Source organism: Sylvia atricapilla, chromosome W (assembly GCF_009819655.1).
Source record: "Sylvia atricapilla isolate bSylAtr1 chromosome W, bSylAtr1.pri, whole genome shotgun sequence".
NCBI lineage: Eukaryota > Metazoa > Chordata > Aves > Passeriformes > Sylviidae > Sylvia > Sylvia atricapilla.
In genome coordinates, this window is record NC_089173.1 from 9,415,596 (window position 1) to 9,487,684 (window position 72,089).

The 72,089-nt window shown below is 47.8% G+C and overlaps 1 long non-coding RNA gene across 1 annotated transcript; it reads right to left on the minus strand.

The window, feature by feature from the left end:
• Window positions 1-22,292: 22,292 nt before the first annotated feature.
• On the minus strand, window positions 22,293-31,037 carry LOC136373295 (uncharacterized). Its single transcript, XR_010745616.1, has 2 exons — window positions 30,050-31,037; window positions 22,293-23,399 (listed from the first exon to the last, which is right to left on the minus strand). It is a non-coding gene; the product is annotated as an uncharacterized lncRNA (long non-coding RNA).
• Between the last annotated feature and the right edge of the window lie 41,052 nt (window positions 31,038-72,089).

A 72,089-nucleotide genomic window follows, 5' to 3' on the forward strand; every position in this document is an offset into this window, starting at 1 on the left:
CCAGAAGCTGCTTGATAATGCTGGCACAGCCCTGCCAGCTCTCCCCGGGGCCCAGCAGCACCAGCTCCATCTACAGCAGCAGCACTTGGAAGCAGCTCTCTGTCAGCTCTGCGCTGCCCTCGTAGCGGCAGAAGCGGCTGCCTGCCAAGGGAAGCTGCAGCAACTGTCAGCCCTTCCTCAGTAATCCGCACAGCCTCCCAGCCACCACTCTGAACCTCTACAGGCCGCTGCGCCCATGCAGGCGGAAGGGCCACAGTGGCTCTGCCACGGTCAAGTCAGGCCAGCGCCGCTTCCAGAGACATTGGAATGTCATCATCGACATTCGGGGGAAGAGTGCAACTCTTGGGTGATACCGGCAGGATAGGACCCTTCACAGAAGGAGCAGTCAAGGAGGGAGGAGGAGACAAAGGGGACAGGCCGCAGTGGGGAGGTCGGCTGCTGGAACAGTGGCTGCGGCTGGGACTGGAGGAGTGGCAGCGGTGGCAACAGTGGCTGCCGCTTCTCTAGCAGCTTGTACTTGTAGCAATGAGTCCCAAACTGAGCGCCACGTCGTAAGCGACTGTGTGGCTACTTCATCCCCCCTTGTAGCTGCCTCCCACAACGCGTGCCCAACTTCTTCCCATGTTTCAACAAAAAAGGCAGTCTGTGCGTTCGCTCTTACACCATTTTGTTTACACCAAATGAGCAAAGTGTGTAGTGCCCCACACTTAATACTTTTCCTCTGTAATATTCGCAGCAGAATGTCCAAAATGGATTCCTTTTCCACTGATATTTGAGCCCCCATTATTATGTTTCGCAGTCGCTCACCTTGGGGTCAGTGTCTGTTTTCATAAATCATCCGGACATCCAAGCTCTCTTTCCCGCCTGCTTTTGCTTTAAGGCTCTTGGTCTGCCTGGCTTTGCTAGACTGGACTCCAATGCCTACTACTCTCAGGTCCACAGTTCTCTATCCCAAATCGTGTCGGGCTCACCAATTGATGGTGGGCACACGACTGATGCTGAAAATGGGGCAAGCATCAGCACTTTATTATTCCCCAGTACAACTTTTTATATGCTTTTTCTCACATGCATAGCACCTGTGTACCCTTTTACTTTTTTGTGATTGGTCAATACACATTGGCATTCCACACTACTTTTCCTTAAATGTTGTTCACCTGTCTTATACAGCAGCACTCCATTAGGGATGAGGCTCAGCCGCAGCGCCATTCCTAATCTCCCAGTATCTATTCTCCCACAACCTACCTCAGCCATTCAGTAAGCAAACACTGCAGCAGTGCACTTTCTATATACTTCAGATAATAATTTTCATCTCCTCCTCGGGTCGATTAAATAAAGGTCAAGTCTTTGGGTTACTTACACATCTGCATCACCAGATTTCACCTGATCACTTGGGTCTAAGAAAGAGATGAAGACACCTTTTAATGGATGCCTCACATACCTCAGCGACAAAGGGTTCAACAGAAACAAGGGACCACCCAGCTTTCCCATGAAAATTTCCCTTTTTGAACAGCTGTTAAAGCAAAATGAAGTTTGCAGTATCCATGCAAGGAAGTTTTCATTTGGTCTGGCTTGGGATAGAGGTAACTTTCCCTATAGCTCTGTTTGCAGATGGAGCTAGAAGGGTGTTGATAACATAACAATGTTTCAACTACGAAAAAGAACTGCTCGCACAGAGTGGAGACTGCTGCTCCAACATGTTGCCAACCATCCAGTTACCTGGGAGTGGGCAAGAGGTTGGGAAGGCACTGAGCCATAACAGCAAACCCAAACTGACAAAAGACAGATGGCACTGTGCTATGAAGGCATAACAGCTGCTACTAAGACCCACGGTATTCTCCTACCATATCCCTCCACACCAGAAAAAAGATATTATTGGAGCCTTATATCACAGCCATCCATAAAGTGCTACAACAGGAGGTGAAGGCTTCCAATACATTGTATCGAGCCATAACCACGCTTAGACAGCATGCATGTAGCCTCACACACAGTATCTTCTACAGTTTTAGCGGCAGCCTACATGGGCTTTCTGTATGTTGGTGTACCACTGCCAAAGAGCTAAGACTTTGCTTCCCACAAGATGCGTGAGACTGCTAAGCGCTTCCAGCGTCACGCTTCAAACTGAACAGGTGAATCACCATCTATCTCTGGAATACTGTTATCTGGCTGAAACCTTCCACATACTTGCAGTCCAGGGAGACACCGTCTGAACTTGTAGAACTACTTCCCCTCAGTAAGACGCCCAAGACAGAGGTGATATCCCCATGACAAATCTTTATTGTGCAACTGCTGCTCAAAGCTTTTATTTCCTTCCACAGACACACAGGAAAAAAAAAAAAAATTAAACATTAAAGGCCGCTAGATTGATGATTGATGGGCAACAGACGAAATCCATTCAGTGGCTATTTGCACACGTGCAGCACATCTTGCGGTGCCAAAATCTTAGCCAGCTGGCCAGTCGAACTGACGGCCACCCAGAACGGGTAGACGTATACGATAGACAGACTGCCCACCCTCGGGCCCTTCATCCACAACCATCCGGAATCCATCGGTCAGGCCCAGGGGAGACACACACATCTCGTCAACAACCATTACATGCCCAAGAAGCTGGAGAAGGAAGTACAAACCCAAAAAATAAGTGGGGAAAAAAATGGAACAAAGAAGGGAGAGGGCAGGAAGGGAAGGAACGAGAGCAGGGAACCACCCAGAGAAAGAAGCTAGACAATTCCTAGCAGTTCAACCAATGCATGTCAAATTAATGTCTGCCCGACCTCTAGCAACTACAGCTTTCCAAGCAAAGCTACAAAGACCAATTATGCACACTATAGGGGCAAAAGAGAGCTAGGCGATTCTTCTCAAGATAGACAGCAAAGGACTACAAAACAGCCACAGAAGCTGGCTTTGTCTCCAGGTTAAAGCCCCTGTTGTGTCTTCAGGCAACGTAACCAATCCTGCTGGAAAATAAACTTTAGGCTGCCTTTTGCATAGGTTTACAAACTCTTTGAACTTGACTTGCATAGCTAAAAGCAAAGCATCCAGCACCTGCCAACCAGCTTTGTCCTTCCTTGCCCTTGACCTGCCAAAAACCCCAAGCCCTCTTCCCCATGGCAGAAGAACTAATACTACTCCAAAGCACGACAATAAGAACCACACTGCACTCTAAAACAACACTGCATTTTGTACCTGAAGTGCGTACCCAGGGACCAGCACTGCTTTATGGCACTGCTTTTAGTCAAAAAAAGCTCAACTCCACTACAAGCTAGAGGCAAAAGATTATTGCGCCAGAAAACCCAAAGTAGCCTACTGTGCCCTGTCAAGGGGGAAAGGGGGGAAGGGAAAGAGTCTAGTAACAGAGGAACCATCTATAGGTACAGTTAAGCATACAGAAAACTCCCACAGTACTTACAGATTCACCAGAACCTTCTGCTTCAGTCAACCCAAAAACTGCCTCCTTTGGCATGACTAGGAAAAGCGTCGCGTCTAGGGGTGAAAGATCATGAAAGGCACGGCACTGGAGGAAGAGGGAACAGTTAAAACATAACCGGCTTCAGAGAAAGGTAATAGCTTATGCAAACCCATCTGCCCCGCTGAACTCCTACAGAAGCAGATTACCAGATACCCCAAACACAAGCCAGAACACTGATGTTTCTTGCATGATTATTATGCTTTCTATACCCAAAATACAGTAGATTTACAGAGGCCCCTCCAGAAGTGGGATTTGTCATGCAAGACCATGGGGGAAGGAGACAGGCCACTACTTGCGATTAACAACCTCCAGTATGGTTTAGTTCGGGCTGATTCTTTCCCAAGCACTTTTTCTATTGGATGTGGTCCACGCAGAGACTGGAGACAAATGGCTTAACTGAATCAGCAAAGACTTTAGTGAAGTGGAAGAGCAGCGGCCATTCATTTCTCACAGGACAGGGAGCTCAAGTATCAAACACACGCATAATGACAGGAAGCCTGCAAGTGCATAGGACGAGTCTGTCTTCCATACTGCACGCAAGCCAGACCTTCAAAAGCAGAAGGAATCCCTAAATGCTAGCTTTCAGCATTTTAATAACTAAATCATAGGGGATATTACCTAAAGTTAACATCGCATAGGCAACGGCTGCATTGTTTTCCCCCCCCGGTCTAAGCAGCTCACTCTGGTTCCCAGCACCAGCACCCGTGACCCTTGCAAGCATGCTCTTATCACGGTCTTGCTTCCGCACAGAAACGAGTTCTGGAAAGCTATTGCAGCCCGCAGTGAAATGAATAAAATGTAAGAGATTCCCATTTTCTTACACAGTCTGTCATTTGTTAAAAAAAATTGTACTGTTCAAATGTTATGCCAGTTGTAACCTGCCTGTTAAGAAAATTATGCTGTTTGTACCAAAGTTTGTACCCTCAAAAATCTTATTCCAAGTTGTATACCCCCTCTAAAACACCGGGTTCCCTCCACTTCCTCCGGGGTAGGCTGTCCCCATTCCCCGCCGGCTCCTTGAACTGCTGGCCCCGCCTAATAGGAAAATCCAAAGACTTCCATGATGCACCGCTCCAAAACCGAAGTGCATTTGCCGGCGAACGGACCCAAAAGCCGCGACCCAGCACAAAATCCAGAGAAAAGGGAGACACTAAAACACCGAGAAGACCCTCAGCTACCTAAGGACTGAATTCTGCTTCTGCCGCCGCGCCATGACCACAAAGAGACTGGGAAGAAGTGACGCCCCTAGACCACACGAGCCCAGTGGAGTTTCTGGGGATTCCCGCGAGGCCGGAACTCCCGATTCTGTGACGAGAGCAGCAGATTCGTCTGACATCTCCTCAGCGGTGGGCGGAACGAGAACGGCGACGGGAGCGAGAACAACGACAGGAGCGGCGACGGCGCAGGCGACCCCTCGAGTTCCCCCTTGAAAGAGCTGACTAATAAAGGCTTTTCAAAGGAGCAGGTCTCCTGGCCCATTTATAACACGCAGGACGACCACTTTGTAATTTTTTTTTTTTTTTTTTTTAAACTAGAGAAAGACGCAACTCCTTGCCCCCATAGTCCAGATTGGGGCTTCAGAACCGAAGCCTAGCACAGCCAAGCTGCGAAACCTCATCGATGCTGTTAGGAGACACATTGAGACCAAGTTACCGTCGAAAGGCCTTCCCTACGCGCGCACACGACACGGTGGGGGTGGGATGCGGGGCGAGTCCGGACAACACCAGCAACTCACTACGCCCGCGGCAGCCGGAAGGCTGGGGGTGCGGCACAGAACAAGCTATGGGGATGGTGCAGTGGAGAGCGCCACAACCCAGAGGGGCCCCGTCCGTCCCGCGTCCCTGCACCCACCCACCCGCAGCAGCAGCGCCGCCGCACGCCCTGCCGCGCGCCCGGGCACCGCGCGCCCGGTGTCCTCGGTTCAGATGCCCGCAAGCGCGCGAGGGGGGTGGGGGGGGTGGGGGGGGGTGGGGAAGGGAAGAGGAACCGCGCACAGAGAGCAAAGGCGCGGCTACCTCCTCGTCCTCGTCGCTGACAATACCAGGGAAACGCCTTGCCGATGAACTTTCCTAAGACGGTAGTGGCGCCACGAGGGCGAGAGGCCAGCACCCCGACACTCTCCTCAGCCAAGAACAACGCCCCTATCCGCCCCGACACTTCCTCCACTAAGCCGGGCCCTCCGCGGCGCCCATTGGGCCGACGGATCGTGGCCCGCGTCTCGATTCGCTGTCTCGCCTGTCGTTTTCGCTTTTCGCCGCCCCCTTGGCGCGTCCGCCCCCGTCGACCTGGCGCCCGCCGGGCGCGGAGGGATCTGCCCCGTGTAGTGCTGCGACCCTGAGGGCGGGCTACGAGATCGCAGAGGAGGCTGTAGTAGCTGCAAGTACTATTTCTTCTTGTTTGTTACCGCATCACGTCCACCCCAAAGGTGCCTGTGCCTTTGTGGTGCTGCTCCCTCCAGTCAAATGACTGCTTTGGCCAGGCCAGGGCAGGGCAGGCCTGGCCTTAACTTCTCAGGACATTTTGAAAAACCAACAGAAGTTGCTCTACACTGTTTGCTGAAAGCCCCACTTCCATTGCAGACGTTTCTAAGCTGCACGTCTCCTGGAAGCAAATAAAATACAAAGCGTGCGTTCGGCGCTGCTGGCTTGAGGGCTCAAGATAGTAGGGTTCGCGTTAAGCTGGACAGGAGGCTTGTAGAAAAATAGGCAGTGCCCTCAAAGCTGCCCAAGGGTGCTCTGTGGTGCCCTGCAGCCCCGGGGACAGTGAGCACCTTGGATGGCCCACACAACTGTCTTGTAACATATATAAACCCTGCTTTCCTCTATATTGGGCTAAGGATATCCTTGGCCGCCTTTGTGGCAAGGGCACATTGTCCTATTTTGCCAAGCTGCTGTCCAGCCGATCGACCTCCAGCATGTACTGGTGCATGGGGTTGTGCCTCCCCAGGTGCAGGGCTTGTGTATCCACAGGTTCCTCGGGTGGTCTCAAAACAGGTCGTTTCCTTTGATGGAAGGGACTTTGTTCCCCAAGTCCCTGCCGTGAGGTTCAGGGTCTCACGAGGTTTGGTAACCGTGCCAGTGAAAACAGAGGAAAATGACTCGCCGGGTACCACAGCCTTCTCCATGGTGCTGGCCACTAGACCTCCTGGCTTATTTATCAGCAAGGGGTGGGGGGACTGTGGCTTGCATACGCTTTCTTTAGTCTTATTTTCTGACCAACGCAGCTGTGGAAGCCCATCGTATGATTCTTAACATCCCCTTTCGAATTCAACTCCAGTATTGCCTTAGCTTTTCTGATCCCATCCCTATAGACTTGGGTGTCATCTTTAGATCCGTCCCAGAATGCGTGTCCCTGCTTCTACTACCTTATGCATTTCCACTTCGTGCTTCAACTCGACCAGAAGAGAAGGCCGTTACTCAGCCATGCTCATCCCCTGCCTAACTTGCCTGATTTCTTACGTCGACCTCATGTTCTTAATCTGGCGACCTATAATAGATATCAACCATAAGGTTTCCTTTGTTGGCTTGTGTGGGTTGGTGACCACGGAGCCAGGAAAGGGCTAAGGCTTACTATATATGGCCTAAACCGTGTACCCTCCACGTCAACTTCCTGATGGAGATCCACATAGCTGATGTCAAGAAAGGACAATATGGCCAAAGGAGGAGTTCATGGGCAGCTAGGACAGTCCTCTTTTGGCTCTGATGAATGGCATGAAATGGAAAGAAGTCTTAAGAGCGGAACTTGGAAGGGCACCAAGGCAAAAAAAGTGACCTTTGCCCAATTAAGGGTAATTTAAGTATTAAAATGCACACCTCTGTATATGCTTATAATCTTACTGAAGTACATGCTACCACATATATGATTGTATTACTCAGCTCTCCAGTTAGATCATGGTGTATATAAGGAGGAGAAGATTGGGCTGTATATAAGGAGGGTAGAAATTTCAGCTAGTGTTGGGGGGTTAGAATTTTTCTTTTTGTTTCTTTCCCTCATGGAATTTTGTCCCATGCGTGGCTAGATACAATAACTGCCAATACATAATAAAACAAAGGATGTGGCTGGGTGTTGCAACATTCCATTGAAATGACCTTGGCTTGGAGCAGGTTGCAACTGATAACAGGGAAAAAAAGGTTAGTGGGCTACCCCGGAGATTTGGGGGCTGGGTTTTTGCTCAGTCCAGTTTTTGGGTTCCAGAGGAATGAACTGTTAGCTATTTTCCCTGCCGCCTGACTGCTCAGAGCTCAGAACCAGCGTGTGTGGTACCAAAACATGAGGATCAACTCCCGCCGGACCCTCTGTCTGCAGCGTGTTGCCGCGCCACTCCTGCGTTTTGGGCCCCAAGATCCCGGTAGGCTGCAGTTTTTCTGCACTGCAAGTGTACTTTAATTGTTTTTTTGTTTCTTGGCCATTTGGGGGGAAGTCCGGAGCCGACGTGTGGGGTGTCCCCCTATGGACCACTTCTGCATGCTAGGCCGGCAATCGCGACCAGCTGCCGCCTGTTACTTACCATCTCGGTCAAGCCGCCATAACCTGTGTGGTCATTGAGCTTGCACCGGAGCGCCCCCTGCCGCCGCGGGGGAATCATCACACCCTCCCTGCCCACCAGCAGCCCGCTCGCGCCCCTGCCGGGTGTGACAATAACTACACCAAAGGGTGAACTGCTGAAAGAGCAGGAAAGAGATTGTTTACTGGGTTTTCTGATTTTTTTTGTTTGTTGTTTGTTATAAATGCATATTATAAAGTTGGCTTTTCGTAAGATGTGTGCTATATGATTAATAACTTTGTGGTAAGGATCTAAGTTTTTATTTCTGCTGTTAGTAAAGAAAATTAGGCATGGTGGTAGTATTGATATAGTATGCTTAAACTGTCTGTTTGGCTGGGATAACATCCAGTGAACATGTAAAGAAGACTCTGCTATTGATATACCAACTATCAGCATCTACCATCTGAAGAAAGCATGGACCAAGGCCCAATCTGGAGGTGATAATGAAGAACACAGCCAAGAAACACACATGCTCTAAAAAGGTGGACCCAAGGACGGGCCATGCAAAACAGTTCCTGGAATATGGAAACTAGTTTACGGAAAAATATGAGTATTCAACAGATTGATACAACAGAAAGGGTATTTAAAGAAAGTCTCTGATATAGCAGGGTGTGGACTTGGCTAAATGCCAAGTCACCCGGCTGGCTGTACTTTGCTTTTTTTCTATCTCCTAATTGTCTTATTTTCTATTAAACCTATTTCTTAAAATTTACATAAAAAGTGAACCTTGTTTTTCACATTGTTGCTGTTTGTTTGCCTTGTTTTACACATACATACTAGTAAAGAACTGTTATTCCTTTTCCCATATCCTTGCCTGAAAGCCTCTTAATTTCAAAGAATAATAATTTGGAGAGAAAGATGACACGTGGAAAGACTCTAAAACTCACAGACAAAGTGAGTTTTAAAGTAGGTATATGATTTATTCAGCGCTGGGCGCGATGCGGGATAGCTCCCAAAGGCATGCGCGCCCCTCACTCACTCCCATTCTCCTTTAACCTCTAGAATGTTGTGTATGCATCAAGTTTCGCAATACACCTATGCATATTCATTCCTTGGCTCGTCCCCACTCCGCTTTGTACGCTAATTGTCTTATCGGTCCTTTGCACCTGCGCAGGTGTCTCTGGTGGTCATCTCGGGGGTCTTCAGAGATGAAGAAGAATAGTCTTCCTCAGAGATGAACTTCTGACCCTGCTGCCTTGCGCATGCCCACTGATCCTCTGGTCATAGTCCAAGCTCTAAGGCCGGGTTTATCTGGTCCTGGAGGCCCAAGGCGCCTTGCTATCTCAGTGTCTCTGGTAGTCTTGTGTTCTTGTCTTTTGTTCTGGAAAGCATCCCCTCCTTATCAGGCATCTTTGTATTACTCCTTGCTGTTCTTACACACAGCCCTGTCTCTTCCTTTGAAGAGCAGCAATACATACCATCTGGATGCCTATCCCTTAATCAATATTTTCTAATTTCTATGATTAATATCCTCTAGTTTCCAATCCCATGTTTCAAAGGGGTCATATTCTCCATCCCAAGGGAGGTTCCCGCCTATCTTGGCAGACACCTGTCTTTCAAACCAAGACAGCTAGGTAGAAGGAATTCCCGAAAGATCTGGATGTCAGTCGACCGACTGCCTTCTTCTCCCTCCTCCCAAGTTGGGACGCCTGTAGCAACACAGGGTTTAGATGGTGGTGCTGCTACCTATTTCCCAATAAGTGTCTCCTGTGGAAAGGCTGCTTGGGTAGGATTCAGGCAAAGCAATCAAGTCCACACATCACATACACCACGGCTAGCTCAGCAAAGAGAGACAAGAAGGGCCTTTTGTATGATAAGTTCCAGTGAAGGTTTATTCCAACACGCCGAAGGTGATCAGGTGTTGGAGTCCAGGACATCCCCTTGGATGGCCTGGGACCTGAGGAAAGGAGTTTGAGCCCTGGACAGGGGGGTGTGGAGACGGTCGAGGGGGCTCGGAGACCTTGGCACAGAGCCCAGGGAGACACCGGGTTTGATTTTGATCCATGGGAAAAGCTTTCAACATTGCAGAAGTAATTACAAACTCCCAGGATGTGAAAATTGTAGTCTAGCACAGTAGATGATGTAGAATTTAATAGTCTTAGAATTTTTAGAATAGAAGTAAATGGGGACAAGATGGTGGAATTTGGGTGGTACCTTATGTACTTCTCCTTCTTCCTCGTCCTCCATTTTCTGGGGCGGTGATGGCACAAAGTAGTTAGAGTAGATTGGACCAAAGTAGAATGTCACTTCTGGTGTGGGCACTGGGCATTGGCACAAAATAGTAAATAACTAGTACGTAATAATCTGTATAAATGTTAGGGGACATCCCATCTGTGGGGCAGTCGCCTCGTGTCCCAGCTGCTGTCCAGACCTCGGCTGGGAGCAGAGAAAATTCTGAGATATCAAATAATCAACAACGCGAGAAACCTGAAAACAAACCTTGAGGACTCTGCTTTCTTACACGGACGCGACTCGGGGCTTTTTAGAGGGCCAAGGACTTTAAACCACCTAAAGCTCGGGTGAGGAAACCCCCTCGACATCTGGCGTCCCTGGGTGGGCTCCGAGTGGGCACCTCACCGAGAATTGGCTTCACTGGGTGCTTTCCAGTGAACGCACAAAGCCCTCTAAAGCCAGGAAGAAATCCAGAGAAGACAGGGGAAGATTTGTGGCCACAGCAGCTGACTTCAACTTCGCCTCGGACAGACGAACTCCAAGGGCCCTGGATTCGTCACCCTGAGATCTGCTGGTCGGTGATCAGGACACCTCCGGGACGGATTTGAGAACATCTGCACCCTGTTCTTCAGTTTTGGTGAGACCGGTCAAATCTAGAACACATGGGGGTGGGAGTCTCCCAGGAACAACTTAAGATCCTATCCGTTTTACGGGTGGTCATGTCTGCACATCCTGCAGGCCTTCCTGAAAAGGAGCTTCAAGCTCTGCTTTTGTGGGTTCGGTGTAACTTTCCACATTGTGAAACCCACGTCCTATTTGAGCCAGCATTTTGGCAAGAGGCAAATAGAGAACTGTACCACAGGGCAACTAAAAAGGATAAAACAGCTGCGAAGCTATTGCAGGCAGGGAGAATTATGCTAGAAGCAATTTCACGTAATAAAAAGGCAGTTCCTCCTTCTTTACAGCAGCGGAGGGCTGCGCGGGAGGAACAGAGCGATGTTTCTTCTGTTGAACAGCAGCCAGCTGCTTCTCAGCAGCAGGCAGATCCCCTATCTCCTAGTGAGAATGTGGGAGGAGGGGATAGCCAGCCGCTTCCCCAAGTTGTAGCAGCAGGAGAGAGCCAGCAGCTCCTCCAGGATGAGGCACATAAATCACAAGAGCTTATCTCGGAGCCTCAAATTTTGAAACCTGATTCCCCGATGCCAGTCCCGGGAAAGAAAAAAATTGTACTTCATCCTAGCGATCAGGATAGAGACATGCTTTCTTTTGAAGCATGTCCCCTGGACATGGGACAAATGCCCCGGGGGGGGGGAACAGGAAGATTTAGATCGGATTCCATCTAGAAGTCCGTTTACCCCTCCCCAGACACCGCGCGAAATCGCTTCGCCATCCCTTCCTCCACCCGCAAAGGACAGACACAACAGGGGGGAGGGGGAGTGAGCCAAACCCCAGAGCAGCAGGGAAAACAACCCCAAATCGCGCTGGCGGCGGGAGATAACACCGCGGCGCAAGGACGCCAAGGCGATGCGAGTCAATTGCGCCGGGGACAATCACACGGCGCGGACGCGGAACGTGACGGGGGGCAGCAGAAAAACACACCATGTCAGGGGGGCGCGGATCGCGGGGAAAAACAACTCGCGGGCGACCGTCGGGATTTCGCGGACCGCGAGACCGGGACAAAGGGGGAGGAAAAGCCCGTGCCGGTAGTTCGGCGTAGGGTGATGATGGAGGCTACGGGAAGCGAAATGTACAAAATTGTGTCCACATCGCAAGGTGTGGGCAGAGAGCCAGGAAGGGCGGCGCAGACGCAGGCGCAGAGCCGTGCACTGCAAACCCCAGAGGCGCTCGCGGCTCACGTTGGCGCAGGCGCAGTGGGGGTGGGATGTATCCCAAGCCGCAGTCTCGCTGCGGGCGGGGTAAACCCCGATGGCGAGCGGGACGGGGCGGCCCCCGGGGGCGGGTCGAGAGGGAACGCCTCCCAGGGCGGTGCCGGGACGATGCAAGCGGGATCGGAGCAGGCGGGGGCGGTGCAAATGTTGATGGGGTGGGGCCAGGGCGGAGAATTTCTCCAAGGGGCCGCCTCCTCACAGCAGACGTCACAAACTATGACCCCGCCCACGAGCGGCGCCTCAATACCAACCCGGCAGCCACTCAGTGATTCAATACCAGCTAGCTCGTTCAGGCACATGGGTGCACATCCAAACATCACTGCAGTGTGTCCCAGAGATCCAGAAACGGAGAGTTTGTTACAAGCACAGCGTCTTCTGTCACAAATAATTGAAGAGATCCCGGACAAAATATCGGTCGAGCGTCCGGTTGTCGCGATGCCAGCGCCACCTAGTGGCGGGACTGCACAATTACAACAGCCACAGCGACTTCCACACCCAGCCATGGGAGCAACAGCGCCACCGAGTGGCGGAACACCCACATTGCATCATTATTTCCCAGTCATATAAAAAACAGATTTATTCTCCAAAGCAACAATTCCAACAAGAACAAACGAAGCCGTTGTTAACTTCAGAGGATCATGCAGCAACTCAACTGCAACAACAAGCATTTGCCACAGATGACAACATGATTCATATTACTGCTTCACAAGGCATTCCTTTCAGGTCAACAACTGCATGTCCTTCATCTCAAGCTTCTTCAATTTTATTATCTCAAGATTTCATGAAACAAATTTTTCCTCAATTCAAAGAAACAGCTTTGGAATTCAACCCAGATTCAAACATTCAATTCCCTCAAGTGCTCCTTCCACCCAAAGGCATTCAAGCTCCTCTTCAGTTAACTCCACAGACGCTTTCTTCAGTTACCTTCCAACTATCTGATGGCTCAACCTTTTGTCTTGGTAATGCTGCACAAGGATTGCGTGCTGCACAACAATCTCAGCTTTTTACCCCTCAACTAGAAGGGAGAGAAATGTCAAAAAGAGAAATATCCCTCAAGGATGAAAGGATCACATCTCAAGAAGATGGGAACAAACAACTAATAAAGGCAGACTCCGGAATAGGAGGAGCAGTGTCACAATTGAAATCACAACAATTAATTCCTTTTTTTGAAAATTCACAGCTGTCTGATGCACAGATATCCAGTGCAACAGATTGGACTGAGACAAAGAAAGAAGTATTAAAAGAACTTAGTTCAGCAGACAGAAGAAGTTTAATATTGCCAGTGGCATATGATGCACAAGGGCAGAATGCAAGATGGGAGAGATTGGATCATGATATGGTCAAAGACTTGATAAAAGCCATCCGTGATAATGGATTGGGATCCCCGTACTTCAAGCAGCTTTTGAAGGCAACATTTAATACATATGATTTAACACCTTTTGAACTCAGATCCATTGCTTCGATGATTTTTACAGATTCGCAAATCCTTATCTGGGAAGCAAAATGGAGAAAAGCTCTTGAAGACCTCAGAAGAAGATATCAAAGAGGACCAAATGCAGGTATCACTGTGGCAGAAATGGCAGGTGATCCACCAAATGATGAGCCACATCGTCAAGCAAGAGATTTACCACGAGAAGTGTTAACAGATATAAAAGAAGCCGCAAAAAAAAGCAATCCTGCAAATTTCACCAGCAGGAGTTCCAGAAAGTATTTATACAGAAATAAAGCAAAGCACATCAGAATCTTTCTCCTCGTTCATTGATCGTCTCACACAAGCAATAGACAGACAAGTCAATGATGAGGGAGCGAAGCCACATCTGCTTCGAAGTCTTGCATTTGCAAATGCCAACACAGAGTGCAAACGTATCATCAGTACAATGCCAGGTCAGCCTTCCTTAGCAGAAATGTTAGAAGCATGCAGCAAAGTAGGAACACCGCAGCATGTGGCATCCATTCAAGCAGACATCTTGGGGGAACGTCTAGGGAAACTCATTGAAGCCCAGACTGAAAAGTTCCAAGAGGCTTTTGCAACTCTTCGACAAAATGATTCCACAGCAGAGATGGTGGCGAAACTTGCGAAAGCACAATGTTACAAATGCGGCAAACAGGGTCACTTCAAGAGAAACTGCCCAGAGCACACAAAGAATGCAGATTCATCAGGTGTTTGTCCGAGATGCAGAAGAGGAAAGCATCATGCAAGCCAGTGTCATTCTAAAACGGATGTGGATGGAAACCCTCTGCCTCTTCCGGGAAACTCCAAGAAGAGCGCGAATCGTCAGCGCGCGACGGCACAAGTGATGGCGATGACTCAAAGTCAAATTCCGCAAGTGGGACAGTCGTCAGAGAAAGTCAATCCGACGCCCTCAGCAGGACAATGTACAGGATCCCCAGTGATCCAGACCTGCTGCCACCAGGTGCACAATGCGACTTGGCAGCTTCCAAAATAGTATGTTTTTTAAATGAAAATCATGCAGTGATACCAACAGGAGTCACTGGAACTTCATGGAAAAGTCAAGAATTTTTAATCATAGGTAAAGAAAGAAGCAGCATTTTAGGTCTCATCATTTATCCTACAATTATTTGGGCAAATTGCAATGAAGAATTGACAGTTTTGGCCAAACCTCTACAGCCACCGTTGACCATTCCTAAGAACACATCAATTGCTAAAGCTATTGCATTGCCATCTCACACCACAGAACAGGTCATGCCAGTGTTCCATCGACAAAATTTCCCTTCGAGTGAACATGTGGAAGTTCATGCCACATGGGTGAAACACCTAGGTCGAGATCGACCCATCATCACATGCTCATTGACTTATGGTGAGAAGACAATCACGATTGATGGAATGCTCGATACTGGCGCAGATGTCACAGTAATTTCATACCTTTTTTGGCCCAAAGAGTGGAGCCTGATTGCACCTTTGAGCTCACTCTCAGGCATTGGAGGAAATTCTGTTTGTCCACAGAGTGAAAATGCAATTCTTGTTTCAGGACCAGGAGGAAAAACAGCAGTCATTCGTCCATTCATCATACAAAAACCCATCACAGCATGGGGAAGAGACATCTTGGCACAATGGGGCCTGAGACTGGAAGTGGATTTTTAGTGGGGGTCACTGTGGCACTCACCACTTTGAAACTGATCTGGAAAACAGACAATCCTGTCTGGGTGGATCAGTGGCCCCTTGAACGAAAAAAGTTGAGTGCACTTAAAATTCTGGTCAAAGAACAGTTAGAAAAGGGACACATTAAACCAACGAATAGTCCCTGGAATTCTCCAGTGTTCGTGATTCGCAAGAAAGCCTCAGGTTCATGGAGATTGCTTCATGATCTCAGGAAAATCAATGAGATCATTGAAGAAATGGGTCCACTTCAGTTGGGACTTCCAGCTCTCACGATGATTCCCAGAGACTGGCCGCTTGTGATCATTGATCTCAAAGACTGTTTTTTCAATATTCCACTTCATCCAGATGATGCTCCTCGATTTGCATTCTCTATCCCAAGCATCAACAGACAGGAACCTCTGCAAAGATACCATTGGGTGGTCTTGCCCCAAGGACTCAAAAACTCTCCAACAATTTGCCAATGGTTCGTGGCACGAGCTTTGTCTCCAGCGCGAAAAAAATATCCGGAATCAAGAATCATCCATTACATGGATGATCTCCTCATCGCAGCATCAACACAGCAGGAACTGCAGAAAACTCGTGACTGCGTGATTGCAGAAGTGCAACGTGCAGGATTGGAAATTTCTACTTCAAAAATTCAGGAGGTTGCACCATGGAAGTATTTAGGATGGAGAATCTCAGAACAATCCATAAGACCTCAGAAAATTCAAATTAGAGCAGAAGTTAAAAATCTGCAAGATCTGCAACAACTTTTGGGAGAAATCAACTGGATGAGACCAATTTTAGGAATCACAAACGATGAACTTACGTCGTTGTTCAATCTTTTAAGAGGAGACAGCAACATAAAATCTCCCAGAACTCTCACGCCAGAGGCTCAGAGAGCCCTTGAGAGAATTGCTGAAGCTCTCCAACACAGACAAGCACATCGTTTTGTAGAATCATTACCATTCTTTCTTGCAGTGTTGGGGGGAAAAAGTACAATTGTATGGTTTAATTTTTCAATGGGATGTGTCACAAGCAGACCCGTTGTTGATTTTAGAATGGATCTTTTTATCTTACAGATCTCCAAGGACAATCCTCACAAGTTTAGAAATGATAGCTCAAATCATCATCAAAGCTAGGTCCAGATTGCTGACAATGGCAGGCAAAGATTTCACAACAATTTACTTGCCTTTGAAAAAAGAATATTTTGATTGGGCATTGCAAAAGTCGGAAGACTTGGAAATTGCATTGTTGAATTATCCTGGCACATGTACAATTCATTTTCCAAGTCATAAATTGCTGAAGGCAAAAATAAGTTTCAGAGAAAAACCAAAAATAAGTGAAGTGCCGTTGGATGCAATAACTGTATTTACCAACGGCTCAGGAAAAACTCACAAATCGGTGATCACATGGCAAAATGTGACAACAGGACAATGGGAATCAAACATAAAAACAGTACAGGGTTCACCACAGATAGTGGAATTGGCAGCAGTGGTTCGAGCTTTCGAACTGTTCCCTCAGCCTTTTAATCTGATCACAGATTCAGCTTATGTAGCAAACGTGATCAGACGGCTTGAAGATTCACTTTTGAGAGACGTTGATAATGCAGATTTATATTCATACTTACTTTGCATGAAAACCTTACTACAGGAGAGAAAACATGAATATTTTGTCTCCCACATCAGAGCACACTCTTCTCTTCCAGGATTTTTAGCAGAAGGCAACGCACAGGCAGACAAATTGGCCATGCCAATTTCAAACACTTTGCCAAACATCTTTGAACAGGCAAAGCTGAGCCATGCATTTTTTCATCAGAATGCTCAGGCATTGATGGAAACTTTTCGTATTTCCAAAAGCCAGGCAAAGGAAATCATCAGTACCTGCCCAGACTGTCAGCGTGTACAGCCTCCTGCATCCATGGGAGCAGTCAATCCAAGAGGGTTGCACAGTCTGCAACTGTGGCAGACAGATGTCACCAAATATCCATCTTTTGGCAAATTTAAAAATATTCATGTTTCTGTTGATACATTTTCAGGTGCGGTTTTTGCATCACTGCACACAGGTGAGACGGCACAACACGCTTGTCGGCATTTTTTACAAGCGTTTGCATCATTAGGCGTGCCGCAAGAGGTCAAAACAGATAATGGTCCAACTTATATAGGGAAAGTGCTTGACAAATTCTTAAAGAAATGGGGTGTTCATCATACTTTTGGTATCCCACATTCTCCAACAGGTCAAGCGATCATTGAACGAACACATCAAACACTAAAATCCCTTTTGGAGAAACAGAAAAGGGGGGAGACAGATGCAACACCACACATGCGCTTGAATAAAGCCTTGTATGTGTTGAACTTTCTAAATGGCTCTTTCGCGGAGCCCACTCCACCAATTATCAGACATTTCTCGGACAGTACAAAAGCGAAACTGAAGGAGAATCCTTTAGTTTTGGTCAGAAACCCAGATACAGGACAGGTTGAAGGACCATTCAAATTGGTAACTTGGGGCAAGGGTTATGCTTGTGTCTCCACAGGAGCCGGACCGAGATGGGTGGCAGCGAAGAACGTGAAGCCCTACCGAGTCCAAGTGCAAGCAGACGAGGACCCCAAGATTGGAAACAGGAATGCAGGCACGCAGACGTGAGCGGATGTCAAGACGGCGGACGTCCCCTTGTTCTACGTGCAAAAGAGACTTTGGGATTTGGGTTTTCTTTGGGACTTGGGTGGTGGTGCATTTCAATGGTTCCCAAGGGAAAGAGGCCTTTGGTGATACACGTGTGCCTCATTCTCTCAGTGATTGTTTTGAGCAATGCGGCAGTTTTGCCCATGGCTCAGCCAAAGGAAAATGTTTGGGAAACTCTGGCCAATGCATCAGGGTTGGACACCATTTGTTTAACTCACTCAAGACCAGGAAAACCTTTTTCAACATGTTTAGTGGGATTGCCAGTCAGCAAATGGCCGACTCCAGAAAACATCCCTCCAGCGATCTTAAAGGTCATTTCAAATCCAGTGGACAAATGGGATGTTTGGACGAGTTTCCTTCCGGTGGCTCCTTTTGAACCACAGGAATTGGAAATTCTTGGATCGGTCAGAATGAAGTTTTGTGTAAAGTTTAATTATCCTGGAGTGGCGGGAAATAAAACAATAGACGTCACTCCCAATCATGTAATTTATAGAAATGCATCATCTTGGTGTAACTACACTAAGATGGTGAGCAGACCATCCAACCATGTTCCAGTGCAATTGCCAAGAGGAATCTTTTTTATCTGTGGGGACAGAGTTTGGCCCGCAGTCCCTGCAAATGTCAAAGGTGGTCCATGCAGCATTGGAAGACTCTCATTGTTAACACCTAACATAACATTGTTGAGAGAGCAAGAACATAAAGAGAAAAGATCCATCCAACAATACGATCCAAAATGTGATGACAATGTTCACACCTGGACCAAGGCGCAAAGGATTGCAGTTGCAATTTTTTCACCGCAGGCAGCATCAGGAGAAGCCTTGACAGAATTGGACCACATGGCTTGCTGGCTGAGCAAACATGCCCGAGCCGTTTCTCTTACACTGAGTGATATGTTAATGGACATTGACAGTGTAAGACGAGCAACTGTCCAAAACAGGGCAGCAATCGATTATCTTTTGCTGTCACATGGACATGGGTGTGAAGAGTTTGAAGGAATGTGTTGCATGAACTTGTCAGATCATTCCAGATCAATTCATGAAAACCTCAAGCAATTGCGAGAAAGTGTAGACAAACTTGGAGAGGTAACTGGGTCATGGCTGGATGGCATTTTCAAATTTTTTTACCTTTCACCACTGTGGAAGGAAATTTTAAAAACAGGTTTATGCATCCTGTTGGGGTTTGTAATTCTTCTCATGGTCATACCATGTCTGTTTCAGTGCATGCGGCGGCTCATGGAAAAAGCTGCAAAAGAGGTCTTTTTGGTTCAAACAGGAGGGGGAGATGTTGGAGTCCAGGACATCCCCTTGGATGGCCTGGGACCTGAGGAAAGGAGTTTGAGCCCTGGACAGGGGGGTGTGGAGACGGTCGAGGGGGCTCGGAGACCTTGGCACAGAGCCCAGGGAGACACCGGGTTTGATTTTGATCCATGGGAAAAGCTCTCAACATTGCAGAAGTAATTACAAACTCCCAGGATGTGAAAATTGTAGTCTAGCACAGTAGATGATGTAGAATTTAATAGTCTTAGAATTTTTAGAATAGAAGTAAATGGGGACAAGATGGTGGAATTTGGGTGGTACCTTATGTACTTCTCCTTCTTCCTCGTCCTCCATTTTCTGGGGCGGTGATGGCACAAAGTAGTTAGAGTAGATGGGACCAAAGTAGAATGTCACTTCTGGTGTGGGCACTGGGCATTGGCACAAAATAGTAAATAACTAGTACGTAATAATCTGTATAAATGTTAGGGGACATCCCATCTGTGGGGCAGTCGCCTCGTGTCCCAGCTGCTGTCCAGACCTCGGCTGGGAGCAGAGAAAATTCTGAGATATCAAATAATAAACAACGCGAGAAACCTGAAAACAAACCTTGAGGACTCTGCTTTCTTACACGGACGCGACTCGGGGCTTTTTAGAGGGCCAAGGACTTTAAACCACCTAAAGCTCGGGTGAGGAAACCCCCCCGACAATCAGGGACCAAAGACCTGGCAGTGTGGTATGCATAAGGTTAAGTAGGGGTCCGGGGCCAATGATCTGAGGGCATGGGGGCAGTACAAAGGGCACTGCCCTATAGGGAAGATGGGGCCAACCACCAGGGATATCACAACCAATGGGGAAATAGGGAAATGAGAAACCACAGCAATTAGGGGCATAGGGGATAATGAGACTGGGGTAGACTACATAGTCTTGCAAGGCACCATGAGAGAAGTCTTTTCTTTCAGCTTTGGTGGAGACTCTGGTGTATTCTTCCAGGGCAAGGCCTTTGGGATTTCCCTGAGGAGTTCAAAGAATTCCACAGATGCCCTCTTGCGAGGCTTCTGCATACCATTGCTAGTATTAGTATTGCAAGGGTTAGCATGATGTTATTAGAGTTCTATCACAGCTAGTGCATTTCTCAATGGCAGTTCCAAACCTCTATTTCTGTAACTTCAGAAAACCACTCTATTCCTGAATCTGCGCTCTCAAATGTTCTTAGAGAACGCAACCAGACTCACAGTGCTGAATTGGTTGTAATCGGAAATTAAGCCTAACCCCACTCAGACCCTCTGATCTCTGAGGGCCAGCTGGAACGCAAGGGGCTTTATTTTCTGCCAAATTCCTTACTCTTAATGCAACAGCTTGGCCTCTAATTTTCACCCATAAGATTTCAACCTGTTCATCGCTGTCTTTCAAAGACAGCTCTGTACAGGAAATCCTTCTTAATTTTGGCTTACATAGAGGGCTACCTCTGCCTCTCCTTCCTTCTGACCAGTTTATAGCCATTGATTGCGGAGCTCCAGTCATTGAGTTGTCCCAGCACATTTTTACTGTAGTGATTACATTGTTAGCTTTCCGGCTGCACAGTGGTTTCCAGCTCCTCTTTCTTATGCATAACTGCATGCATTGTTACAGAGGCACTTCCGTTGGGCTGTTGACTGCGTCACTTTTTTGGACGAGGATCAAGCCCCACTTCCTTTGCAACATTTCTCAAGTATTCCCCTCTTGGTTCCTAACGCATCACCAGCCCCTGGCTCTTCTCTGTTGCTCAAAACTCCATCGTCTTTCCCCGCTGAGTCTTGTTTAAAGCCCTCCTTGTAAGTCTAATCAGCTAACTGGCAAAGATGATCTTGCCCTACTTGGTTGCGTGAATCCCATCAGCTCCCAACAGACCTGGCTTCTTAAAGGTAGATCCATGACCATAGAAGCCAAAACCTTGAGTAAGGCACCAGCTACGCAGCCCGGCATTCAGCTGTTCGGTCCGTCTCCTCCTTCCTGGACCCCTTCCTCAGACCAGACACGAAAAGAGGAGACCATCACCTGTGCTCCCCATCCTTTTAACATCGCTCCTACAGACATAATAGACTCCTGGGAGGGTTCTAAGTTGCCTTATCAGACCCTACAGAGGAGAGTAGGAGCAGATGATAATCTGTAGGGTTCACCAGCCTCGGCAGCCTCTCAGTGACGCCACAAACGCGAGCTCCTCGTAGGCAGCAGAGTTCTCTAGAGAAATTGTCTGGGTGGGAAATGGGTGTCTCGGTGTTTTTCAGGAGGAAATCTCCAATTACTAATACCTTTATGTGCTTCTCTGGTGGCACTGGTTCTAACGTGGGCAGGTGGTTAGGTCAGCTTTGCATGGTTGGCTTTGTCCTTGGTCCTGTCTGTTACTCATGGGCTCTTCAGTCTCCAAACCAGGAGCATCCTGTCTGTTATGTAGGGGCATTTCAGGAGATGGGGGAGACTTCTTCCTTCTACCCTGAGCATAGAAATGCATCTGGTCTCCTTCATCTCAGGAGTTACTTATGTCAGTCATCCCGAGGTTGCATTCTGGCTTACCTTCCTTTTGTGCAGTCTGAAGGCAGGCTGTCGCTCAGCCTGGGACAGCGTACGATACCTGGCATTGAACTCCCGTCTGTGTATCCGGATTCCGTGCTTCCTGTCAAACTCCTCTTTTAAAACTTACTTGTCCAAGGAGATCTTTCTGCTGGGCACACTTGCAGCTATGACATCCACCGCTGCCTTCGGGTTCTAAGGGGGACTTCCAGGTACTGGAAGTCTTGCCCTGCCCTTTGCTCATTGACCCTATCCATCACTCCCACACAGGGCTGCTGTTTATTCTCTCCCTCCTCACACCCTCACTTTTAGTTTAAAGCCCTCCTAATGAGGTCAGCTATCCTACTGGCAGAAATATCTTTGCCCCGCTTAGTGAGGTGGAGCCCTGCTCTCCCAAGCAGATGCTGATCCAAAAACAGAGTCCCATGCTCATAGAACCCAGAACGCTGTTGCAAGCACCAGCTCCGCAGCCAATTATTTACCCGCATTATCAGTGCCCTTATCCTACAACACCTGGATGACATCAAAAGCATTTGTGGTGGGTTGACCTTGCCTGGATGCCAAGTCCCCACAGAGCTGATCTATCACTCCCCCTTCTCAGCTTGACACAGAGAGAAAATAAGATGGAAAACAACTCACGGGGTGAGATGAGGCAGTTTACTAAAGGAAAAGAGAAAATTTTTGCACAAAAAAAGCAAACAGGAAAAGCAAATATTATATCCTCTGGTTCCGATCGGCAAGCACTGTTCGACCACTTTCCAAGAAGCAGGGCTTCAGCACGCTTAGGGGTTGCTTCGAAAGGAAAACGCTGTAAATAACAAATGTTCCCCCTTCTCCCTCCTTTACTTCACTTTTATTTCTGAGCTGATGTCATATGGTACAGAATAGCCCTCTGGCCAGTTTGGGTCACCTGGTCTAGTGGTGTCTCCTCCCAGGATCTTGCCCACCCCCAGCCTACTGATGGGGGGCAGAACGTTGGAGAGACAGCGCTGATGCTGTGCCAACACTGCCCAGCAGGAGCCAAAACAGTGATGTGTTATCAACACCTTTCTAGATAGAAATGCAAAGCATGGCACTCATGGCCGCTATGGAGAAAATGAACACCATCTCAAGCACACCCAGTACAATCTCCACCCCTTACTTCACACCATTTGCATCATACTCAGATCTCACAAAATATTTTATATATATATATATATATATGTCTTCTAATTATTCCACTGTATTTATTTGTCATGACTGAAATCCCTTCTTACCAACGCTTACAACTTAAACTCCATGCTTAAACAGTCTTTATGGCCAACACACATATACATTTTCAATAACTACCATCCCCCTTCCTTTCAAAGACAGATATTAATTTCCCTTTTCGTGGGTTTCCTTCACCTCTCCAGGTGCTCAAAAAACAGGCCGTGACTTGGGCTCCATGCCATCAAGATGGGTGCTCGGGACAAAAGCGACACACTCGATCATTTGGCACCGACACCAGCCCTGCCTGGGTCATTGCCGCACTCTCCTCGCTCCTTGTAAAATTCACTCATTGTCAGTTCATGTCACTCCTGCTACTTTACTGCCTGCAACATAGAATTTACACTCATTATTTTCCCCCAAGGTTAAATCTCCTTGAGGAACACACCAGGTCTCCCTATCCTTCTGCATTGCCCACCAAGTACACCCAGGCCCTTGAGCAAAGACAATCCCATTAACAGGTTTGCCTTTTCCCATGAGAGGATAATTCCACACTGTCCTGGTTTAAAATAAATTAGGGGAGAACCTCTAAAAGGAGTCCCCTAATAAAGAACCTCCACCACCCCTTCCTCCCCCAGCCCTGGGTTCGGGAAGGAAAATGCCTTGGAGGAAAAATGGAAAAAAACGGTTTATTGACACATGAAAAAAAACCACTCCCCAACACCGAGGAAATGGCAAGTTACTGTGGGGGAGGGTGCAGAGCTTCTTCCGTGGGCCCCGGAGATTCTCCGACTTCTCAGGTCAGGTGAAGTCCGGAGCCGGTTCCTAAACTCTTGGGGGGGGGGGGGGGGAGAGGAAAGAAAGGAGGCCGAAAAAAAACAAACAGAAGCAGCGGGGGAAGACAAACGGCGGCAGGGGCAGCCGGGAGAGCAGAGCGAGGCAAAGCGAAGCGAAGAAGGCAAAAGCCGCTGAGCCAGCGGAAGCAAGAGCCGAAAAAGCAGCCAAGAAGCCAACAGGAGGCAGGACCTGCAGGCTCCTGCCCATGAGGGCGGGATTCAGCTGCGAGAACATAACAACATATCCAAGATATGGGATGGATATATGGATAGGAGGCAGCATCAACCCAGAACATTCCACCCCTTATCCATATATCCATCCAATTAAAACTTTCATCTCACTACTCAGACCTTTAGCACTTATACATTTCCGTCCGTCTTACTTGCTCAGACCTTCGACACTTACACATTCCTTCTGTTTCATGTCTAACTGATCTAACGCGCAGACAATGGTAGTAACATTCAGCACTATCAATCTCACCCCATATTCAGATCTCCCTGAGGTACACATCGCATTGTTCCATCTTTCTGCATTATCCACCATGTACAACCCGGTCCTTGAGCAGAGACAACTCCACGGATGGGTTTGCCCGTACTCGAGTCAGGGTTGATCCATACTGTCTTTCCCAACAAACCTCTAACATGGGCCACTGGGACTTTATCTCCATCTACTACATTAAGGTGCTGGGACTGAGCAGGACCCGCTCGGTTGGTGGAACCTCGAGTGTTAACTAACCAGGTGGCTTTTGCTAAATGCTGCTCCCAGTTTTTAAGGACCCTCCACCCAACGCCTTCAGGGTGGTTTTTAACAGCCCATTGTACCTCTCCACTTTACCCGCGGCTGGTGCATGGTAGGGGATATGATACACCCATTCAATGCCATGTTCCCTAGCCCAGGTTTTAATAAGATTATTTTTGAAATGAGTCCCATTGTCTGACTCAATTCTCTCGGGAGTGCCGTGCCTCCAAAGGACCTGCTTTTCAAGGCCCAGGATGGTGTTGCGGGCTGTAGCATGAGACACAGGATAGGTTTCCAACCATCCCGTAGGTGGCTTCTACCATGGTCAGCACATGATGCTTGCCTTGGCGGGTTTGAGGCAGTGTGATGTAATCAATCTGCCAGGCCTCCCCATACTTGTACTTAGACCACCGCCCTCCATACCAGAGGGCTTCATCTGCTTGGCTTGCTTAATGGCAGTGCACGTCCACAGTCACTGATAACTTGAGAAATACTGTCCATGGCTAAATCCACCCCTTGGTCTCGTGCCCACTTATAGGTGGCATCTCTACCTTGGTGACCTGAGGCATCATGGGCCCATCGTGCTAGGAACAACTCTCCCTTGTGCTCCCAGTCAAGATCTATCTTCAACTCCCCTATCTTTGCAGCTTGATCTACCTGCTGATTATTTTGCTGCTCCTCATTAGCTCTACTCTTGGGGACATGGGCATCTACATGGCGAATCTTCACAGGTAGGTTTTCTAACCGGGCAGCGATATCTTTCCACTCTTCAGCAGCCCAAATTGGATTTCCTCTACGCTGCCAGTTCGCCTCTTTCCATTTCTTCAGCCATCCCCACAGAGCATTGGCTACCATCCAAGAATCAGTGTACTAGATAGAGCCTTGGCCACTTCTCTCTCTTTGCAATATCTAGGGTCCAGTTGAATGGCTTTGAAGTTCAGCAAATTGACTGGATCCACCCTCTCCTTCAGCGACCCCTACGACCTGTCGTGTGGGGCTCCATACAGCTGCCTTCCACCTCTGACCCATCCCTATGTCGCGGCAGGAACCGTCGGTGAAAAAAGCAGTAACATATTTCCTCTGCAGGCAGCTGGTCGTATGGCGGAGCTTCCTCAACCCGGGTCACTGGTTCTTGTTCTTCATCTGCAACACTGAAACCTTCACCTTCGCGCCAGTTTGTAATTACTTCCAAATTCCAGGGCGATTCAATTTCCCAACTTGGGTGCGTTGTATAATGAGGGCAATCCACTTGCTCCAGGTAGCACTAGAGGCATGGTGGGTGGAGGGAACCTTTCCTCTAAACATCCACCCTAGCACCGGTAGTCGGGGTACCAGGAGGAGTTGTGCTTCTGTACATATAACCTCTGAGGCAGCCCGGACCCCTTCATAGGCTGCTAAAATTTCCTTCTCTCTTGGAGTGTAGCTGGCTTCAGACCCTTGGTAACTTTGACTCCAGAATCCCAGTGGTCGGCCTCGAGTCTCCCCAGGCACCTTCTGCCAAAGGCTCCAAGACAGACCATGGCTCCCGGCTGCAGAGTAGAGCACATTCTTCATGTCCGGTCCCGTCCTAACTGGGCCAAGGGCTACCGCGTGAGCAATCTCCTGTTGGATCTGGGTAAAGGCGTGTTGCTGCTCAGGGCCCCACTGGAAAGTGTTTTTCTTGCGAGTTACCAGGTAGAGAGGGCTCACAATCTGGCTGTACTCTGGAATGTGCATTCTCCAAAAGCCTATGGCGCCTAGGAAAGCTTGTGTCTCCTTCTTATTGGTTGGTGGAGACATCACTGTGATCTTTTGATGACATCAGTGGGAATCTGACGCTGTCCATCTTCCCACTTAATTCCCAGGAACTGGATTTCTCTAGCAGGTCCCTTAACTTTGCTCTTCTTGATAGCAAAACCAGCTTCCAGAAGAATCTGGATGATCTTCTCTCCTTTTTCAAACACTTCAGCTGCAGTGTTCCCCCACACAATGATGTCATCGATGTACTGCAGATGTTCTGGACCCTCACCCTTTCCAATATGGTTTGAATCAGTCCATGGCAAATGGTAGGACTGTGCTTCCACCCCTGGGGCAGTCGGTTCCAAGTGTACTGCACACCCCTCCAGGTGAAGGCAAACTGAGGCCTGCATTCTGCAGCCAGAGGAATGGAGAAAAATGCATTAGCAATGTCAATAGTGGCATACCACCTTGCTGCCTTGGACTCCAGCTCGTACTGTAGTTCCAGCATGTCTGGCACAGCAGCACTCAGCGGTGGAGTCACTTCATTCAAGGCACGGTAGTCCACAGTCAATCTCCATTCTCTGTCAAACTTGTGCACAGGCCAGATGGGGCTGTTGAAGGGTGAGTGGGTTTTGCAGACCACCCCTTGGCTCTCCAGCTCATGAATCATCTTGTGGATGGGGATCACGGCATCTCGATTTGTCCGATACTGCCGGTGATGCACTGTCGAGGTGGCAACAGGTATTCGTTGTTCTTTTACCTTCACAAGTCCTACTGCAGATGGGTTCTCCGAAAGTCCAAGCAAGGTGTTCAGTTGCTTAATACCCTCTACTTCCACAGCAGCTATCCCAATGCCCATCTGAGTCCCTTAGGGTCTTTGTAGTAGCCATTCCTGAGGAAGTCTATGCCCAGAATACACGGGGCCTCTGGGCCGGTCACAATCGGATGTTTCTGCCACTCCTTGCCAGTAAGGCTCACCTCAAGCTTCCAACAGAGTCAATTCTTGTGATCCCTCTGTCACCGCAGCAATAGAAATTGGTTCTGCCCCCACATGTTCCGGTGGCATTAGAGTACACTGGAACCAGTGTCAACCAAAGCCTCATGTCTCTGTGGCTCTGATGTGCCAGGGCCATCGAATCCACACAGTCCAAAAAAACATGATTTTCCCTAACCTCTACCTGGCTAGAGGCAGGGCTCCTCTAAGCATGATTATCCTTCTTTCCCTGGGCATGTGTCCTAGAGGTTCCTTCAAGGGGATCGGACATGTCATCATCGTCACTATACTTAACGTCCTGGCTGCAAACGACTGGAGCTGCTCTCGTTTAGTAGGACTTCCTCTTTGAATCCTACCTTCCTTCAATTTATGTACCCGCTGCGCCAGAGCAGCAGTGGGTTTTCCGTCCCATCTCCTCATGTCTTCCCCAGCTTCACGCAGGAAGAACCACAACTCAGCTCGCGGGGTGCGCCTTCTCTCCCCATCAAAGGTGGGCCCTGCGTTGATACCAGGGCCTCTAATTTCCACAGCCAAAATTTGGAGGAAGTCCTACTTAATCTCTTCCTGAGCTTTTTATGATTCTGCTCTAATTTATCTTCCAATTTCTGCAGTCGTGTTTCCACGGCTGCAATCCTGGCATGAGTTGGGCCATGTTCCACATCAGCATATGCTCGAAGCTTTTTTGCCATATCGAGCACAGTTTCATGTCTCCTCCCGCTTCATTATTGCTAGAGCAGAAGCGTATTCAGATGGCCCAAGTCGTACAAGTTTTCGCCACATCACGGGTGTACATGATACCAAGTCTGGGTTCTTAATGTTTAGGTCATCTGAGAAGATGATCTCTGCCACTGCCATTTCTCTCAAGCGTTGAATCCCTTGTTCTATGGTCTTCCAATGGGTCTGCTGCATGTAGAGATCATCTGCACACAGATATTTTTGTGCCACACTTCCCAGGACCCGTTCCCAGAGACTGCAAGGGGTAGCCTCCCTCATCATTCCTTGGTCAATAACTGGATGATGTGACTGGGAGCCCAAATGTCTTCCTTCAGTGCCGTCCAGAATTGTAGCCTCGCCTGCAGCATTCACAGAGACGGACTAACCAACTAATTATAGACTCATCTGCTCGTCGAGTGTAATCCTTTCTTAAGCCTTGAAGGTCCTTCAGGGAAAAGGATTCAGTAGTGGCTCCTGATCTTGTGCCAGCTGGTTGGGCACTGGTGGATCTTAGGCCAGTTGGTCTGGGCTTCCAATTGGATGTCAGTTTGTCCAGCTTCTGATTTTATGTCAGTTTGTCCAGCTTCTGATTGGGTGTCCTCGGGAGGCCTCGAGGGTCCTTCACCTGCATCATCCTCCACTGGTCAATCAGTCTTTTGTGCTCTCTTTGCCCCGGCAACTGCCAGTGTCCTTAGACTCCCTGTCTGGTTTAGCTGTTGGCCTGGAGCCCGGGATATTAGCTGCAGCCTGAGTGACTAGGATGGTAACTAGCTTATCTCCCTGTTCCCTTTCTTCATCTGCTGTCCTTCAGTATCTAGCAGAGTACGATAAACATATGCCAGGGCCCAGCTCACTGCAATAATCCTTTTCTCCTTAGTATTACCACGGCACTTCTCTTTCAAATACTTTGCCACCTCAGCTGGGTTCTGAATTTGTTCAGATGGGAAGTCCCAGACTATAGGATCAGAAAATTCCTTTAAAATTTGGCCCATATCTTCCCATTTCCCACTCCACTCAGGATTTCTCTACTTGGCTTTGTCCCTAAATCAGAAGTATCATTAGCCCCTTTGGAAATCTCAGCTTTCAGTTTATATAAACTGCAGACAGTATAGAGAAAACTTACTAAATTAAATGCCAGAAGATGGTCTCTTTAACACTCAGGGGAAACTGAACGTTTTCTAATAGAGATGTAAACAATTCAAAGGAGAAGAGGGAAGACAGAGGCTGAAAAACTCGCCCTCTGCTTCTCCCCTAACAAACTGAATGCACCACCATAACAACGAACTATACACTCCTGGAATAGATTCAAGCATCTTAACAGCCCTCCTATAAAACATCACAAACAAGCCCAGCCCAATGAATATTCTGGTTAGTGCCCCACGGCCCCAAGAACTACGTATTAGGAGCAATACAGAGCTATTTCTGGGTAAGGAAATAACCCTAGGTACCACAAATGTATTAAGACCTCAAAAACCCCTGGGGACCAGAAATATTGGCAGGCTTTCACCCCGAATGACATTATGAGTCCAGAAAAAACCATCCCAATACACCCACAAAACAATTAGAACCACCATTATTATATTAAGGTTTTTTCCACTTTTCTGGCCCTTTCCTGGCCAGTGCACCAAGGACATGTCCTGGTTTGGAATAAATTAGGGGAGAACCTCTAAAAGGAGTCCCCTAATAAAGAACTCCTCCACCACCCCTTCCTCCCCCAGCCCTGGGTTCGGGAAGGAAAATGCCTTGGAGGAAAAGTGGAAAAAACAGGTTTATTGGACAAATGAAAAAAACCACTCCCCAACCCGAGGAAGACGGCAAGTTACTGTGGGGGAGGTGCAGAGCTTCTTCTGCGGGCCCCGGAGATTCTTGACTTCTCAGGTCAGGTCAGGTCGGAGTTGGTCCAAAATCTTTGGGGGGGGGGGGGGGGGGGGGGGGGGGGAGGAGGGGGGGCAGGGGGCGGGCGGGGAGAGGAAAATACAAGGAAGGACAGAAAAAAAAATACAAGCGGCGTAAACCAGAAGCAGGAGCAGGCGGCAGAGAGAGAGAAGCAGCAGCAGCAGCAGGCAGGCCAAGCGAGCAGCCGAACCAGAGGGCAAGCAGCAAAAGCGGCAGGCCCTGCCAAAGAGGGAGGGGGGCAGCTGTTAGACATAACAATGTAGTCCAAAAAATGGGATAGGGGACCGAGTCAACCCAGAACACACACCAACCTCCTTAGCCACTTCCCTGTGTGTAGTATGGGTACCTTATCTCCTCCCACAGTATGTAGGGGTTTTCTTTAGAAGGGAATAGAGCAGTTAGCAGATCCTCTGGTGTTAACCAGGCAAGTGGCTTCGGCTAAATTTGCTTCCCAGTGCTTCCATGCCCAATCACCTAACCCTCTTGGACATAGTCATCAGCAGTCCTCATACCTCCTCAGTCTTTCCAGAGGCTTGTGGGTGATAAGGGATGTGATATATCCCCTCAATGCATGTTTCTTTGCCTAAGAATTTATGAGGCAATTTCATAAATGGGACTCATTGATGCCATTCTTTCTGGGGTACCGTGTCACCACAAATGTGTCTCTCACAGCCTAAGATGGTGTTTCGAGGACTAGCATGGCTTACAGGGTATTTTTCCAGCCAACCAGTAGTTGCCTCTACCACGATGGGCATGCAAGCTCTCGCCTTGGTGTGTTCATGGCAGCGGTCCAATACAGTCAATTTGCCAGGCCTCACCGTATTTAAAACCCAATTTGGCCATCTATTCCAAGGAGATTTTACTCGCGTGGCTCACTTGATTGCGGCACATGTTTCACATTCATGGGTGACCTGTGTGATAGCCTCCGTGATCAGATCCACCCCTCGATCACAAGCTCATCTGTACGTTGCATCTTTTCCTAGATGTCCTGATGTTTCATGGGCCCATCGGGCTGTAAAGAGTTCACACTTCTGCTCCCAGTCGAAGTCTACCTGAGCTATTTCAATTTTGGCAGCCTTATCTGGCTGTTCATTGTTGTGATGTTTCTCAGTGACATGGCTTTTGGGCATGTAAGCCATCTACGTGATGTTCCTTCAGAGCCATGTTTTCTATCCGTGCAGTGATGTCCTGCCACAACGCAGCAGCCCAAATGGATTTACCCCTGCATTGCCAATCGGCCTTCTTCCATTGCTGTAGCCATCTTCATAGGGCATTAGCCAGCATCCAGGAGTCAGTAGAGAGACATGTTATATCGTGTGACAACAGTGTCCATCGTGTCCAGGGAGGTGCAGGCGCCGGCAGGGAAACAGACGAGACAAGTCTCTTTGGTTAAGCACGAGAGTCCATTTTATTTCCTCCCCCCACCCCGAGCCGGGGTGAGAGGAGAGGGCGAGGAGAGAGAGGGCGAGGGGCGAGAGAGGCGAGAGAGGGAACTTCAGCTCCGTCTCCCCTTAAGTAGAGGATCTAGGGGTGGGACAAAGGGCAGGTAAGGGCATTGACCTGAAGCCAATGGACACACACCGAGGGGGAAGGAACCACAGGGCCAAGGTCACCGGGGGTAGAGGGGTGGAGGGGGGCAGAACCGACCAAACCATTGTGTAGAGAGATTACATTGAGTGGCTGAAAGCACTCTACAGAGATGCAGTACAGGCTGCTTTTCTTCTCCTTCAGCAGCCTCAACGACTCGTTATGTGGGACTCCCCACAGCAGCTTTCCACCTCTGATGGTTTCCTACCACAAGGCAGGATCCATCAGAAAAGAGAGCATGGCCTCTTTCACCCTTCTGATAACTCATTATATGGTGGTACTTCTTGAACAAGGGGTCACCATTCCAAATCAATGCTCCAAAATCTCTGCCTGCTTCCATGGATTCTCAGGCAATTACTGTAGTTGTTGTTGTTGTTTGGATCTTTATCTCAGCCATAGTGTCCTCATATGCAGCTTGGGTCCCTGCCTCAGCCACACTCCTCTGAGAGCACTGAACTGTGGCTCAAGATGCACAGGCCAGCCCCCCATATAGGGCGAGAAGCTGCTGGGTTTCATAGGGTCAGGCAAGGCACCCTTCTATCAGGTGACGCGTCAGTTTGCCAGGGTTCATTGCCCGTTCAGCTGTAAAGTCCCCGGCAATGGGAGGTGATAACCACTCTAGGAACCTGCCCGAATCCTTCCACACACACTGCCATCCAGCGACCAGCCGCTTCAGGGCACATTTCAATATCTCCTCACCTACAGTTTGTTTGTCTTACACCAGGATGACACCAGATTCCACAAACCCCACAGTGTTGCCAACAGTATTAGTTATTAGTACTAATAGTATTCAACGGCTTCACATAGGGATGAACAAGGAATGCGGCAGCCTGCATTCTGACACAATCTACATCAATCCCAGATAGGGAGAGGGAGAGGGATTCCCTCATTGTCCCCAGAAAAAAGCCCTCCCCAGCACAACAAAGCCATCAATGTCACAGCAAAGCACAGAGCCACTGTTTGTATGAACATGTTCCCAAACTCAGCAAAACGAGAGATAAGCAGCGCACTGACAAACTCCATGTCCCGCACAGGAGCTTGCTACTCAATAACTATTACTATGGTATGCAAGAATATAAATGGGTTTTTTTTAGCCCACGTTGGGCACTAAATGAACTGTGGTGGGGTTGCTTTTCTTCATGCCAGATGCCCACCAGACTGCTCTATCACTCCTGCTTCCCAGTCGGACAATGGAGAGAAAACAATAGGAAAAACAGCTTCCATGTTTTGATAAGGCAGTTTACTAAAGCAAAAGTGAAATTTTGTGTATGAACAAGAAAAAAACAAACAATTTATTGTCTAGTTTTGATTAGCAAGCACCGCCTGCCCACTTCCTGGGAAGCAGGGCTTCAGCATGCATAGAAGTTGCTAGAAAAGGCAAACGTTGTAAATAAAAAATTCCTTCCCTTCTTCCTCCGTACTTAGCTTTTATTCTCAGCTGATGTCATGCCGTGTCATGACACGTAGAAGAATTATAAAAGAAAGGCCTCATAAAATCAATCAGGCGTGCTCTATTAAATTAATAACTATCCTGTCATCTCTTCTAAGTGTAGTTAAGCAATTTGCAAGTTCCCATGGGAAAACAATCTTGGTATGAAAGATTCCTTAACCCAACAACCTGTTCTTGGGTTGAAAATAAGTGCATCTGTGTAAACAATAAGATCTGTTCCATGAGAACCCACAAAGGTAAAATGTAAACAACCTGAATCTTAGCACGTACACACAAATCCCCTTCTCACCAAAAAATGAAGTAGTAAGAAAACTACCAGCCAATAGGTGTTCCACATGAGGTCTGTGAAAACTGTAAAATAAGTTATGTGAATAAAGAATTGCCTTTTCCCTGCACGAAGATAATGGAGTTTCGGCTGACTTATTACACAGTACAGTACAAAATATCCCTTGGGCTAATTGGGTCATCTGTCCTGGTTGTGTCTCCTCCCACTATCTTGCCACCCCTAGCCTACAGATGAGGGGGTGGAATGTTGGAGGGACAGCTCTAATGCTGTTGCCAGCACTGAACAGCAGTCGCCAAAACACTAGTGTCTTATATTCCTGGTTTGAGGAGTAGGGTGCCAGTTACAACTGTGGGTGTAAACCAAACTGTACTGTCCGTGGGTCAGTTCTGATGAACTGTAAATGATGGAGCATTTTCAGACCGACATCTCAGGCTACAAGATGGCTGTTGGATAAGGAAAAAGAGGCAAACCCTTCGAGGCAAGATAGCATTTCGTTTTCTTCACAAATGACTCAGATGTGATAGCTCCCCTCTAGGAAGTATCAGCACAGTCCCACCCATCCTGAGGGGGTCATCTCTGCTAATGGGCCACAATGGACTAAATGGCACTAGAAGAATAGGCAGCTGTACTTGATGCCTTATTGGGACTACCTAAAAACAGAGGCCAGACAAAATTAAGGGAATAAAAATATTGAAAGGTCTTCAGGTACATTTCAGGCAGATGAAGCCCCCCAGGGGCTACACCCAAAATGGACAACGGGTCACAGGTTTTCATACTTTTATAAGTTTGGTCCATTTGTATTCTAGGGGTTAATCTTCCAATTACAGCTCCAGGTAATGAAGTAATTTACCCCAAGTTTGCTCTCCCCCCCCCCCCCCCCTCCAATTCACTTTATTTACATTTCTTGAGGCCTGAGGCAATAGGGTGTCCTTGAATCCCAGGCCTAGAGAGGAACTGTTTTGTCTAACCAAAACAGGAAAGCAGTAGCCAACACTCTATAGGGAGTTTAGTTACACACTAAAAAATTGCAGGATTACAAACATAATGAAAATATAAAAGCTAAATTCCTAAGGCATCATAGTGACGTCCACCATCAAAGACTCCCAAAATATCCCATGACTCACAGTATTACATCATTCCATTGTCAAACTCCCACCCTGGGGGAGGTACTGAGCATTCCCCACCTGAATTTAAGCATATATAATATTGGGTTTGGAACTGGGATGCCACCACTCCAGGGATCTGGAGGAAGACCAGAACACGATGGCCTGAGGCATCATGGGCCCATCGAGTTTGGAAAAAACTCTCCCTTATGTTGCCAGTCCAAATGTATCTGTGACACATCTGTTTTTTCCAATCTGATCCACCTGTTTGTTATTTTCATGCTCCTCATTAGCCTGACTCTTGGGCACATGGGCATCCACATGACGGACTTTGATAGGTAGCTTCTCTGCACGAGAGGCAATGTCTTGCCATTCTTCAGCAGCCCAGATTGGTCTTCCTCTTGACTGCCAGTTGTCCTTCTTCCACCTTTCCTGCCACTTACAGAGAGCATTGGCTACCATCCATGAATCAGTGTAGAGGAAGATCTTTGGCCATTTTCTGTCATTCGGCAATGTCCAGGGCCAGCTGGATGGCTTTGAGTTCAGCAAGTTGGCTTGATCCACTTTCTCCTTCAAAAGCTTCTGCGACCTGCCATGTGGAGCTCTGTCTTGGGGTGACTTTATGATGCTTGTATCCCCAGTCGTCTGTTCTGTTTGTGCTGTATATTGAGTTCTGTGCCTTTGAGACTGGTTCTGAGACTGAAGCGGGGAAAGAAGAAGCATGCAAAGTTTCCTTTGAGAAACAGCTTTCACTCTTCTGCTTTTTTTTCCCCCCCTCAGGACAGTGTTGTTCGTTGGAGGCACGGAAAGCGGCCGAACAGAGATCTTTTTTGGTTTTAGTTAGTTTAGCTAGCTGAGGCAGAGAAGCTTACGGGCCTTTTTTTTTCTTTTCCCTATTCCTTGGGACTGTTTAAATCACTCTGGACTGAAAAAACCTAGAGGAGCACCAGGGAACTCGCACCTGCCGCCCACCAGGGCCTGGACCTCTGGAGGGACTGGGACTGGTAGGAGACTGAGTGAGCTGTGCTGCACCCACGGGAAGGACTTCCTCAGTTTTGCCATCTCTCTTTGGAGCGACGAGAGGTTTTATTGCTTCATATTGTTCATTCTTTACCCTTGTGGGCATTTTATTTGTTAAATAAATAGTCTTTTCCACTTTTCTCCGAGGTAGTTCTTTTCCTGGACCAGCTGGGGGGAGGGGCCATTTGGGTTTGCTCTCCAGAGAAACCTCATTTGGGAGGTTTCCTCCCAAATTTGTCCTATACCAAGACCGGCTCCATACAGCTGCTTTCCATTTTTGGTTCATCCCTACAATGCAACAGGAACTACCAGTGAAAAGAGTGTAGCGTGTTTCTTCTGTTGGCAGTCAGTTGTACAGTGGAGCTTTCTCAGCATGGGTCACCTGTCCCTGCTCCTCTTTCTCAGTCAGACAGAAGTTTTCACCTTTGGGCCAGTTTGTAATTATTTCCAAGATCCCAGGGAGATTTGGGTTTCCAATACAGGTGCACTGTGTGATAAGGGCAATCCATTTGCTCTATGAGGCGTCGGTGGTGTTGGTGGCGTGGTGGGTAGAGGAAATGTCTTGGTTTAGATAGATAGGTATCTGCCAGGGAAGATTGGAGTCTCCCTTGGAATGTAAGCCCCTCTCCGCCCTTTCCAAATTATTATAAATTTGCAATTAAAAGGCTGTCAGGCAAAGATTTTTGGGAATAGGTATAGCAGTTCTTTACTAGGGATTTAAAAGAAATACAAATGTTGTAATACAGAAGAATAAGCAAGCAAACAAACAAATAAACAAACAAGAAATCCTAGAAAACCCTGACAGAGTCAGAAATACAACCTGACGCCCGGTTGGTCAGGGTGTTGGAAGCTGTCCAAAGCAAGCCCTCCTGGAGTGGCAGATGTGGTTCTGTTGGAGTAGAGATGGTCCCGTAGAAAAAGGGTCCAGTAATGGTGAGATGGGTTCAGTCTTCCTCCAGGAATACAGAGGAAAACTGGATGACTGGTGACACTGGTGGCTCCTTTTATCTAGGTGAAGATGTTTTGGCTCCTCCTCCCTGGGTAGAGCATTTTACAATAGTATGATGTAATGTGTCATGTCATTGGTGAGCTTTAATGGTCCATTAACAGAAGATATCCCCATGGAGGTAGTGGAACAGTGAACAGAGATAAGCAACACTGATTCATCTGAGCAGAGAGATAAGCAACACTGACCCATTTGAGCAACACTGACCCACCCGGCTTTTAACAGCTGGCTTCTTATCAGAGAAGGCAGTTAACCTCTCCCCAACCGGGTTTTGGCCACTTCTTTGTTTGAGTTAGTACTCTTAAGTATCCAACACTTGATCTCCTTGGTAACTTATGGGGAAAAAATTCTTTATAGAGTGAAAAAGGGACAAACCTAACCCCCAACAGGAAACCTTTCCTTTGAACATTCACCCTAGCACCAGTAGTCAGGGTGCCAGGAGGAGTTGTGCTCCTGTGCCAGTCACCTACGAGGTGGCATGAACTTCACAGGCTGCCAAGATTTCCTTCTCTGTCAGGGTGTTGTTGGCTTCAGACCCCCTGTAACTTTGGCAACAGAATCCCAGTGGTCAACCCTGAGTCTCACTAGCCACCTTCTGCCAAAGGCTCCAGCACAGACCATTGCTCCTGGCTGCAGAGTAGAGCATATTCTTCACCTCTGGTCCTGTCCTGATTGGGCCAAGGGCTATTGCATGAGAAATCTCCTGCTTGAGATCTGGGAGAAGGCTTGTTGTTGTTCAGGGCCTCAGTGGAAATCGTTCTTTTTGTGTGTTACCAGGTAAAGAAGGATCACAATCTGGCAGTACTCAGGGAATGTGCATTCTTTGGAAACCTATGGCACTTAGGAAGGCTTGAGTTTCCTTCCTGCTGGTTGGTAGAGATATTATTGTGATCTTGTTGATGACCTCGGTGGGAATCTGACACCGTCCATTTTGCCACTTCACTCCTAGGAACTGGATCTCTTGGGCAGGTCCCTTGACTTTACTCTTTTTGATGGTGAAGCCGGCTTTCAGGAGAATCTGGATGATTTTTTCTCCTTTCTCCAATACTTCTGCTGCCGTGTTCCCCCACACAATTATGTCATCGATGTACTGCAGATGTTCTGGAGCCTCACCCTTTTCTAGTGCAGTCCAGATCAGTCCATGGCAGATGGTGGGACTGTGTTTCCACCTCTGGGGCAGTGGGTTCCAGGTGTACTGTACTCCTCTCCAGGTGAAGGCAGACTGAGGCCTGCACTTTGCTGCCAGAGGAATGGAGAAAAATGCACTTTCAACGTCAATAGTGGCATACCACTTTGCTGCCTTGGACTCCAGCTCGTACTGGAGTTCCAGCATGTCCCGCACAGAAGTGCTCAGCGATGGAGTTACTTCATTCAAGCTACTGTCAATCTCCATTCCCCGTTAGACTTGTGCACAGGCCAAATAGGGCTGTTGAAGAGTGAGTGGGCCTTGCTGACCACCCCATGGCTCTCAAGCTCACGGATCATCTTGTGGATGGGGATCATGGCATCTCAATTTTTCCAGTACTGCTGGCAGTGCACTGTCGAGGTGGAAGTTGGTACTCATTGTTCCTCCACCCTCAGGAGTCCAAGTGTAGAAGGATTCTCTGACAGTCCAGGCAAGGTGTCCAACTGCCTAATGCCCTTTGCCTCCACAGCAGCTATTCCAAAAGCCCACCTGAGTCCTTTTGGGTCTTTGAAATAGCTGCTCTAGAAGAAATCTATGCCCAGAATACACAGGGCCTCTGGCCAGTCACAACTCGGTGTTTCTTCCACTCCTTCCCAGTCAAGCTTACCTCAGCTTCCAACAGGGTCAACTGCTGCAATCCCTGTCACCCCAGCAATAGAAACGGGTTCTGCCCCCACATGTCCCAATGACATTAGGGTACACTGCGCACCAGTGTCAACCAAGGCTTCGGATTTTTCTAGCTCTGATGTGCCAGGCCATCTGATCCACACAGTCTAATAGACACAATCCTCCCGTGCCTCTACCAGGCTAGAGGCAGGGCCCCTTTAGCCCTGGCTATCATTCCCTTCCTGGGCATACATTCTGGAGGTTCCTTCAAGGGTATCAGATATATAATCCTCCTTCTGTTATATCTGGCAGCTTGGTAATGGGAGGTTGAGGCTACCTTCACTTTAGTAGAACTCCCTGGTTAGTGTTTTCCTCCTTGAGTTGACATACCCATGCTGCGAGGACAAATGTGGGTTTTCCATCCCACCTTCTCATATCTTCCCATGGTCACACGGGAAGAATCACGAGTCAGCTCGTGAGGTGTACCCCCACTCCCCAGCTGAGGGACATCAGGTTCTTTTGTTGGGGCTCGTGATTTGCACTGGTGCCACACTGTTCTTTCTCACCTCCTCCTTCACCTCCCTGATCTCTTCTTTGAGGTCCTTAATTACAGCAGAGACATAAGCCTGCATTGGGACACTGACCATACTCTCATAATTCCTGAGCTTGTTTGCTTCAGAACCCACTGTCTATTGGTTGTCCTAGGCATTAATCATTCCAATGAAGGTGATGTATTGGGATGGCCCTAGATTTGTCAGGTTCCACAACATTTGCCCTGTGCACCTGACCTTGTCAGGGTCATTATCGTGCTGTCTGTCCCTTCCAAAAAGCACCTCTAGTACTGACTCTTCTCTCATGTGTTGGATCCCTTCCTCAATGGTCTTCCAGGGCATTCTATGTTAGTGCTCCTGCATTCTGTCTCTGTGAACAAATGTCTCTCTTACAGTCATTAAAAGTGGCTTCAAGAGAGGAAGGGGCCCTGGCTCCCTCATGAACACCCAATCAGTACCTGCATCCTGGGTCAAGAATCACAAATTCCTTGCCTCACCACTATCCAGTTGCATGCCTGTACCTATAAGGTCCCAAACCCTAAGTAACCAGGCTGAATAAGCCTCACGCCCCTGTCGCACAATGTCTTTTTGCAGATTACGGAAAGTGCAATGCGACAGGGACTCAGTGATGATTTTAGGCTCCAGCTCCCCCGCTGGTTGCGAGGGTCCTGGTATTTCATCATAAATAACTGGGCACACTGATTTGGTCTTATACTTCCTCCTCTACACAGAGGTGACTGCTGCTGGCTGTGGCTGCCCTTGTGGTTCAGCTGGAACCTGAATCGTTGTAATGTCTGTGGGTTCCACTGCTGCACCATCAGACTCTCTCCCTTTGAGGCAGGGAGAGGGTTTCCCACCAGCTGGGGAAGTGTATTCCCTCAGCATCTGGCACATCTCCTCCAGTACCCCCATCCAATCCAGGTGGTTCATTTCTGAGGTGGGCTGTTGGGCAGTGTCAGGCTGTGGGGCAGCGTCAGGCTCTGGGGCAGCATCCCTGGTCTCTGAGGTAGATCTTAGAGTGGTTATGCAAGGCAATCTCACATCGTCTCAGAATACTAAAAAGAATAGGTCTATCAGCAGCACCAGCCATTGTACGATATAATTAGCATCTATAGAATATTTGAACCCTTTGAAAGCTGGTGGGGTAGACCCAAAGAAATGGGCAAAGGGTTGGGAGAAAACTTCCCCCGGTGTTACTTCCTCACAATTGGTACCATTATTAATTAAAACCCAAAGCATACACTTAGTGTGTGATAGCCATGTATCCATGTGCTCACATTTCAGAGGAAGTGAAAAATCCATTAATTCCTCACCTTATTGACCCATTGTGAAAACTGGATAACAGTCACAGTAGCCTTAGTCATAGGACCCATGTTTAGATAAGGAGCTGCAAATGGGAAAAATGTAGCCAGAACCATGTGCCAAGCGAACCAGGGTAGGCTAGACCACATGGTGCCACTTAACAAGGTTTCTATATTCAGCACACAAAACTAGGTTACCCAGGAACTGTTATTCCTTTTTCACACTTTTCTCTCAATGTCCTCAGGCCCCACCATTGGGTGCCAAAATCCGTCCTGGTTTGAAGGACAGTTGTCTGCCAAGGAAGGCAGGAACTTGCCTTGGAATCGAAAATGTGACCCTCTTCCCTCCAAATTATTATAACTTTGAAATTATGGGGCTTTCAGGCAAAGATATGGAAAAGGAATAACAGTTCTTTACTAGAATATATATATGACAAGGCAAAAAACCAAAAACAGCAGCAACAACAAACAGAAACCAAACAACAGCCTTCTTTCAGCTGTCCAGCACTTTCCCCTTCTGTGTAGTTATGGTCACAGCCAGCAGAGCCGCTGTTGGGTCCCAGCTGGGCAGGGCAGGAACAATGATTACCCCACGGCTGCAGGGAGCGCTGTGGCGCGAGCTCAGTCGCCTCTCTGCACATGGGTAGTGGTGGGTGATCTGGTAGAGGAGATAGAAAAGGGGCTTCCTTTACAAACTCACAGGGGCAGCCGGTCTCAGTGCCTCTCCAGATTGTGAATTGGACTGTAGCAGGAACCTCGGAGCAGCAAGCTGGAACGGCAGAGGCGAGCAGACCCTGAGTGGCAAACAAAGTATAGCAGAAACTCCGCAGCCATAGCAAGAACCATGAGGGGGTCAGGCAGACATGGGATGTTGTGTTAAAAGGTAGCAAAACCCCCAAAGCAGCAGCAGACAAACAGCAGGGCTGGGCAGTTGTAACGCAGTGGCAGCCAGGCTTCTGCAAGCACCTGCTGCAGGCAGCCAGGAGATGCCCCTTCTGGGAAGGGGTCGGGGGTTGGGGTCTCCTGCCCAGTGAGGTCGGGTTTTGGAAAGGTCCCAGTTCAACAGCTGCTCTTGTGAGCAGAAGCTGCCCCACAGTAAGTAGAAGCCGTGCAGGATGAGAACTCCACAGTGGCAGCGAATCCTCTGGGCAGTAACAGTCGGGCACTGAAAACCACACCTCTCCACTCTGATCCAGAGAGTGAGAGAGAGGAGCCGAGCCCAGCACCTCACCCCCCAGCCAAAATCTCACGGTATTGCTGCCCTTCCCAAGAGAAAACCTCCCAGCTAAGAAAGTAGCCACGTGCACCCTTCCCCCTCATTGGCCGTTTTTTTTTGTCTCTTAAGTACCGGTTGTTATAATCTCTTAGGGATCAATTGTGACAAAATTCCCTGAGAGAAAGAAAAAAAAAAGGAAAAATCCTAACCTCCAGCACTTAATTACTGTCTTTTTACTGTTTAAATCAGCAAGGCATTGCCTTCTCTAAGGCCCTGTCCTAATCAAGTTTAGCCAGACCAATCTTACATCTCTTCCATGACCACTTTATAGCTGGCCCTGGGTTTCCAACACACGCAAAGAACACCCAATGGGCTCTGCCCATTTTCATCCCTTTGTAGGCAGGAGTTTCAGTTCTTTGCCGCTTGTATTACCAAGTGATCAAAAAATAGAGAGTAGACCCTTTTTCTGACAACAATCTCTTATTGCTCAAAAAGAAGGCTTTTTCCATTGAAACTCTGCCCCCTCAAAGTGACTGGATCCAGCTATTGATGGACTTTGATAGCTCAAAAACATCCTATTCCTACATTCTCTAAGCCACCAACCCCCTTCTACTTCTACATGGAAGAATCTGCCTTTTAAGCTTTCTGTTGCTAGACCGACCTTGGTCTGCTGCCAGGGGCCCAACCAACTGTTCTCTCACCACCCTTCCTCAATAGGACAGGAAAACAAAACAGGATGAAGAACTTCCTTCAGGACACAGCCACCTGCCAGATCTAAGGGCAGCAGGGAAATACCCGCCCCAGACAGTGCTTTACCCTTTCTTAAATATGCTTACACAGGGGTGCCACCAGCTTTGCTGAGTTGCTCAGCTTTGGCTCTCAGGGAGTCTGGTGCCTAGCTGGTGAAAACTAGCTGTGTGTCCAGCGCAGGGTAGACCCTGGCCCCTTCTCACAGAAGTCACCCCTGCAGGCCACACCTAGAGTGATGTATCAAGTTCTGGTCCCTAGAATTCAATACAAAGAGGCGGACAGACTGGAGAGGGTCCCAAGGAGGTCAATGAAGATGATCAAAGGGCTGGAGAACCTGCCGTATGAGGAAAGCCTGAAGAAGATGGGTCTTTTATCCCTTGGAAAAGGCTCACATCATCACAGTATTCTGTCTCTCAAAAGGCAGCTACAAGGAGGACAGAGGCTTTCTTTTCACAAAGAAACACATGGAGAAAACTCAACGGGAGGGTTGTTCTTTATTCCCTTCTATCCTTACCCTTAGCTCCCTCGTCCCTACAGCCTCAACATGGATAATTTTTGAGTTGATTTTGATTTTAGACTGATTTAGTCTTAGGCTGAAATTCTTTTGTAAGGCCATGGTAATGGACTGTGATAGATTAGAATATCCCTTTAATTCATGAAAAAGCATGGGAGGATGGAGTGTTCAAATTGTAGACATGAGCAAAGGCATTCATGCTGAAGCAAGTAAATGTTGAAGTAGCTGTGATCTCATGAGAAGCTTGAACAGAGAGAGAGATGAGAGTGATAAAGACCCTTTGCCCCCAGGGAAAGAAGAAGACCTCTGTTCCCCAGAGATGAAGATGATCTCAGAGATAGATGAAGAGAACCTTCATTTTGAACAGTTCATCCTTAAAATAGTACCTAATAAGTTGGACATGGCCCATGAATGCAGCTGTGGGAAGGCTGCATGAGATGGGAGGGACTTCACAAATGCAGATTTCCGGGCGGCTGCTATTCGTGAAAACTGAAACCCCGAGAGAACAATTTCTTGTGGAGAAGTCTCCATGACATAGCAAAAGAGACTCCTTTCCCTAAGAGAACTGATGAAAGGCTATTTAGAGGTGGTCAACTGACCTAAGTCCCAGGTTTTGTCTCTGTATGTTGTCAGTGGGAAAGAAAAAAAGCTTGTGGGAGGAGGAGAAGTATTCTGAAGGGTTTATTCAGATTTTTTTTTTCAGTTCTATTTAAATAAAGTTTTCTTTATACCCTTTAAAGTTTTGAGCCTGCTTTGCTCTTCTCCTAATCCTAGATCATAGCAGAAAAAGGAGTAAGTAATTCTAGTGGGTGCCCTGGCATTTGTCCAGCGCTCAATCCACCACATTAATTGGTGCATTGGCTGGGAAATCTCAAATTGGTGAACCTAAACCACTACAAAGAGGTTAAGGGTACAGTCATAAGGGCTGCCTCTTGCCCTGATAGTTGGACACACCATTGTCTGGCTTTACAAATTACATGAGCAACCAGCTCTAAGAAGGTGGTAACTGTTTTCCTGTGTTGATACGATAAATACCCATTCTAAAAAATGTAAAGGATCCTGCCAACTGTCATGTCCTTGGGCTATGAGGCCCACAGGATGGTTTTGAGACAGTAAAATGTATACACTGAGAAGTACGGTGGGAACTACTCTCCAGGATTTCTCCCTTGTATTGCTAATTCTACTTGCTTTAATGCTTAAAGTGCTTCTGGTGACAAGCTCCAGGAAGATAACAAGGAGGGATCACCTTTTAATAAATTAAAAGTGGTGCCAACAGCGCATTCGATAATCCAAACAATGGCCCAATCCAATTAACTGTACCTAACAATTTTTGCAAGTCATTAAATGTTTGTATAGAATGCTGAACAGACACTGTCTGAGGTTCAACAGTTTGGTCTAAGATTTTCATTCCTAAATACTTTCAGGGAGCTTGTTGCTGTACTTTCTCAGGAGCAACACACAAACCATAACTTGTTAAAGCCTCTTGTATTACAGGCATTACCACAATGAGCCGTTCCACAGTTGGTGCAGCGACTAAGATATCATCCATACGATGATAGCAATAAACTTGCGGAAATTGTTTCCTAACCCGTGATAAAGTTTGTGCCACATACCACTGACAAATGGTAGGGCTGTTTTTCATCCCTTGAGGCAACACAGTCCGATGGTATATTTTCCCAGGATCACTATTGTTTACAGAGGGGACAGTAAAAGCAAACTTGGGGAGCATAATCTGGGTGTAAGGGTATGGTAAAAAACCAGTCTTTCAGATCAACAGTACAAGTATCCCAAGTAGCTGGAATCATGGCTGGGGGAGGCATACCTGGTTGCAAGGCTCCCATACTTTCCATCACTTCATTAACTGGGCAGAGATCATGTAGGAGTCTCCACTTACCAGGTTTCTTTTTGATCACAAACACCCGAGTGTTTCGAGAACTCTGTAATGGTTCAATATGATTTTGTACTAGCTATTTGTTGACTAAATGTTTGAGAGCAGTCAATTTTTCATGAGTCAGGGGCCACTGGTCCACCCATATAGGTCATGTGGTCAACCACCGTAATGGGATGGTGGGTCTGTGTTGACCACTCTCCTCAGTGGTCCCTACGAAAAATTCTGCTTTTCTGTTGTCAGGGTGACTCCCCATTGAGTCAATCCTGTCCCCACAAATTCAGGGGTACTGAGATTACGTAAGGGTGGATTGTAGCTATCTACCCATCAGGATTAATAACACTCACCAGTAGTAGACTTTGGTAACTGTCAGTTGTTCCCCCAACTCCTGTAGAAATTACTGTGGGCCAAGTAGAAGGCCACTGTTTCTTTGAAACAATAGTGACATCAGCTCCCGTATCAATCATGCCAGTAATAGTCACTTGTGCAGGGGAACTTTGTATGAATCTTAAACAACACCTCATATTAGGCCTAGAATCGGTAACCATTAGGGTCCAAAAGACATTTGTGTGCCTGTAGATCCGAACCCTCCAATCCCTCTTTCAACAGATTCTGCCCTAGGTACTTGCATTCTAAAAGGTATCAGTTGAGCAATAAGACTTTGCTTTAGTATGGTGACTGGGGGTGATGGCGCCTACACCATGGCAGAAACCTGCCAAAGATAGTCCGCATCAATAAATCCAGGTAACACAAACAGCCCTTGCAAGGTAACACTTGAGTGTCCCACCAGCAATGCACTTAACCCATAGCCCAAAGGTCTAAAAGCATCTAACAGTATTTTATGCACCTTGGTGTCACCTATAGTGACTGAGGCAGCTGTGATGACATCCACTCCAGCGCTCCCTTTGGTTCTGGCGCTGAGTTTGCCACATAAGCCTGGAAGGGGTTGGTTGGATGTATTTGTGTCTGAGGGCGCATCCCCGTCGTGCTCCTCTTCCTGTTACCCGACGGCCCTCTAGGTGGCAGCACTTGTACTTGGTTATCAACCTCAGAGTACCATTGTTTGTCATAGCGTCCCGGCCTGCTGCAGCGTGCACACAACCCGATAGTGCACTGGCTGCCATTCCCTGGCACTGAATAGCTGCAAGGTTGGTTAGGGCAATTTCTCTTGAAATGCTCTACTTGACCATATCAAAAACAACTCTTTGAAACTTGCACAACTGCAGCAACTTGCTTTGCAAGCTGCTCCATCTGATACTGTGTTGTCCTGACTTTGCTGCAAGCTTCAATCATATCTACCAGTGTAGGATTCTACAGTGGCAATAAAACTTGCTTACAGTCTGCATTTGCATTATCTTTAGCCAAGTGCAATAGCAAAGTTTCTTGGGCTGCTACACTGTCAATATGTTTCTCAATTGCCTCCCTAAGATGACCTATAAACGTTATATACGGCTCACTGAGTTTCTGCATAACTGTCGTCCATGACTGACAAGGAGCCCCTACATCTGGTACACACTGCATCACAAGACACGCAAGCTCCTTTCTCTGCTGTAACACTAAGGAACGCAGTCAGGCTTGTAGTTGCGGGGTGTTAATCTGAGGGTTCCCCATGAGCTGGGCCAGACCACCTCCAAAACAAGGGTCATCATGAGAACGTTCTAAATTACCCATGGCGACCTCATTCACTAATTGTCTCCACTGCAACTCAAATATCATCATTTGAGTCGGGGAGAAGTAAATTTGGGCTATCTGTCGACAGTCAAAGGGGGTTAACTCATTAGTAAAGATACCTTGCAGCATAGACTGAGCAAAATGAGAAGCAAGCCCATGCTGCATCACCGTGTTTCTTAAGTCTTTGATTACACTCCAATGAAAAGGACCCCACTTGTCAGGGCTGTTGTCATTATTTCAGATCACAGGACATGCTAGAATCTGATTTGCCAATTCTGACTCCTGCGCCTCCCTAGCTTGTTCATACAATCTTACCCAAAATCTTATTGGATCTGTCCCCCTCACTGAGATGGCCACTGGTTCTAGTGTAAATATATCTTGCAGTGGAGGGGCAGTTGGCTGACATCCCGCTCCCTTTGACTCTGCTGGCCCAAATAAATTGATCAAAACCAGCTCAGGTTGTGGATGAGATCTGCCAGCAGCGTCTGCCTGTGGGGAGCCCACTTATCTGTCAGCAGCCTCCGCATGGGCTCCAGCACACCGCCCTGCTGGCTGCAGAGCACAGCCAGAAGCTGCTTGATAATGCTGGCACAGCCCTGCCAGCTCTCCCCGGGGCCCAGCAGCACCAGCTCCATCTACAGCAGCAGCACTTGGAAGCAGCTCTCTGTCAGCTCTGCGCTGCCCTCGTAGCGGCAGAAGCGGCTGCCTGCCAAGGGAAGCTGCAGCAACTGTCAGCCCTTCCTCAGTAATCCGCACAGCCTCCCAGCCACCACTCTGAACCTCTACAGGCCGCTGCGCCCATGCAGGCGGAAGGGCCACAGTGGCTCTGCCACGGTCAAGTCAGGCCAGCGCCGCTTCCAGAGACATTGGAATGTCATCATCGACATTCGGGGGAAGAGTGCAACTCTTGGGTGATACCGGCAGGATAGGACCCTTCACAGAAGGAGCAGTCAAGGAGGGAGGAGGAGACAAAGGGGACAGGCCGCAGTGGGGAGGTCGGCTGCTGGAACAGTGGCTGCGGCTGGGACTGGAGGAGTGGCAGCGGTGGCAACAGTGGCTGCCGCTTCTCTAGCAGCTTGTACTTGTAGCAATGAGTCCCAAACTGAGCGCCACGTCGTAAGCGACTGTGTGGCTACTTCATCCCCCCTTGTAGCTGCCTCCCACAACGCGTGCCCAACTTCTTCCCATGTTTCAACAAAAAAGGCAGTCTGTGCGTTCGCTCTTACACCATTTTGTTTACACCAAATGAGCAAAGTGTGTAGTGCCCCACACTTAATACTTTTCCTCTGTAATATTCGCAGCAGAATGTCCAAAATGGATTCCTTTTCCACTGATATTTGAGCCCCCATTATTATGTTTCGCAGTCGCTCACCTTGGGGTCAGTGTCTGTTTTCATAAATCATCCGGACATCCAAGCTCTCTTTCCCGCCTGCTTTTGCTTTAAGGCTCTTGGTCTGCCTGGCTTTGCTAGACTGGACTCCAATGCCTACTACTCTCAGGTCCACAGTTCTCTATCCCAAATCGTGTCGGGCTCACCAATTGATGGTGGGCACACGACTGATGCTGAAAATGGGGCAAGCATCAGCACTTTATTATTCCCCAGTACAACTTTTTATATGCTTTTTCTCACATGCATAGCACCTGTGTACCCTTTTACTTTTTTGTGATTGGTCAATACACATTGGCATTCCACACTACTTTTCCTTAAATGTTGTTCACCTGTCTTATACAGCAGCACTCCATTAGGGATGAGGCTCAGCCGCAGCACCATTCCTAATCTCCCAGTATCTATTCTCCCACAACCTACCTCAGCCATTCAGTAAGCAAACACTGCAGCAGTGCACTTTCTATATACTTCAGATAAATAATTTTCATCTCCTCCTCGGGTCGATTAAATAAAGGTCAAGTCTTTGGGTTACTTACACATCTGCATCACCAGATTTCACCTGATCACTTGGGTCTAAGAAAGAGATGAAGACACCTTTTAATGGATGCCTCACATACCTCAGCGACAAAGGGTTCAACAGAAACAAGGGACCACCCAGCTTTCCCATGAAAATTTCCCTTTTTGAACAGCTGTTAAAGCAAAATGAAGTTTGCAGTATCCATGCAAGGAAGTTTTCATTTGGTCTGGCTTGGGATAGAGGTAACTTTCCCTATAGCTCTGTTTGCAGATGGAGCTAGAAGGGTGTTGATAACATAACAATGTTTCAACTACGAAAAAGAACTGCTCGCACAGAGTGGAGACTGCTGCTCCAACATGTTGCCAACCATCCAGTTACCTGGGAGTGGGCAAGAGGTTGGGAAGGCACTGAGCCATAACAGCAAACCCAAACTGACAAAAGACAGATGGCACTGTGCTATGAAGGCATAACAGCTGCTACTAAGACCCACGGTGTTCTCCTACCATATCCCTCCACACCAGAAAAAAGATATTATTGGGGCCTTATATCACAGCCATCCATAAAGTGCTACAACAGGAGGTGAAGGCTTCCAATACATTGTATCGAGCCAAAACCACGCTTAGACAGCATGCATGTAGCCTCACACACAGTATCTTCTACAGTTTTAGCGGCAGCCTACATGGGCTTTCTGTATGTTGGTGTACCACTGCCAAAGAGCTGAGACTTGGCTTCCCACAAGATGCACATGTGAGACCGCTAAGCGCTTCCAGCGCCACCCTTCAAACTGAACAGGTGAATCACCATCTATCTCTGAAATGCTGTTATCTGGCTGAAACATTCCACAGGCTTGCATTCCGGGGAGACGCCCTTTGAACATGCAGAACTACTTCTCCTCAGTAAGACGCCCAAGACAGAGGTGATATCCCCATGAAAAATCTTTATTGTGCAACTGCTGCTCAAAGCTTTTATTTCCTTCCACAGACACACAGGAAAAAAAAAAAAATTAAACATTAAAGGCCGCTAGATTGATGATTGATGGGCAACAGACGAAATCCATTCAGTGGCGATTTGTACACGTGCAGCAACTCTTGCGGTGCCAAAATCTTAGCCAGGCGGCAAGCCCAGCTGACGGCCACCCAGAACGGGTAGATGTATACGATAGACAGACTGTCCACCCTCGGGCCCTTCATCCACAACCATCCGGAATCCATCGGTCAGGCCCAGGGGAGACACACACATCTCGCCAACAATCATTACATGCCCAAGAAGCTGGAGAAGGAAGTGCAAACCCATAAATAAGTAAAATAAAAAGAATAAAGGAACACATAAAGAGGGGAGAGGGCAGGAAGGGAAAAAACAAGAGCAGAGAACCACCCAGAGAAAGCAGCGAGCCAATTCCTAGCAGTTCAACCAATGCATGTCAAATTAATGTCTGCCCGACCTCTAGCAACTACAGCTTTCCAAGCAAAGCTACAAAGACCAATTATGCACACTATAGGGGCAAAAGAGAGCTAGGCGATTTTACTCAAGATAGACAGCAAAGGACTACAAAACAGCCACAGAAGCTGACACTGTCTCCGGGTTAAAGCCCCCATTGGGTCGTCAGGCAACATTACCAATCTTGCAGGAAAAAAAAACCTTAGTCTGCCTTTTGCATGGGTGTACAAAGTCTTTAAACATGGCTTTCATAGCTTAAAGCGAAACATTCAGCACCTCTCAAACAGCTTTGTCCTTCCTTGCCCCGGACCTGCCAAAAAACCCCAAGCCCTCTTCCCTATGGCAGAAGTACTACTACTCTGACTCTAAACCACGACAATAAGAACCAGACTGCACTCCAAAACGACACTGCATTTTGCACCAGAAGTACACACCCAGGGACCAGCACTGCTTTATAGCACTGCTTTTAGTCAAAAAAAGCTCAACTCCATTACAAGCTAGAGGCAAGAGATGATAGTGCCAGAAAACCCAAAGTAGCCTCTGTCAAGAGGGAAAGCGGGAAGGGAAAGAGTCTAGTAACAGAGGAATCATCTACAGGTACAGTTAAGCATACAGAAAACTCCCACAGTACTTACAGATTCACCAGAACCTTCTGCATCAGACAAGTCGATCACTGCCTCCTTTGGCATGACTAGGAAAAGCGTCGCGTCTAGGGGCAAGCGATCATGGAATGCACGGCACTGGAGGAAGAGGAAACAGTTAAAACATAACCGGCTTCAGAGAAAGGTAATAGCTTATGCAAACCCATCTGCCCCGCTGAACTCCTACAGAAGCAGATTACCAGATGCCCCAAACACAAGCCAGAACATTGATGTTACTTGCATGATTATTATGCTTTCTAAACCCAAAATACAGTAGATTTACAGAGGCCCCTCCAGAAGTGGGATTTGTCATGCAAGACCATGGGGGAAGGAGACAGGCCACTACTTGCGATTAACAACCTCCAGTATGGTTTAGTTCGGGCTGATTCTTTCCCAAGCACTTTTTCTATTGGATGTGGTCCACGCAGAGACTGGAGACAAATGGCTTAACTGAATCAGCAAAGACTTTAGTGAAGTGGAAGAGCAGCGGCCATTCATTTCTCACAGGACAGGGTGCTCAAGTATCAAACACACGCATAATGACAGGAAGCCTGCAAGTGCATAGGACGAGTCTGTCTTCCATACTGCACGCAAGCCAGACCTTCAAAAGCAGAAGGAATCCCTAAATGCTAGCTTTCAGCATTTTAATAACTAAATCATAGGGGATATTACCTAAAGGTAACATCGCATAGGCAACGGCTGCATTGTTTTCCCCCCCGGTCTAAGCAGCTCACTCTAGTTCCCAGCACCAGCACCCGTGACCCTTGCAAGCACGCTCTTATCACGGTCTTGCTTCCGCACAGAAACGAGTTCTGGAAAGCTATTGCAGCCCGCAGTGAAATGAATAAATGTAAGAGATTCCCATTTTCTTACACAGTCTGTCATTTGTTAAAAAAAATTGTACTGTTCAAATGTTATGCCAGTTGTAACCTGCCTGTTAAGAAAATTATGCTGTTTGTACCAAAGTTTGTACCCTCAAAAATCTTATTCCAAGTTGTATACCCCCTCTAAAACACCGGGTTCCCTCCACTTCCTCCGGGGTAGGCTGTCCCCATTCCCCGCCGGCTCCTTGAACTGCTGGCCCCGCCTAATAGGAAAATCCAAAGACTTCCATGATGCACCGCTCCAAAACCGAAGTGCATTTGCCGGCGAACGGACCCAAAAGCCGCGACCCAGCACAAAATCCAGAGAAAAGGGAGACACTAAAACACCGAGAAGACCCTCAGCTACCTAAGGACTGAATTCTGCTTCTGCCGCCGCGCCATGACCACAAAGAGACTGGGAAGAAGTGACGCCCCTAGACCACACGAGCCCAGTGGAGTTTCTGGGGATTCCCGCGAGGCCGGAACTCCCGATTCTGTGACGAGAGCAGCAGATTCGTCTGACATCTCCTCAGCGGTGGGCGGAACGAGAACGGCGACGGGAGCGAGAACAACGACAGGAGCGGCGACGGCGCAGGCGACCCCTCGAGTTCCCCCTTGAAAGAGCTGACTAATAAAGGCTTTTCAAAGGAGCAGGTCTCCTGGCCCATTTATAACACGCAGGACGACCACTTTGTAATTTTTTTTTTTTATTATTATTATTTTATTTTTTTAAACTAGAGAAAGACGCAACTCCTTGCCCCCATAGTCCAGATTGGGGCTTCAGAACCGAAGCCTAGCACAGCCAAGCTGCGAAACCTCATCGATGCTGTTAGGAGACACATTGAGACCAAGTTACCGTCGAAAGGCCTTCCCTACGCGCGCACACGACACGGTGGGGGTGGGATGCGGGGCGAGTCCGGACAACACCAGCAACTCACTACGCCCGCGGCAGCCGGAAGGCTGGGGGTGCGGCACAGAACAAGCTATGGGGATGGTGCAGTGGAGAGCGCCACAACCCAGAGGGGCCCCGTCCGTCCCGCGTCCCTGCACCCACCCACCCGCAGCAGCAGCGCCGCCGCACGCCCTGCCGCGCGCCCGGGCACCGCGCGCCCGGTGTCCTCGGTTCAGATGCCCGCAAGCGCGCGAGGGGGGGTGCGGGGGTGGGGGGGGTGGGGAAGGGAAGAGGAACCGCGCACAGAGAGCAAAGGCGCGGCTACCTCCTCGTCCTCGTCGCTGACAATACCAGGGAAACGCCTTGCCGATGAACTTTCCTAAGACGGTAGTGGCGCCACGAGGGCGAGAGGCCAGCACCCCGACACTCTCCTCAGCCAAGAACAACGCCCCTGTCCGCCCCGACACTTCCTCCACTAAGCCGGGCCCTCCGCGGCGCCCATTGGGCCGACGGATCGTGGCCCGCGTCTCTATTCGCTGTCTCGCCTGTCGTTTTCGCTTTTCGCCGCCCCCTTGGCGCGTCCGCCCCCGTCGACCTGGCGCCCGCCGGGCGCGGAGGGATCTGCCCCGTGTAGTGCTGCGACCCTGAGGGCGGGCTACGAGATCGCAGAGGAGGCTGTAGTAGCTGCAAGTACTATTTCTTCTTGTTTGTTACCGCATCACGTCCACCCCAAAGGTGCCTGTGCCTTTGTGGTGCTGCTCCCTCCAGTCAAATGACTGCTTTGGCCAGGCCAGGGCAGGGCAGGCCTGGCCTTAACTTCTCAGGACATTTTGAAAAACCAACAGAAGTTGCTCTACACTGTTTGCTGAAAGCCCCACTTCCATTGCAGACGTTTCTAAGCTGCACGTCTCCTGGAAGCAAATAAAATACAAAGCGTGCGTTCGGCGCTGCTGGCTTGAGGGCTCAAGATAGTAGGGTTCGCGTTAAGCTGGACAGGAGGCTTGTAGAAAAATAGGCAGTGCCCTCAAAGCTGCCCAAGGGTGCTCTGTGGTGCCCTGCAGCCCCGGGGACAGTGAGCACCTTGGATGGCCCACACAACTGTCTTGTAACATATATAAACCCTGCTTTCCTCTATATTGGGCTAAGGATATCCTTGGCCGCCTTTGCGGCAAGGGCACATTGTCCTATTTTGCCAAGCTGCTGTCCAGCCGATCGACCTCCAGCATGTACTGGTGCATGGGGTTGTGCCTCCCCAGGTGCAGGGCTTGTGTATCCACAGGTTCCTCGGGTGGTCTCAAAACAGGTTGTTTCCTTTGATGGAAGGGACTTTGTTCCCCAAGTCCCTGCCGTGAGGTTCAGGGTCTCACGAGGTTTGGTAACCGTGCCAGTGAAAACAGAGGAAAATGACTCGCCGGGTACCACAGCCTTCTCCATGGTGCTGGCCACTAGACCTCCTGGCTTATTTATCAGCAAGGGGTGGGGGAACTGTGGCTTGCATACGCTTTCTTTAGTCTTATTTTCTGACCAACGCAGCTGTGGAAGCCCATCGTATGATTCTTAACATCCCCTTTCGAATTCAACTCCAGTTTTGCCTTAGCTTTTCTGATCCCATCCCTATAGACTTGGGTGTCATCTTTAGATCCGTCCCAGAATGCGTGTCCCTGCTTCTACTACCTTATGCATTTCCACTTCGTGCTTCAACTCGACCAGAAGAGAAGGCCGTTACTCAGCCATGCTCATCCCCTGCCTAACTTGCCTGATTTCTTACGTCGACCTCATGTTCTTAATCTGGCGACCTATAATAGATATCAACCATAAGGTTTCCTTTGTTGGCTTGTGTGGGTTGGTGACCACGGAGCCAGGAAAGGGCTAAGGCTTACTATATATGGCCTAAACCGTGTACCCTCCACGTCAACTTCCTGATGGAGATCCACATAGCTGATGTCAAGAAAGGACAATATGGCCAAAGGAGGAGTTCATGGGCAGCTAGGACAGTCCTCTTTTGGCTCTGATGAATGGCATGAAATGGAAAGAAGTCTTAAGAGCGGAACTTGGAAGGGCACCAAGGCAAAAAAAGTGACCTTTGCCCAATTAAGGGTAATTTAAGTATTAAAATGCACACCTCTGTATATGCTTATAATCTTACTGAAGTACATGCTACCACATATATGATTGTATTACTCAGCTCTCCAGTTAGATCATGGTGTATATAAGGAGGAGAAGATTGGGCTGTATATAAGGAGGGTAGAAATTTCAGCTAGTGTTGGGGGGTTAGAATTTTTCTTTTTGTTTCTTTCCCTCATGGAATTTTGTCCCATGCGTGGCTAGATACAATAACTGCCAATACATAATAAAACAAAGGATGTGGCTGGGTGTTGCAACATTCCATTGAAATGACCTTGGCTTGGAGCAGGTTGCAACTGATAACAGGGAAAAAAAGGTTAGTGGGCTACCCCGGAGATTTGGGGGCTGGGTTTTTGCTCAGTCCAGTTTTTGGGTTCCAGAGGAATGAACTGTTAGCTATTTTCCCTGCCGCCTGACTGCTCAGAGCTCAGAACCAGCGTGTGTGGTACCAAAACATGAGGATCAACTCCCGCCGGACCCTCTGTCTGCAGCGTGTTGCCGCGCCACTCCTGCGTTTTGGGCCCCAAGATCCCGGTAGGCTGCAGTTTTTCTGCACTGCAAGTGTACTTTAATTGTTTTTTTGTTTCTTGGCCATTTGGGGGGAAGTCCGGAGCCGACGTGTGGGGTGTCCCCCTATGGACCACTTCTGCATGCTAGGCCGGCAATCGCGACCAGCTGCCGCCTGTTACTTACCATCTCGGTCAAGCCGCCATAACCTGTGTGGTCATTGAGCTTGCACCGGAGCGCCCCCTGCCGCCGCGGGGGAATCATCACACACTCCCTGCCCACCAGCAGCCCGCTCGCGCCCCTGCCGGGTGTGACAATAACTACACCAAAGGGTGAACTGCTGAAAGAGCAGGAAAGAGATTGTTTACTGGGTTTTCTGATTTTTTTTGTTTGTTGTTTGTTATAAATGCATATTATAAAGTTGGCTTTTCGTAAGATGTGTGCTATATGATTAATAACTTTGTGGTAAGGATCTAAGTTTTTATTTCTGCTGTTAGTAAAGAAAATTAGGCATGGTGGTAGTATTGATATAGTATGCTTAAACTGTCTGTTTGGCTGGGATAACATCCAGTGAACATGTAAAGAAGACTCTGCTATTGATATACCAACTATCAGCATCTACCATCTGAAGAAAGCATGGACCAAGGCCCAATCTGGAGGTGATAATGAAGAACACAGCCAAGAAACACACATGCTCTAAAAAGGTGGACCCAAGGACGGGCCATGCAAAACAGTTCCTGGAATATGGAAACTAGTTTACGGAAAAATATGAGTATTCAACAGATTGATACAACAGAAAGGGTATTTAAAGAAAGTCTCTGATATAGCAGGGTGTGGACTTGGCTAAATGCCAAGTCACCCGGCTGGCTGTACTTTGCTTTTTTTCTATCTCCTAATTGTCTTATTTTCTATTAAACCTATTTCTTAAAATTTACATAAAAAGTGAACCTTGTTTTTCACATTGTTGCTGTTTGTTTGCCTTGTTTTACACATACATACTAGTAAAGAACTGTTATTCCTTTTCCCATATCCTTGCCTGAAAGCCTCTTAATTTCAAAGAATAATAATTTGGAGAGAAAGATGACACGTGGAAAGACTCTAAAACTCACAGACAAAGTGAGTTTTAAAGTAGGTATATGATTTATTCAGCGCTGGGCGCGATGCGGGATAGCTCCCAAAGGCATGCGCGCCCCTCACTCACTCCCATTCTCCTTTAACCTCTAGAATGTTGTGTATGCATCAAGTTTCGCAATACACCTATGCATATTCATTCCTTGGCTCGTCCCCACTCCGCTTTGTACGCTAATTGTCTTATCGCTCCTTTGCACCTGCGCAGGTGTCTCTGGTGGTCATCTCGGGGGTCTTCAGAGATGAAGAAGAATAGTCTTCCTCAGAGATGAACTTCTGACCCTGCTGCCTTGCGCATGCCCACTGATCCTCTGGTCATAGTCCAAGCTCTAAGGCCGGGTTTATCTGGTCCTGGAGGCCCAAGGCGCCTTGCTATCTCAGTGTCTCTGGTAGTCTTGTGTTCTTGTCTTTGTTCTGGAAAGCATCCCCTCCTTATCAGGCATCTTTGTATTACTCCTTGCTGTTCTTACACACAGCCCTGTCTCTTCCTTTGAAGAGCAGCAATACATACCATCTGGATGCCTATCCCTTAATCAATATTTTCTAATTTCTATGATTAATATCCTCTAGTTTCCAATCCCATGTTTCAAAGGGGTCATATTCTCCATCCCAAGGGAGGTTCCCGCCTATCTTGGCAGACACCTGTCTTTCAAACCAAGACAGCTAGGTAGAAGGAATTCCCGAAAGATCTGGATGTCAGTCGACCGACTGCCTTCTTCTCCCTCCTCCCAAGTTGGGACGCCTGTAGCAACACAGGGTTTAGATGGTGGTGCTGCTACCTATTTCCCAATAAGTGTCTCCTGTGGAAAGGCTGCTTGGGTAGGATTCAGGCAAAGCAATCAAGTCCACACATCACATACACCACGGCTAGCTCAGCAAAGAGAGACAAGAAGGGCCTTTTGTATGATAAGTTCCAGTGAAGGTTTATTCCAACACGCCGAAGGTGATCAGGGACCAAAGACCTGGCAGTGTGGAATGCATAAGGTTAAGTAGGGGTCTGGGGCCAATGATCTGCAGGCATGGGGGCGGTACAAAGGGCACTGCCCTATAGGGAAGATGGGGCCAACCACCAGGGATATCACAACCAATGGGGAAATAGGGAAATGAGAAACCACAGCAATTAGGGGCATAGGGGATAATGAGACTGGGGTAGACTACATAGTCTTGCAAGGCACCATGGGAGAAGTCTTTTCTTTCAGCTTTGGTGGAGACTCTGGTGTATTCTTCCAGGGCAAGGCCTTTGGGATTTCCTTGAGGAGTTCAAAGAATTCCACAGATGCCCTCTTGGGAGGCTTCTGCATACCATTGCTATTATTAGTATTGCATGGGTTAGCATGATGTTATTAGAGTTCTATCACAGCTAGTGCATTTCTCAATGGCAGTTCCAAACCTCTATTTCTGTAACTTCAGAAAACCACTCTATTCCTGAATCTGCGCTCTCAAATGTTCTTAGAGAACGCAACCAGACTCACAGTGCTGAATTGGTTGTAATCGGAAATTAAGCCTAACCCCACTCAGACCCTCTGATCTCTGAGGGCCAGCTGGAACGCAAGGGGCTTTATTTTCTGCCAAATTCCTTACTCTTAATGCAACAGCTTGGCCTCTAATTTTCACCCATAAGATTTCAACCTGTTCATCGCTGTCTTTCAAAGACAGCTCTGTACAGGAAATCCTTCTTATTTTTGGCTTACATAGAGGGCTACCTCTGCCTCTCCTTCCTTCTGACCAGTTTATAGCCATTGATTGCGGAGCTCCAGTCATTGAGTTGTCCCAGCACATTTTTACTGTAGTGATTACATTGTTAGCTTTCCGGCTGCACAGTGGTTTCCAGCTCCTCTTTCTTATGCATAATTGCATGCATTGTTACAGAGGCACTTCCGTTGGGCTGTTGACTGCGTCACTTTTTTGGACAAGGATCAAGCCCCACTTCCTTTGCAACATTTCTCAAGTATTCCCCTCTTGGTTCCTAACGCATCACCAGCCCCTGGCTCTTCTCTGTTGCTCAAAACTCCATCGTCTTTCCCCGCTGAGTCTTGTTTAAAGCCCTCCTTGTAAGTCTAATCAGCTAACTGGCAAAGATGATCTTGCCCTACTTGGTTGCGTGAATCCCATCAGCTCCCAACAGACCTGGCTTCTTAAAGGTAGATCCATGACCATAGAAGCCAAAACCTTGAGTAAGGCACCAGCTACGCAGCCCGGCATTCAGCTGTTCGGTCCGTCTCCTCCTTCCTGGACCCCTTCCTCAGACCAGACACGAAAAGAGGAGACCATCACCTGTGCTCCCCATCCTTTTAACATCGCTCCTACAGACATAATAGACTCCTGGGAGGGTTCTAAGTTGCCTTATCAGACCCTACAGAGGAGAGTAGGAGCAGATGATGATCTGTAGGGTTCACCAGCCTCGGCAGCCTCTCAGTGACACCATGAATGCGAGCTCCTGGTAGGCAGCAGAGTTCTCTAGAGAAATTGTCTGGGTGGGAAATGGGTGTCTCGGTGTTTTTCAGGAGGAAATCTCCAATTACTAATACCTTTATGTGCTTCTCTGGTGGCACTGGTTCTAACGTGGGCAGGTGGTTAGGTCAGCTTTGCATGGTTGGCTTTGTCCTTGGTCCTGTCTGTTACTCATGGGCTCTTCAGTCTCCAAACCAGGAGCATCCTGTCTGTTATGTAGGGGCACTTCAGGAGATGGGGGAGGGTTCTCTTTTCCACACAGAAGCATGTGGTCTCCTTCATCCCAGGATTTCTTAGCAAATGTACTAGGAGGGGGTGATGATGCCTTAAGTTTTCGCTTTTATATTTCTCAGATCCTGTACTGCTTTAGTGTATAACTTTGAACTCCATGTAATGTTAGTCAGCTCTCTTCACATTTTGTTCAGACAAAACAATCCTTTCAGGCATGAGAACCAAGGACACCATCCGCTTCAGGTCCCGAAATGTATAAAGAAAAGTGAAGGGGCGGGGGGGAAGGAGCGGGGCGGGGGAGGAAACAAGTCATGGGGATATGACCTAACTACCTGAAGCTATAATTGGACAATTAACCTCTAATATGCAAATAGGCCAAAATTATATCTGTCTGAGAAACTTGTGACCATCGTCCATCTTGAGTGTAGCCTTTGTGAGACTTTTGCACTGCCTAAGGAGTATCTATTTAAGGCCTTTAATAAATACCTACCTCATTCTTTTAACATTGTCTAGCCATTGTTCTAGGTAGTCACTCCAAGACATCAGTGTCAGTCACCTTAAGGTTGGAGTCCTGCTTGCCTTCCACTTCTGCAGCCTGAAGGTAGGTTGTTGCTCAGTCTGGGACAGTGTACAATACCATGCATTAATCTCATTCTCATGTACTGTGCTGCATGACAAGCTCCTCTTGTAACAGTTACTTGTCTAAGGAGATCTTCTCCTTGGGCACACTTGCAACTATGACATCCACCACTGCCTTTGGGTTCTAAGGGGGGCTTCCATGCACTGGAGCTCTTTCCCTGCCCTTTGCTCATTGACCCTGTCCATCACTCCTGCACAGGGCTGCTTGTTACTCTCTCCCTCCTCGAACCCTCACTTATAGATTAAAGCCCTCCTAATGAGGTCATCTATTCTACTGGCAAAAATATCTTTGCCCTGCTTAGTGAAGTGAGGCCCCCTCTTCCAAGCAAATGCTAATCCAAAAACAGCATCCCATGCACATAGAACGCAAAACCCTGTTGCAAGCACCAACTCCACAGCCACTCATTGACTTGGATTATCAGCACCCTTTCCTTTCAGTGGCAGGACTGTGGAGAACACTCCCTAGGCCCTCATGCCCTTGACTACCACCTTCAGAGCTCTGGGGTTCTTGCTAGGGAAACCTTGTGTCATGGATGCCTCTTGTTCGAATTAACTGAACTTTGGTCCAGGCAGATGATCAACAAATAGGACTATCCAAACTCATCCTATTGTGTGAGGCTACTGGTGAGAAATCAGCACCAAATTCAACAAACCATTTTAGCTGGAGGCTGGGCTAATAAGCAGCCAAAACTGCATGAACACAGCAGAAACTGACTATGAGTCAACCACTTGATGCTATTAATATGTGCAGGTGTCAGAGTCCGTTGAGCTCTCCCTCCATAGCAACCGGCTGTGCGGCAGTGATCTCCCCTCAAGTAGGGACGCCTCTCAAAGTTACCCCTCGAGGCTGAGAGATCCCTTACCTGAAATGCAATAATTTTGTATACCATACTGACAATAAGTATGGTGGAATAGCTGTTGACTGACAGTCCACCTGTACTTATGAAAAATGTTACATACATAAATGTACTGATTAGAATTCAACATACTATTAGAGAAGATTACTCCGAGTCACCTCTGACCCTTTTCCTGCAATACCTGGGCAGCATCAAAAGCATCTGGGATGGGTTGACATTGGGTGAATGCCAGATGTCCACTGATCCACTCTATCACTCACTTCTCAGCTGCACAGGGGAGAGAAAATAAGATGGAAAACAACTCACAAGTGTACAAAAGGCAGTTTACTAAAGGAAAAGAGAAAATTTGCATGCCAAAAAGCAAAGAGGAAAAAGAAAATAATTCTATCCCCTGGTTCCCATCAGGAAATGCTGTCTGGCCACTTTTCGGTAAGCAGGGCTTCAGCACATGTAGCACTTGCCCCAAAAAGGGAAATGCTTTAAGTAATGCATGTGCCTCCTTCTTCCTCCTTAACTTAGCTTTTATAGCTGAGCTGACATCATATGCTACAAAATATACCTCTGGCCAGTTTGGGTCAGCTAGCCTAGTTGTGTTGCCTCCCAAGATCTTGCCCGCCTCCAGCCTACTGATGGGGGCAGAATGTTGGAGAGACAGCGCTGATGCTGTGCCAACGCTGCTCAGCAGTGACCAAAACACTGGTATGTTACCCATACCTTTCTAGCTACCAATGCAAAGCATGACACTGTGAAGGCTGCTATAGGGAAAATTAACTCCATCTCAGCCACATGCAATACAATCTCTACCTCTTACATCATACCATTTGCATCATACTCATATCCCACAGAATTAGAAGATATATATATAGAGATATATATACATTTAAGTATTCCATTGTATTTATTTGTCATTACTGCAATCCCTTCTTACCAACACTTACAACCTCAACTCCATGCTTAAACACTCTCTATATGCAACACATAGATGTATACATTTTCATTAACTACTGTGCTGGTTTAGGGCAAATTTGGGAGAAAAACCTCTGAACGAGGTTCCTCTGGAAAGCAAACCCAAATGGCCCCCTCCCCCAACTGGTCTGGGAAAGAATTTCCTTGGAGAAAAGTGGAAAAAACTATTTATTTAACAAACAACGTGCCCACAAGCATAAAAAATGAATAATATGAAACAATAAAACCTCTTGCCACTCTGAAGAGTGATGGCAAAATTGAGAAAGTCCTTGCTGTGGGTTACAGCTCAGCTCTCACAGTCTCTTATCAGTCCCTCCGGCGCTGGAAAATGCTGAGCTCCAGGCCCTGGTGGACTGCAGGTGTGAGATACGAGTGTCTCTCTGGGTTTTTCAGTCCAGGACAGGTTTAAACAGTTCCAATAAAAAGGGATTAAAAAAAAAATCCAGGCAACTTGTCTGCCTCAGCTAGTTAAAAACTAGCTAAAAGCAAAGGAGATCTCTGTCCCGCTGTCTGTGCTGCAGATGACACAGTCCAGGAGCGGAATGTGGAGGAGTGAGTGCAGTTTTTGAAAACAAACTTGGAGCTCCTCTTTTCTCCCCCTTTGCTCTCGGAACCAGTCTTAAAGGTACAGAACACAATATCCAACATAGACAAAACAGATGATTGGGGATACAAGCATCATAAAGTCACCCTAGGACAACTACTGTCCCCCATCCTTTCCCTGACAGATATTATTTTCCCATTTCATGGGCTTCCTCCACTCCTACAGATGTTCAAAAACAGATTGTGACTTAGGCTCTATTCCAGCAAAATGGGTGCTCGAGACAGGAGAAGCAGCATACTCGATCGTTCCAGCCCTGCCTTGGTCATCGTCATACTCTCCTCACTCCTCGCAAAATTGACTCTTCGACAGTTCATGTCACTCCGGCTACTTTACTTCCTGCAGCAGACAATTCACATACACATTATTTTTCACTCAAGGTTAAATCTCCCTGAGGCACACACCGGGTCTCCCCATCCTTCTGTTACCCACCAAGTACACCCAGGTCCTTGAGCAAAGAAAATCCCAGAAATAGGTTTGCATTTTCCTGTCTCTGTGGAGTCAGAGACAGGGACGTGACATTAACACTTTTAGATCATGCAGCAAAAACTCTGTTCATTCTCTGGCAGCTCCTTTTATAGGGCTTTCAGATGTCTCATGCTTACAGACATGATTGGTCAAGGGTCTTAACTCTGCCTAGCTCACCGGCGAATGATATGAGTGTATCTGTACTTCAAAGTGGTTAGCTGAGGTCCTCTGTCTGGGTTTGAATCTTATCTATTGTTATCGTGTCCAGGGACTTGTTTACTTTGAGCTAGGCTGGTTGAACTGGTATCTGTTAAGCCAAATCATCTGTGCAGATATAGTCCAGATATATATCTGTTACATTTTCCCATGGGAGAACTTCCCTGTGTATAGTAGAGGGACCTTATCTCCTCCCACAGTATGTAGGGGTTTTGTTTGGGCAGGAGCGGTGAAGTTAGCAGATCTTCTGGTGCTAACCAGCCAAGTGGCTTCTGCTAAATTTGCATCCCAGTGCTTCCATGCCACATGGCCTAACCCACTTAACAGCACTCCATCATACCTCTCAATCTTTCTGGAGATTTGTGGGTAATAAGGGATGTGATATATCCACTGAATGCGTGTTTCTTTGCCCAAGACTTTATGAAGTTCTTTAAAAAATGAGCATCATTGTCTGATGTAGAGGAATGGCTAGCTGAAAGAGATCACGTAGACACGCTGCAGCTGGATAGCAGCAAGATGCTAGTCAGCCCTTGGTATCTATATAGGCAAGGGCACCGTGTCCTTGAGTGCAGCTGCTAAACAATATCAAGATGTGCAACAGGATGGATAAGCAGAAGTTTGGAGAACAGCTAACCACAGGAATGCAGAGGTAGGAGGAGTTAACACTTTATCATGTAACCAATGGTGAGCTCGCTTTAGCACTATATATGAGCCTCATTAAGCATGCTATAAATTGTATAAACTCATCTAAATAAACTTGAGACTTGTTGATCAATCGTATGGATTGCTGCATTTCTCCCGCCGACTGTGACAGTCTGATTCCATTCTTTCTGAGGCAACATGTCACCACAAAATGTGTCTCTCAAGGCCTAAGATGGTGTTTTGAGGAATAGCATGGCTTACAGGGTATGTTTCCAGTCAACCAGTAGTTGCCTCTACTGCGATGGGTATGCAAGCTCTCGCCTTGGTGTGTTCATAGCAGCGGTCCAATACAGTCAATTTGCCAGGCCTCACCGTATTTAAAACCCAATTTGGCCATCTATTCCAAGGAGATTTTACTCATGCAGCTCTCACTTGATTGCAGCACGTTTCGCATTCATGGGTGACCTGTGTGATAGCCTCCGTGGTCAGATCCACCCCTTGATCACAAGCTCATCTGTACGTTGCATCTTTTCCTAGATGTCCTGATGTTTCATGGGCCCATCGGGCTGTAAAGAGTTCACACTTCTGCTCCCAGTCAAAGTCTACCTGAGCTATTTCAATTTTGGCAGCCTTATCTGGCTGTTCATTGTTGTGATGTTTCTCAGTGACATGGCTTTTGGGCATGTAAGCCATCTACGTGACGTTCCTTCAGAGCCATGTTTTCTATCCGTGCAGTGATGTCCTGCCACAACGCAGCAGCCCAAATGGATTTACCCCTGCATTCCAATCGGCCTTCTTCCATTGCTGTAGCCATCTTCATAGGGCATTAGCCAGCATCCAGGAGTCAGTATAGAGACACACTACCAGCCACTTTTCTCGTTCAGCAATCTTTAAGGGCTAGTTGGATGGCTCTCACTTCTGCAAATTAGCTTGACTTACCTTGTCCTTCAGTGGCCTTCATGAATCATTGTGAGAAAGTCCATACAGCAGCTTTCCACCTCCAATGGTTTCCTACCACTAGCCAGTCATCTTCAGTAAATGAAGGATAGCTTCTTTCATCTTCTGATAACTGATTATATGGTGGTCCTTCTCAAGCATGAGTCACCTTCCAAAGCAATTCTCAAAAATCTCTGCCTTCTTTCCAGGATTCCAAATGTATTGGGGGTTAAGTTTTTGCAAAAATTTTTCTTCCCATTTGATGTCAAGGAGATGCCGGGGTGGGGGGGAGCTTATTATGTTAAATAGCAGAGACTGAGACAAAAGGAATGGCCAAATACATTGGCATGACACTGAAATGGTTTTGAGGGGAGGGGAATGGGTTTTTGGCAGTGTCTTAGCTGGGGGTAATGCAGTCTTTGTCCTGCTTGGAGGAGAGATGGTTGTGGGTTTTGGTGTTGGACGTCTGCCCAGGGGCCAGGTGCTGCTGGGGAATTCTCCTTGCTGCCTGTTGGTAAGCCTGCTGCTTGCAGGAGCTACCGGTTGACTGGGACTTTTCAGCACCCACTATCACCGGAAGACCTTCACGGTCTGCATGGGTGTTTTCAGGGGAAAACCAGGCCCCTCACCTCCCCCCTCTCTCTGGAGAGAGATTCCCAGCTGCTGGTTGACTGGAACCTCAGTGGCTGCCATTGCCAGGATATGCGCCGGACATGTGACAGCCCAGGGAAACTTACCCCCCATACATACGTTCTCTCCCTTCTTGAGGCCACCATTAACCCCTGGGGAGACTCAGAGCTTGCCTCGGACCACCCCCTGAAGCCATGGGGGAGTCACTGCAGCCTCTGTACAGTGCCTGGGTCAACAGCGTCCCCTGCCAGTTGTGGTCATAACTACACCAAAGGGGAAATTCCTTAACTGGTGGGAGAACTTCTGTTAATGTTGTTGTTGTTTGTTCTGTTTTATATATATTTTCCAGTAAAGACCTGTTATTACTTTTTCCCATATTTTTGCCTGGAAGCCCAGTAATTTCAAAGTTATAACAATTCAGAGGGAGGGGGCCATCTTTCCATTCCAGGAAGGTAGATGCCTTTTTTGGCAAATGTGATGTATAATATAAAATAATTCATGCTTAATGTGATTTATAATGTAAAATAACTCATGCTTAAGATTTAAGAATTCTAAAAATTGTAAAACTATAAGCAGCTACAGGGAAGAGACTGATTTGCAATTGTAAAACATGTGCAGCGGCAGGGAAGAATTGGAGTTGCAAAAGAAAAAGGTGGCTTCGATTGGACATAGGCCTTCTCCAGGGATGGGCTTGACAACACTTCAGTGATGAGCACCTGATATGCATCTTTGATAAGACAATTGGAGTAGTCAAGGGCGTGCATCCCAATACCAGGTTCCCATAAATTGAATCAAGCATTCATCCCTGACCGGAAAACTGTTTTGTTAAACTAGCTGCAAGAAAAGAAGTTACATGAATATGCTAAGTGAGTCAAAGTGACAGAAAGAATGAGAAAAAACTCTGCTTTACTCAAAAAACTGTACAAAACGGACTTTGCAGAAGGCGAATTTGTGAACGGAGGGAGGTTCAGAGCTATAGAGTCCAAGTTTAAGGTTCACCCAGTGCTGATCCCTGGCTCGATGCTGTCTCTTTTGATTGTGGCTTTCCGAGACTAGTTTTGGTAGCGCAATAAAATCTACTTTTAATTATCAATTTGGCTATGTTGTTTATTACAAACTTGGTGACCCCGACGTGATACAATTTTGGAGTCTACAGGTCCCCCTTCTCCGTTCAGGAGGCACCTCCCTGATTTTAGCGGCCTGACAGTGTGGGGAAACTGAGTGGAACCTATTGTATCCTGAACAAACTTAGGCCAGAGCCCCAATCAAAGGAAAAGAAAAGCTAGCTTAGAGCTCTCAGAGAACTCAGAGAAGACCTGGGTAAGGGGTCTTCAGAGCTGCAGTGCAGTTTCACTCATAAAAATCTATGTGCATGAAGAATCCACACAGGAAAAAGAATCGTAAGTATTGCGTGGTTGAGTGGGTGTGATCGAGCGTGTGACTGAGATGTGATATTATCCCAAAACGAGTTTGGCCCCCACGATCGCAGTTCCATTCTACCGCGAGAGAAATGGTTGGTCAAGGGGGAAGCAAAAGTAATGTGGTAAACTCATTTTAAGCGTAAACCCCAAAACTCAGGGAGTTCAGAGGTCAATCACAGAAAAGCTAAAAGGGAAGGTACATTCTCTGGAATTCGGGAACTGGTAAACCTTTTAGTCTAGGACCAGGTAGGTCCAGGGAGAGAAAGGAGGAGAAATAATGGAGAGCTCATTGCCAGCTGAAGCCCCTCGGGTCAGTTCACTGCAGGGTTAATAGTCTGGTAATACAAGATAAAATTAGGCACAGTACGGTACCGGTTGAAATTTAGAAGTTGGTATGGGTGATTAAATGAAACCCAGCTTATAATCATGAAAGCAGAACACTGGTGAGTAAATTGCAGTAGTTCCCAGGAAAATGGGACAGAGGAAAAGTAAGATCCAGGGAAAACCCCAAGAAAAATCCGTGGGGGAACTAGAAAAAGATATACCAGAAATTCCATGAGATAACCCATTAGAATTGATGCTGGAACACTGGGAAGGAGGTCTCTCAAGAACGAAAAATCTAAAGAAAACATAATTCATTATTGCATAGAAGTTTGGAAAGGGAGCAGAAGTTAGATTATTTACGGTAGAGACCAGAAAAGTTACATAAAAACCAAGAGCATCTAAAGGTTTTTGGTAAAGCACTTAAAATTTTACAATACCCATAGGTAAATATTGATAAGTGACTTGAGAGAGAGAGGTACCTTATTTTTTGGTGTTGTCTTGTAAAAGAAAGTAAATTAATAAATGTAGGAGTGCTGTCTTTGTCTGTTGTCTTTGTGTAAGCAAGTGTATGTGTAGCTGAGAGGTGTACTTGTCAGGGAGTTTATTTATGTTAGTGTATTATGTTATTGGAAGGGGGAGTTTCCTGTGCTATGAGAGGAGAGCAAGTAAATAATGTTCAAGAGAGTAGATTGAAGTAGAGAGGTAGAACAAGTAGATTCCTAAAGAAATGAAAAAGGAGGATGAGTTGGGATCCAGAAGAGGGAGGCTGAGTGCAGCCTCCACCCGTGTTTCTGTCTGTGTTAGCTGTGCAGCTGCTTGTCCCCACTGCGCACCCCACTGCCACCGCTCGTGCCTGCCATACCTCCCGTTTTAGTTCAAGCTGAGCAGAAGTTTCCCGTTCGTGTCCCTATAGGGCTGCCCGTCCCCGTCCCCCCCGTCCCCCCCCCCCCCCCCCCCCCCTTATGGGCAGGCACTGCCGCCTGCCTGTGCACTGCCCGCGGCTGCTCCTTGGTCCCCCTCTGCCAGTCCCATCACCGCCTGTGCTCCCGTTCACCTCAGCCCTGCCCCCACGTACTAATATTACAGCAGAAGGCTGCATCAGGTTTGCCATGAGAGATGCCACTGCTGCCCTGCAAACTCCATTAGGAGTTCCGCCTTTTCTGAATGCAGAGTCAGTAGCGATGCTGCTGGATGCCTCGCGAGTTGCCTGGCTTTCGCCAGAAGACCCCTGTCCTCACCATAGAAGCAGTCCCAAGCCCTTCTTGTACCCCTCCATTCCTTGAGAACCCAGCTTAGAGTCCTGATTTACCCCTCCCTACCTTAAAAAATTAATCCTCTTAGAAAGAGAAAAGAATGTATTAATAGTTTGTAAGAAAGTCTTGCAAGGAGGAGAATGTTAAAATGTGCCTGTAAGTAGTGTAAAGTGCTTGCTAATTGAGAATAGTACAAGTCAGCAAAGGTTATAGAAGGGAAAAGGAAGTCAGGATATACTATAGTAGTTAGGAAGTCAGGAAAAGTAGTGGAGTCAGAACCCCTAAGTACTAGTTAGCACAGGTTTGTGAGCTGTATGTAGTGTTACAGGCACTTAAAAAGTTAAAAGGAAAAAAAGAGATAATCTCTACAGACTCAAAATATGCTTTTAGAGTAGTCCACACCTTCAAGAAAATTTGAGAAAAAAGAAGCTTAATTAGCTCCTGTGGACAAGGGTTGAGCCATAAAAAATTAATAAAACAAATCCTAGAAGCCATCAGAAAACCTGAGGCTATTTCCATTGTACATGTAAAAGGACACCAAGTGGGAATGGAATTCTGAACTCGAGGAAACAATTTGGCAAATAAGGAAGCCAAGAATGCAGCACTCTTAATAGTAAATACTCTGGATGTCGAGGTGGGGGCAGAATGCAGGAATATCCCTCATGCCCTTCCCAAAAAGAAATTGAAAGATATGAGAAGATAGGGGGAAAATAAGAAGAGGGAAAATGGAAATTGCCAGATGGTAAAGAATTAGTATCTAAGGACTATACCAGAAAAATCTTGAGAAGACTTCACCAACAGACTCACTGGGGGGGCACAAGCCCTTGCAGAACAATTTCTAAAATTTTTCGGGTGCAAAAGAATTTATGAACTGGCTAAACAAGAAGTACAAAGGTGCATGATATGTCAAAGGATTAATCGAGCCTGATCACGGAAAACATTCCTGGGAGGATGCCCTTTAGCCTATTGCCCATTTAAAAGGATTCAGATAAATCTCACTGAATTGCCTAAGGTAGGGAGGTATAAATATCTATTGGTAATAGTGGATAAATTGACCCATTGAGTACAGGCTTTACCAAGTACTAGGGCTACAGCACAGACAGTATCAAAGACATTACTAGAAGAAATTGTACCCCGATACGGAATAGTAGATTATATAGATTCGAATCAAAGGACACATTTCACTTCAAAAATCATCAAGCAATTGGCAAATGCTTCAGAGATTCAGTGGAAATATCATACCCCATGGCACCCTCAGAGCTCAGGACAAGTAGAGAGAACGAACCAGACACTAAAAGCCCAGCTATCAAAACTAATGTTAGAAACTAAAATGTCTTGGGTGAAGTGTCTCCCTCTAGTCCTACTAAATATAAGAATTATGCCTTACTCTGAGACTGGGCTATCACCTTTTGAAATGCTTTATGGAATGCCTTATGAACATGGAATGCCGGTGGGGCACCCCAGAATAAAGGATGGCCAAATTCAACCCTATTTAATAGCCATAAATAAGAATCTACAGGAATTGCGAAAGCATAGACTGATAACACAAAGCACTCCCTTGGGGTTTGCTATACACAAGATAAACCTGGAGATGAAGTATTGACCAAAACCTGGAGAGAAATCCCACTGACATCTCACTAGGAAGGTCCTTTTCTTGTTCTTCTTACCACAGATACAGCTATTCAAACAGCTGAAAAAAACTGGACTCACATCTCGAGTGAAGAAGATTGGACATCAGGAAGAAACACCTGAGTGGAAAGTGACCTCTTCCCCAAAAGACTTTAAAGATAAAAATTGCAGCAACACAGTAAATGACAGAGAGGGATCAGATAAGTTGTTTGGTGCCAGGGTGTGAATGTTATCCATTTATTCATTTTAAATGTGTTTATTGTAATGAAATTTGGGTCACACACTGCAGAAGAGGATATAGGCCTAAGGGCTTATCTACCAAGTGTCTGGAAGTTAAACAAATCCAGACTAGCCATATCTTAGTACTCACTTCTAACTTGGGTGTACTAGAGTTAGATTCTCCAGAGTGGTATCTCTTGTATAAAAAAGAAATAAGGAGAAAATTGAACTCAGGAGCACAAGTCCTAGCAGTTGAGTGCCAAAAGTCGAATAGAGTACCCTGCAGAGCTGATACAGTCAAATTATCGAAGTGGAGCACTTTTAAAAGAAGGTATGCAGTTCGAGCCAATTATAGAACCCCTGAAGAACACCCTTGCTGCCGAGAAGATGGTTTACCTCACCACTGGTGGCAACCCAGTGGGTGCAGGCAAAGGCAGAGGAGTCCGCCTGTAGGGAATCCTGAATAGTCCTGAGCCTAGTCATGTACAAGACAACTGGTCTACACCCAGAAGATCGGTCCAGCACTGAGAGGCAGAGACCAGATAATAAATGTGAGCAGTGCTTTCAGACTGTCCTGAAGGGGCAAGTAGCAACAAAAGTTATGGCATACCAAGCCAAATATGACTGTCAAAGCAGCAAAGAAAACAGGTACTGTACCTGTGGAGGTGGGTGGAGCCCCGGCTGCTCTGCCCTGGAGGGAGCCAAGCTGAGGAGTCAAGGAAGAATTTCGCAACTTCACCCTGAGCCCCTAGGACAAAAAGACAAACCTCCTAGCCATGGCGACCTGTCCGGAGACCCACAAGCCCCCTCGGGATTTTATGTAGATCTGTTACAACTGATTGGTTTTGTACTCTTCTCCTCCCACCCTGGTGTCCCATAAAAACCCCTGTGTTTCCTCTGGTCAGCAGAGGTTCCTCATCCCTGGATCCCTTTCGCTGGTACCATTCCAATAAAGTACCACCTGCGGAAATTCCACACGAGGCCTCTCTCTCTCTCACCACGGCCGGCTAAAAGAGGGGCTAACTCACAAGGGCATGAGCTGAAATCACTGAGCTGAAAAATCACTGCTCTGCCTGCCAGCTGAGGAGCCCCTCTGCCAGCTGAGGAGCGCCTGACCCCCCAAGGAGCTGTTTCTAGCGAGACATCCTTTGGGGTGGCTGTGGCTCTCTGGGTCCCAAGTGGCGGACCCCATCCACCAGCTGGGATATCTGGTGCCCGAACCGCCTCTGGACCCCGGCATTCAAGTGGAAAAGCTGCGCCCTTTTTAGGGCTGAAAACAGCTGATTCGAGTGCTACCTCCTGGACCAGCTCTCACTGGGTTTTAGTAACAACCCTGCCCAGGAAAATTCGCGACCCTTGGTTCTCCAGCCACTCTGAGGAACGAATTTTGGCCGGCCACCACCCAGCAGACCACCAGACGCTACCTTCAGGTTGTAAGTATAAGCGCTTCTCATCTTTTGCGTCCCTTTTCTATTTTTTTTTCTTTTTTTTTCTCTCTTTTTCTGCTGCGTGGGGCATAGAAACCTTTTAGCATGGGGAACAAGCTTGTTAGAACACCCCCTCCTGAGAGAGATATATATCCCGTCCTTAAAAATACCCTTCTTGAAAATCTATCTAAGAAAAAACTTCCAAGGAAAAACCCCAAACGTTTCACTACCTGGATAAAACAAAACTTTCCTGATATAACGATTGATTCTCTATCCTCTAACTTCTTCTGGGATGAAGTCGGGAAAAAGCTTTACAACAAGCAGGCTGCGGGGGGACTTCTCTGTTGCATGCTTTTATCCTGTCTTTCACAAAATTGCAAAATCAGTAGAAAACAAAAAAAACCGCGCCGGCGAAATCTCCTTTTCCCCCGCCCCCACTTCCAGTTCTGGCAAAACCGGTTTGCCCTGTCCCCGGGCGCGGCCACTCTATTCACTCCAGCCTCCAGCCTATTCGCATGCTAATGACCCGGCGATTACCGAGGAATCCGCGCCTCCTCCCCCCCCCCCCCCGCCCCCCCGCCTCAGCAGCGCAGCCCACGGACGCGCTCCGCCCCGCCCCTGGCCCCGCCCCTGGCCCCGCCCCTGCACCCAAGCCGGCAGTCCCAAACCCGCCCCCCACCCCTGACACCGCGTGTATCCCGCCCCTCCTGCCTCCGCTGCTCGCCACCACCACGCCCCCCCTCGTGCCGGCGCCGATCCACCCCGCCCCCAGCGCCCCCCCGCTCCCCCCCCACCCCACGCTTCCAGCGATGCCAGCCACAGGCACCTCCCCCGCGAAGACCGGCCCGCCAGCTCCCCCGCCGTCCGCACAAACCCCGAGCGTGGCACCCACGCCGCCTCCCAGCGCTGCCCCGCAACCACCCTCGATCCTGCCGCCCCCCGCCGCCCACACCTCCCGTGCGGCAGAGCAGCCGCAGCCGCGTGTGCACGCTCCCTCCGCGGTTCCATGCTGCGCGCCCCTCCCCGCCCCGGACATCCCGGGCCCTGCAGACGGCTCCTGTCACCCCTCTCTCCCCCTCCCCCTCCCTCCAACCGCAGCAGTGACCACAGGTGCCGCAGACCGCTGCTGCCATCCCTTTCCCCCCCACCCCACTCAACGTTCTACATGCTGCCGTCCCACGGACCCCCCCCACCGCCACGACCCCCTCCCTTCCCATCCCCCCAGACACCCCTCTCCTCCCACCCTGCCTCCCCTGCCCAATGAAAAACCGGCATCCCAAATTCGCCGGGCAAAAGTTCCTGCTACAGTTTATTCGTCCTCCGATAGCACCCCATCTGATTCAGACTCCAATTCAGATGACCACTGGGTACAGACACGCAGGCAAGCTACACAGGCAGGTGATTGGGAAATAGCCCAAAACATCACAGCTTTCCCAGTCATATTAGGAAAAGGCAAAAGAGGAGGCTCTTCATACAGAAAGACATGGGACCCTATCCCTTACAAGGAACGCAAAGAACTCTGTACAGCAGCAAAAGAACATGGTAGAAGTTCTCACTTTTTTAAAAATCTACTGGAAGCTACCTTCTCTGCTTACACATTTGTACCACATGATATTAAAAATATTATCAACTGCCTTCTTACCCCTACTGAATACATGTTATGGGAAAGACGGTGGAAAAAACAATTAAAAACATTATCAGACACCTATCATAATGATCCAACTCAGAGGAACCTAACAATTCAGCAACTTGCTGGAGAAGGTGACCTCCAAAAGCCCCTAGAACAAGCAAACACGCTGCCTGAAGCAGC